At 42.7% G+C, this 72089-nt stretch overlaps 1 protein-coding gene across 2 annotated transcripts; it reads left to right on the top strand.

Annotated features, from left to right (window-relative positions):
• Positions 1-24478: 24478 nt before the first annotated feature.
• LOC147638290 (E3 ubiquitin-protein ligase CHIP-like) lies at positions 24479-55735 on the top strand. Of its 2 annotated transcripts, none has more exons than XM_086798194.1 (8): positions 24479-24928; positions 25277-25344; positions 25461-25524; positions 53708-53779; positions 54530-54663; positions 54763-55009; positions 55085-55195; positions 55309-55735. In XM_086798194.1, exons 1-8 carry the CDS (start codon positions 24818-24820, stop codon positions 55432-55434), a joined length of 933 nt encoding a protein of 310 aa, XP_086654320.1. In that variant the 5' UTR covers positions 24479-24817; the 3' UTR covers positions 55435-55735. The 2 variants fall into 2 exon arrangements, with proteins under 2 accessions (XP_086654320.1, XP_086654318.1); XM_086798192.1 differs by having other exon boundaries at positions 24483-24928; positions 25458-25524.
• Positions 55736-72089: the final 16354 nt, after the last annotated feature.

Below are 72089 nucleotides of genomic sequence, written 5' to 3'. Positions count from 1 at the left end.
AGGGTAGCTATCCCTAGACTATGTATAATGTCAATTGAATTTTACCACATTACAGAATACTTTGCTAATGACTTATAATAGTTGTGCAAACTTGCTGCATTGAACTCCATGTAGTTTCTAACCACAAGAGAGAAATATCTTTAATGTCATAGAATGTGCAAAGGAATCCCTTTGATGTCAAAGAACATTCATTATACGAAGCTTTTGAGAATTCGAGAACTTCTCGGTTATATAAAGGCATGATGTTCTTCGATGTCTTAGTAGTGGTTCGTGTTTCAGTAACATCCTTCATAGTTGCAAGTGGCAAATATGGTTTATTGACGTCTTTCATAGTTGCAAGTGGCAATTATGGCTTAGTGTTTCCAAATGAAACACTAGCACTGCATATTTCCTTGGTCGTAGTACTTAACGAAAATACATTATGTGTGTCTTGTTTTCCTTATTGTAGTACTTAGGATGATTGGAAGGAGTTCTTGCCATATTTGGAACTTGCTTAGAATAATTTGAAAGATTCAGCACAACTGAATTTACTCCATTTATTTTGATATATGGATTCTAACCTAGATCTCCTATAGCCATAGAGCTATAGATGGTAGCATAGCCTACAAACTTGAGTTGCTGGAGAGCTCTCTAGTGTATCCAGTTTTTCATGACAGTGCAAAAAACAATGATCCATCAGGACAACGTAGTTTGTCCTAAGTTTTGGTTGAGTTCTTGAAGTCACAATGCTTCCATATGAACCAGGGACGATTCTTAGGTTCAGAGATCAGAACACGCGATATACTATGTATCGATAGGCATTTTTATACCTGGAAGGATAGGTCGGAGGAAGCCTCAACATGGAACTAAGAATGTTTACCAAATCTTTTCCACAGTTTGTTTTCATGGACGAAAACTGTTCTTAAGGGGAGGTAATGTCACGTAGCCTATAAACGGTGCATGGGGAGCTTGACCGGATGTGGCGCCTGAATGCCAGAGTGCGGAGATGGGTACATCCAGGGTCTAGGGGTGAGGGCGCCCAAGTTGGAGCACTTGGGCGATCAGGTAGGCCCTATAAGTGCCCATGAGTGTGGAGTTATCCAGGGTCTAGGGGTGAGGGCGCCCAAGTTGGAGCACTTGGGCGGTCGGGTAGGCCCTGTAAGTGCCCATGAGTGTGAAGTTATCCACACTCCCCTCTATGGCTGGGTGGTGACTAAAGCTCCATGCCCTTCTCGGCTATGGCAGAGGCTATGGCGACGTAAAGAGAGAGAGATAAGGGAGAGTAAGACAAAAAAGAAGAGAAACAAGAGAGAGAGAGAGAGAGAGAGAGAGAGAGAGAGAGAGAGAGAGAGAGAGAGAGAGACGGTAGTAGATAGAGATAGTGAGCAAAGAGAGAGAGAGAGAGAGAGAGAGAGAGAGAGAGAGAGAGAGAGAGAGAGAGACGGTAGTAGATAGAGATAGTGAGCAGAGAGAGAGAGAGAGAGAGAGAGAGAGAGAGAGAGAGAGAGAAGGGAGCGAGAGAAAGAGATAGTAGGAGGGAGAGAAGAGAGAGAGAGAGCTATAGAGATGGTAATAGAGAGAGAAGAGGGTGGGAGTGGGAGAGAAAGAGATGGTAGGAGAGAGAGAAGAGAGGGAGAGAAGCGAGTGTGCTAGAAGAGAGAGAAGGGAGAGTGTGCTAGAAGAGACGAGGAGAAGAGAGTGTGCTAGAAGAGAGAGAAGGGAGTGTGCTAGAAGAGAGGGAGAGAAGAGAGAGGAAAGAGATGGTAGGAGAGAGAGAAGAGAGAGAGAAATGATAATAGATAGAGAGAGAAAGGGAGGATCTAGGTTGGAGAGGAGGAGCTAAGCTAGGCTGGGCTGGGGCTGGGATGTGGTGGGAGGAGATGGTGGTGGGGAGAGTTACAAAGAGAGTGTTCAAAGTAGAGAGTGAGAGAGGTAGCCAAGAAAAGCTCCCTCCACCAAGCTCCCTTATTGACAACTCCCTGGCTAGATGGATTCTCAGGTACATAAAGTCTAGTTGATTATGGACTTTTCTATGAGGGTGTCACATAGATACAACGACATGGGTGATTGAGCTGGTACTGTCGCGCGCACTACTAGTGGCTTTATGTTTTCTTTTGGAAGTGATACCGTGAGTTGGAGTTGCTTAAATTTACTTATTGTATTTTTCATTATGTGCTTTTAACTCAAATTGGAACTTTGAGATCTATTTTAAATCTTAGAAATACAATAAAACTACAATCTAAACCCATGTATTCATTTTAGCATACATTTATTTTGTTTTCAAAATTTACTTTCTTTGAAGCCATATCTTTAGTAATATCAAATATTCATGTCATTTGGCTTGTTGCCAACCATTAGAAGCCTTGAATTACTTTCTAGACATTGTGTCATGTGTAAAGTTTCACCTTAAATGATTTATTTGTCTTTTCTCATGAAGAGTAAAAAACTTTGCTAACTTTAATCACTATTGAAAGATAATATTTGTGAAAGCGAATTACAAGTGACTTTATTAAGTTGATCAATTCGATCATCATTGTTTTTTGTCATTTACAAAAATAAAAAAATTTATTACCATCATCATTTGATGATAATAAAATTCGATCATCATTGTTTTTTGTCATTTACAAAAATCAAAAATTTTATTATCATCATCATTTGAGAAGAAATCATTAATTTGAAAGCTTACTAGGTTTTTTTTGTAATATAGACAAAGGCAAGTAGCCATTAGACTTTTAACCCTACAATGTATATAGAACAAATAAATGGATTAGAGAAGTAAAATTACATTTCTTTTTTTAAAAAGGGCAGAGAATTGTATTATCAGCAAACAAAGAGAGAGAGAGACAATACAAAATGGTTTTTTACAAAGAAGCCTAACGTGGACATCCAATTACAGTGTACCTTTATCCAGATAGATTAGTGGGCCTTATAGGCAGAACTAGTTGAGGTAACATAACTATGCTTAAATAGCATCTTTAAGTCCTACAAAGCATCATTTGAAAAGCAAGCACTGTACTCCAATGCTTCTTTTCTATATATTCTGTGGTACACCAGCTTGGCCTCCTTGATTTCCTGCTTAAGCCAATCTTCTGCCTGGGCTACCCTCTTCTCATACTCAGATTTGGCTTCTGAGATTTTTTGTAGGGCTGTCTTGTTGGCCTCCTGTATCTCCCTTTTTTTCTGCTGCAGAGATAGAGAAAGCCTCAAATTGAGCACTGAGTTAGGTTTATCAATGTTAAAAGTACATGCATTCCTCTGGAGCCAGATGCACCAGAGCAATTCAATTCTAATAACATTCCATTTCACTTGTCCCCCAACAGGACCTGTTTCCATTTGAGCTCTCCTTTCAAAATAAGGGATATATACTATTTGATGATTGCCAGCATATCAGAATTAAGGGGGGCATTCAAAAAATAGGTGTATGATGTTCTCCTCAGCTTTTAGGCACCTAGGATAGATGCCATTGCCTATTACAATCTTCAGAGCCCTAGCATTAGTCCAAACAGCTTGGTGCATGATCAACCACACAACATGCAAGCCTTTTTGGGCTCAATTCTCTTATCCCATATGGATCTAAATTTGAAGTACCAGGCTTTTCTATCCTAAAGCATATGCCATCTATTGTTTAACTTAACATGTATAGGGGGTTTGAAGACAGTCCTAGGGATAGGAAGCAGAGGTATCCCTTCCCTCCAGGTGAAAGCTCTTGTGTTCATGTAGTGTTTTGGGATAAGCCGGGGGAGTTTATCTTTGGACTAGTGAGAGGTCCTGCTGAGGATTAGGTTGCAGGCATGCTTAGAGTTACCACCATAAATCCCCTTTAATTCTTCCATTGAGAGCCATCTGCCCATAGGAAGTTCGTGCATAGAGTGTTAAGTTCCTTAAGGGATTTCTCTGAGGGTCTCCAGCAAGATAGAAAAAAAAAAATCGTTGCAGGAATGAGGAAATGGTTTAAGACCATTATTCTTCCTGCCATAGAGAGCTCACAGTCTCTCCATCTCTCAAACTTGCACTGCAGCTTATTTTTTATCCATTCCCATCTCTGGTGGATAGTTATCCCAAACCCCATCGGAATACCCAGCAATTTGAAGATTGTCCCCTCTTTTATGACTTTGCATCCCTGATTGAGCAGCCACTCTGGAGGAGGTTGGATCAAGGTCTTGATCCCTGTTTTTTCATGATTGATTTGAGATCCAAAGGCTATGCAGTAAATGTTAAGGCAATCCCAAAAATGTGCTATTGAGTCTGCATCATTATGGATTAGCCCATTAGCAACTATTGAAGGCAGAGCTCTTGCATCATTATGGATTAGCCCATTAGCAACTATTGAAGGCAGAGCTGGGATTCCCCATCTGGGAGCAAGATTCCTTGTAGATGACACTTGTCCATCTGGTCTTGGGTAAGCCCACCCAAGGCATCTGCAACAATAGCATAAAGGAGAGGTGGTAGGGAGCAACCCTGCCTAATGGACCTCTTTAGTTCAAAAGGCTCAGTGAAAAGCCCATTTATAGAAACCCTAGATCTGGCATTTCCAAACAGAGTGGCTACCATTTTGATGAATCTAGGATTTAGCCCCATGTCAGCCAGGGACTGGGTAATAAAATCCCATTCGCCAAAGAGGTGATAGTCCAAGTGGTAAAGTGTTTGCCTAGGACCGAAAGGTCTTGGGTTCAAACCCTGCTTGGACCCCTCGGCGGCACCTCTCATCCGCGCTCTCCATAAGCTTCCCTTTCGGCGTCGATCGTGTTCTGGCCGCCTTTCCCAGGAGGACTCCAGTGTAGCCCCTCCGCTCTATGTGGTCGAGTAGCGTGGCTGGGACGTTGAGCGAGTTATAATGTTAACTATTAGTAGGATCTCTCTCCCGGGAAAAAAATAAATAAATAAAATAAAATAAAATAAAATCCCATTCGAGCTTGTCATAGGCTTTTTCAAAATCTATCTTGAAAAAGAGGTAGTCCTGCCTGGTTTCCTTTGCAAACTCAATTCCTTCCCATAAAGCAACGATAGCATCTAGAATGTATCTGCCTCTTTACAAATCCTTTCTACTCCTATCTAATCCACCTAGAGAGGGGGGAGGACAGTCTTGTAGCTAAAACCTTAGCAAAGATTTTATAGGCTATACAATAGCATGGTGATTGGCCTCTAGTTTGGCAAGGAGTCTTTTTCCCCCCTCTTGTGAATAAACTTAATCACTCCATCCTTTATATTCTTGGGAAAGGCTCCAAAGGAGAGAGCTTCTTCCCACACTTTGAGAAGGGGCCCTATGAGAATATCTTGAGATTTCTTGAAGAAGTCTATTGGAAGCCCATCTAGCCCAGGGCTCTTGTGGTTTTCAGGGAGCTTATAGCTTCTTTGATCTCAGATAGTAGGATGTTTGAGTCTAGTTGCAGAGCTACATGGGGGGAGGCTATCTTTTTCCTGATTTGGCTGATGGTATTCATGAAGTTTTTCTCTCTTCATGGAAGACGGGGGGAAGAGAAGATACTGCTGAAATGACTATATACTATTGAGAGATTCTCTTCTTGGGTAGCAGCTTTAGTCCCATCCTGCCTAGTCAGAAGAGGGATGGCTTCTTTACTCTGTTTCTTCTTCAGTAAATTATACATCTCCTTGCATGGTCTGTCTATTTTCCATGCTTTAAGTGCTGGCAGAAGATTTCTTCTTCTTGCATTACGCTCTGTTTAAGCTCTAGCACTTCCTCCTGAAAATGGGTGTTGCCTAAGGATACCAGCTGCTCTACCGCTTGGAGCCTTGCATACTTCTTGTCCCTTCTATCAGCTCTTATCTTCTGCACCTCCTTTTCATATTGATGAGGAAGGTCTGGGTTTCTTGGACAGCAATAGACCAGTCCTTTGCAGGGTAGTTCTTCCTTAAGAACTTGTCTTCCTAGATGCTGGTGATACCTTATTGTACAAAAGGGAGCTCAAAGAGGGCCGGGTCATTGTGGAACCATGATGCCTCCAGTTCCACCAACAAAGGGGTAGTGATCACATAGTGCGATGTTTGCAGAGGGAGGCTTTGGCTTTCAGAAATTTGTTGCGGACTTGCCCAGCCATATCACATCTATCAAGCCTGGCTTTTCTAAGTTGAGAGCCTGACCTACTATTGGACCAGGAGAAGTTCTTTTTCCCATCTATGTTAAACAAGTCAAGCACATCCTTTGTGAGATGCCAGGATTTTTTTTCACTCCCTTGGATGGTGTGGCCAAGACCCTCCCATCTATCATAGACATCATCTACCATATTGAATTCCCCCAGGATCACCAAGGGTCCCTTCACATGGAGAAGGGAGGTCCACATCTCTGGCTGCACCTACTGCACAAAGGGAGACAAAGGTGCACTGAAAATGGCTGCCCAATTCAGCAGTCACCCATCTATTGCAAGGGCTACAAGAGATGTTTTCCACTAAGTGACTCAGAGAATTTGAGATGCCTAGGGCACAACCTCCACTGCCTTGCTCATGGTCAGTGAAGTACCATGTCTGGCTACTGGAGATCATGTTGAGCCTACTATACAACTCATTTCCTTAGATTATAATTGTTGGGGGGCACTTGAGGTCCCTAATCCACTGCTTAATGATGGCTGCTTTGTTTGGGTCAGAGATACCCTTGACATTATAAGAGAGGATGATCATGAGGATTGCTATCTTTTATTCTTCCCATTTCTCCCTTTTCCCTGGGGGGTGAGGGGATTGAATCCCTGGACCTACCTTGAGTCTCTTTTGAAAAGATGTAGGGGAGAAGAGAGCTTGAGCTCTTGCATGCACACACATACTCACACAAACCCTAGAAGAGAACACACAAGGTGAGAGGCTGAAAATTCTTCTTTTTCACACAACAAAAGAGGTCTACAAAGAAGATAAAGTGACTAACACACATAATAGAGACTATATACAAGTGGTCCATAATGTGAACACACTAAGTGGAGTGGGTAGGTGTGGACTAGTCGGTGTAGTCCAGTTGTAGAATCTCTGGCGAAGATATGTCGGTGCCAACTAGCAAACTCGCCAGTGATATAAATGTCGAACAGTCATGCAGGCGCCTCGTGAGTGTCAGCTCATGTTGAGCTTGATATCTCAACACTCCCCCTCAAGCTCAACTCCAGCTCATGAACTCCAAGCATATCTCAAAATCTAGGGAGCTTCTTAGCTCCCAAGGCCTTCGTGAAGGGATCCTATGTGCTGATGTAGGCCAAGTCGAGGTCGCCTGCCAAGACTCTCTCCCTGATAAAGTGGTAATGTACCTCAATGTGTTTCATCCACGCATGGAAAACTGAATGTAGGCCAAGTCGATGTCGCCTGCTGCCAAAACTCTCTCCCTGATAAAGTGGTAATGTACCTCAATGTGTTTCGTCCGCACCGCATGGAAAACTAGGTTTCTGGCCAATTGTATACTGCTAAGATTGTCACAATATATGACAACCTTTCTCTCCACATGCAACCCCAAATTAGTAAGTAGCTTGCGTAATCTGGCTACCTCACACGCTGCCACTACAGTTCCTCTGTACTCTGCCTCTATACTCGACAAGGCAACTGTGGGCTACTTCTTGCTGCTCCATGTCACAGCAACACTCCCCAATGAAAACATAAATCCACTAGTAGATCTCCTGTCTGGAGATGCTACCTGCCCAATCTACATATGTGTACACATATAGCTCCAATGGTACACATGCTGCATAAAACAAGGCATATAATCAACGGTGGCCCTCAAATACCAAAGTGTGCGTCGCACACTGTCAAGATGTGGTTTGCACGGAACCTGCATAAACTGGCTCTCTAAGCCAACAATGTAACTGAAATCTGGCCTGTTGATCTTGTAGATCAAACTCCCCACAATCTTCCGGTATATAGTGGGATCCTCCAACACATAATTTGCATCCGCACTAAGCTTGCCATTTTTATCTAATGGCACCGAGATTGACTTATAATCAGCCATCCCATACTTGGACAACATGTCCAATACATATTGTCTCTGTGACAACCAAATACCATCATGTGTGCGAATGACCTCAATTCCCAAAAAGTAGTGCAGATCTCCTAAATCCTTCATCTCAGACTTTTCACATGCTTAATCTCATCCAAGTTGTCACCCCCAACAATAAGATCATCTACATAAATGGTGATGAGCACAATACCCTTATCACTCTTGTGCACATATAAAGAGTGATCTGCATCTGCCATATGAAAACCAATAGTGACAAGATACTCAGCAATCTTATCATGCCATGCTCATGGAGCTTGCTTCAGCCCATACAAGGCCTTACGAAGCTTACATACATACTCCGGGTGACCTGTATCCTCAAAACCAGGTGGCTGATCCATATACACTTCTTCTTGCAAGTCACCATGCAAGAGTGCATTTTTACATCCATATGATGTAAAAACCAGCCTTTAGCTGCAACCACCACAATCACAGCTCTCACAGTCACCATGCAAGAATGCATTTTTACATCCATATGATGTAAAAACCAGCCTTTAGCTGCAACCACCACAATCACAGCTCTCACAGTTGCCATCTTTGCAATTGGGGCAAATGTCTCCTCATAATCAATCCCATGTGTCTCTGCATATCCTTTGGCTACCATTATGGCCTTGGACCTGCTTATGCTACCATCATTGTTATGTTTCACCTTATACACCCACTTACAACCAATAGCTTTCTTGCCTCTAAGCAATGAAATCCCAAGTCTCATTTCCATACAATACATCCATCTCCTCATCCATAGCTTTCTCCCAACACATGTTTCAAATAGCCTCATCAAAACATGTGGGTTCTACAACCTGCACAACTTTTGCCATATAAGCATAGTGATGTGCCACATAACCATCATAAGTCAACCTCTGCACAAGGTTTTCGACTCTTCCAGATCTCCATAACTTTGCATTCATGGCTTCCATAGCCTTCTTCACACAACAGGTGTCCTTGTTTGCTGGAATTCCAAGCTGGCTCATCTCCGAGCCTCTAGACTCTCCATCAACAAGAGAATGCCCTGCAGAAATATCAGGCATACCAAGGGGCTCAATCACTTTCTCTTTGCCTTTATGTGATGTTACCAACTACATTTCCAGGACTAGTATTATGATGCAGCCTGCCACTCCATGGTCTATCAACAGAACCACTAGATGAGGACTCTCTTGGTCCACTCAATGACTGTGATTGCTGACTTGCATTCTGTGCAACCACGTTTCCACTTACATCAGCCCCAGCAGCATCTCATCTCATCTCATCAAACACATCCATGCTTACCCTCAACTCACGTGTAGCAGGATTATAGCCTCTATATCCCTTTTGCTCAAGGGAATACCTAATAAAGACACAATTTTCTACCTTTGGATCCAGCTTAGTACGCAACTCATCTGGCACATGCACATATGCATTACATCCAAAAACTTTCAAGTGAGACAAATCAGGTTTCTTGTTAGTAAACTTCTCCTTTGGCGTTACATCATGTATGGCTATAGTAGGAGTCCTGTTCATGATATAAATTGCTACAACCGAATGGCTATGCAGCATATTCTTCTCTGCCATCAATGCTCGTGCTATCTCTGCAATGTACCTATTTTTTCGCTCAGCAAATCCATTTTGCTGTCGAGTGTATCTATATGTAAATTATCTCTGAATGCCATTCTTTTGCAAGAATTCAGAGAACTCATTAGACAAGTATTCTCCTCCTCTATCTGACCTTAGGCACTTCACATGCTTTCCTGTCTGTTTTTCAACCATCACTCTGAAATTCTGAAAATGAGTGAACACGTCACCCTTCTCCTTCATATGAAATACACCCACACTTTCCTCATGTGGTCATCATGAGAATGTTATGTAGTACCTGCAGCCACCCATAGACATAGTCTTCGCAGGGCCCCATACATCTGAATGCACAACATCTAGTACATTCCTACTCACATTTCTGTCATGTGGAAATACATGCTTTGTTTGCTTTCCAAATTGACATGCTTCACATACTTTCTACATACCTTCAACCTTAAACTTAGGCAGCCTTATCACAATTTCTTTAGTCTGCATACCTTCAACCTTTAACTTAGGCAGCCTTATCACAATTTCTTTAGTCTGCATATACTTCATTCTTTGTACATTTACATGCCTGATTCTCATGCCAAATGTGTGTATCTACAACAACTCCTGAACCATTTGAAAACATTGCAACACTCACTTTACATTCAATGTAAACATTATGCCCATTCTGTAGTCTTTTGCAACCAACTTGCACTTATCTTTAAAGTCTTTTACATAGCAGCCATTAGGGTTAAATTGGACATGCAAACCCTGCTCAATTATCTGGCCAACTGAAACCAGATTCTTTGTAATGTTTGGAATATGAAGTACATCTGCAAAGTACTTCACCTTACCATCCTGCTAGACAATGGCATATCTCCAATATGGGCAATCGGATGAGCAGTATCATCCCTTGTTTCAACAAAACCTGGTCTTTCAAGACTCTTCATTTCCTTGAACCACTCACCATGACTTGTCTTGTGGTTCGAAGCACCTGAATCAACATACAATACATCATCCTTACATGCTGCTACATCATTTCCAGACACAGCATTAATTACCTGTTGCATAACAAACGACCTCTCATTATCCTCATTATTTCTGCTAGAGGGTGCTTAGTTTTTTTGCTGCACTTTTCCATTTCGCATGTCACTCTGTTTCTTATAGCAATCTGCCTCTGCACATGTCCATGCTGACCACAGTAAAAATAGCCTCGTGTATCATTATGCTGCCTTTGCCAATTACCACGACCTCTTTGACTCCCCCTGCGTCTAAATTGGCCTCTTCCACATGTGTGTTGTTGCTGGCGAATCCTGGGACTATTGCTGTTCTGACCATAATTTTGATTACATGTTCAGCCACCACCTTGGCCACGTCCACAACCTATACCTCGTCCTCTACCTAAACTTATGTAGAAGGCCTGCTGCTCTAAACTGTTTTTATTTTGTGAAGACTGTTGATCTTCACCCAAATTCTTCTCTTCAATGATCAGCATTGACACCAAATCTGTGAAGTTGGGAATGTTCTCCCGACTTTGGATAGACGTCTTGAATGTTGGAATTAGGGTTGCAGGAAAGCACACAAAGCTTGGAGAAGAAGAAGCAAGAATGCACACAACACACAGTGTATTAGATTGTGTCAATGTACAAAGATAAGTTAGCCCTAGAAGGCTGGGCGTATATACAAGCCGAGAGAAAAAACCTCCTAAGGAGGGAAAAAGTGCCGTGGCGATCCTAAGTGTGTTCACACACATCACTGCCTATATATATGGCAACAAATTCCCCCTGGGAGTGATGGTGTGAAACGAGAGCTGGCACTCATGTATAGGGAAGTGCCATGCCCGAAGTAGATCAGTCCACAAAGGGGAGCAAGCCCAAAGCTTTGCGAAAAGCTTCAAACTTCTCATCACGAGGAAGCGCCTTTGTGAAAAGATCGGTGAGGTTGTCCTGTTTTGGCACATATGCCAAGCTGATCTCTCCTCTGCTGAGAGTCTCTCCCTGACATAGTGATAATGCACCTCAATACGCTTTGTGCGAGCATGAAAAACTGGGTTTCTCACAACTGCCAATGCGCTCTGACTGTCAGTGTAGATAGAGGTGACAGACTCCTGTCCAACACCCAAGTCACCATAAGCCGTCTGAGCCACACACACTCAACCGTAGGGTAGCTGTGAAAGCTACCCTGTACTCAACTTCACAACTAGAAGTGGCCACAGTAGGTTGCTTCTTACTCAACCAAGATATGCATGAGCTACCAAGCATGAAACAAAAACCACTTGTGGACACTCTCTTGTGTCATAGCAACCAGCCCAATCTGAGTCCGAAAAAGCATGTAAATCTGGCGGCAACGATCCCCCCTTGGGATAAAACAATTCAAGATGTATGGTGCCACTCAAGTAGCGAAAGATGCATTTAACTGCCTTCCAATGCTGAGACCCTGGGCTATGCATAAACTTGCTCACCTGTGAGACTGCAAACTGAATGTCCGGCCTCGTAATGCATACATAAATGAGGCAACCAACAGCTGTCTGATAGAGTGTGACATTAAAGTGATCTCCAGCATCATGAAGACTCAACTTCAAACCTGTCTCCATTGGAGTAGCAATAGGCTTGCAGTCTTCAAGGCCAAATCTCCGCAACAATGTCTCAATATACTTTGTCTGACACAAAGCAATACCTCCATCACATTGCTTAAATTGTATCCCCAAATAATGATGCAAATGTCCCAAATGTGACATCTCAAAAGAGGCATTCAAATCAGCCTTAAAATCAGCAATATGACTCTCATTTGGTCCTGTGAGCAGCATGTCATCGACATAGAGAGCAATGATTAGATGTACATCATCCACACGTTTAACATACAAAGTGCTTTCTGTTGGACTATTCTGAAAACCATGTGCAGTCAAATATGCATGTATCTTTTCATACCAAGCTCGTGGAGCTTGCTTTAAACCATACAAAGCCTTTTTCAACCTGCACACTTTGTTTTCCTGCCCTCTTTGAACAAAACCACGAGGCTGCAATACATACACCTCCTCATGCAAATCTCCATTCAAGAACGCAGTCTTTATGTCCAACTGATGTACATTCCAACCATTATGAGCTACCAATGCACAAATGCTACGAATGGTAGTCATACGACAAGTGGGAGCAAAGGTCTCATCAAAATCAATGCCCTTTTCTTGAGCATAACCCTTTGCAACAAGTCTAGCCTTATAGCGATCAACACTGCCATCTGGCTTTCGTTTCAACTTAAAAACCCACTTACACCCAATGACCTTTTTACCAATAGGCAAATCACACAAAGACCATGTACCATTCTTCATTATAGCATCATATTCACTTTGCATTGCAGCCAACGAATTTTCTAATTTTTGTGCCTCATCAAATGAAAGAGGTTCTTCCTCGTCACACATACTAGACACAGCCAAAGCAAAACAATCTGATGCATAAAAGGCATGCTGAAAACCTGAACGAGTACGACTAGAAATAGGTGCATCAATTTTACTATCACGCAAGGTTTGCACCAGCCATTTAGGCATACCTCTAGCCTGCTCATTTTCAGCCCTATCCTCATAAATTACATCCTGTAAATCTGCATCAGAAATAGGCTGATCTATGATGTCGTTTGAAATCTGCATAGGTTGAATATTTGCCTCATTAGGACTTACATTTGAATTCCCACCTGTAAACAGAGGCAACAACGTATCAAATACATCCCGTGAGCTCACACCTGTCTCTTTGGTACATGATAACAAAGGCTGCACAGCATCTTCCACAAAAACAACATCTCGACTAATCAAGATACGCTTTGACTGCGGATGATACAATCTATAACCCTTGCTCTCAGCACTGTAACCAACAAAAATGCATTTGACAGCCTTATCATCCAATTTTCTACGTTGTTGCACAGGCACTAAAGCATAGGCCAAGCAACCAAAGACACGCAAGTGACCAATAGAAGGCTTCCTGCCATGCCAAGCTTCGTATGGAGTAACAGACTGCAAGGCCTTAGTGGGACACCTGTTGAGTACATATGCAGCACACATGACAGCCTCAAGCCAAAACGCATGTGGCAAAGCTTGGCTCTTGACCATACATCGTGCCATCTCCATAAGTGACCTGTTTTTCCTCTCAGCAACACCATTATGTTGAGGGGTATACGGCACTGTACATTGGTGTTTTATCCCATGACTAGCCAGAAATGCATCAAACTCTTTAGACATGTACTCCCCCCCTCGATCAGAACAATGGAGGGTGCCCACAATACAATTGGATACATTTTTAGCCATAAGCAAAAATTGTTTGAGGCACAAAAACACTTCGAACTTTGCCTTCAGTGGATATACCCATGCATGCCTTGAGTAATCATCAATGAAAGTCACGAAGTACAAGTGTTTACCAAATGACGGAGTTTGCATAGGCCCACATACATCACTATGTACAAGTTGCAATTTGCGAGTGGCCCGCACAAAACCATCCTTTGGAAACGCAGAACGCTGCATTTTGCCCAAAATACAGCCTTCACAAACATGTTTCAATGGTGCCTCAAGAGGGGGCAATGAAGCAACCATATCAAATCTCTCCAAACGCAGCAAACTAGCAAAGTTCAGATGACCAAAACGAGCATGCCATAGTTTTGCATCTGAAACTGCCTTTTCATCAGAAACTGCATTTGCTGAATCTTCCACACACTTGTCATAAGAATTGAGCCTATACAGCCCACGAAACAAGGTGCCAGATGCAATAATCATATCACTAGAAGTCAAATCATGAGCAGTACATCTGTCATCCATAAATTTAACTACAAGTCCAAGTCTGGCAAGCGCAGAGATAGACAATAGATTCTTCTTTATCCCTGGCACATACAAAGCATCTGAAAAAAGTGTGAAAGCGTTGCCATTTGCAGCAGTAAGCATAATTTTACCAACGCCCTTCACTGGGTAAGAAGCATTATTGGCACATGACAGTATTCCCATTAGGGACAGCCTCAAGACAAGTGAACATATCATGATGCGAGGTAATGTGCTTTGTAGCACCACTGTCAAAATACCATACATCAGAGTCAACAGAAACTGCCAACTATGCATCATGTACAGATGGGTCAAACTGGCAATACACGCTAAACGCCCATTCTGTATCCTGCACAACATTTGCAGAATTTGCATTTGTAGAAGCAACTGTGGCTGCATTTGACTCTTTCTTCTTTGCCTCTTTAGCCTTTAGTTTAGGGCAATTCTTAATGACATGATCAGTTGCCTTACAATAGTTGCACCTGATTTTTTTCTTGCCTTTATCAAGAGCCTTCTCAGACCTATTGTTGCTACCTGTGGAAGGAGAAGAAGTTGCAGACCTACTAATAGGAAAAGAAACAGTGGAAGGGGCTGCCTTACCACTTCTTCTCTACTGGGCAGTAATAAATGCCTGATCAACTGCACGCTGCCTAGCGCCCTGTTTTGCCTGGACTGCGCTTCTTGCAAGAGCTTGTTGACTAAAGTATCATACTTGACAACATCAGGTCTATCCTTAGTAACAAGTCTCCACGTGGAAGCAAAAGTCTGATATGACTCAGGTAAAGCATCAAGAACAGTCTGCACAAGAGAATGATCAGGAATAATCTCACCTGCAGAAATCAACTATTCCTTGAGATCTTTAATCTCAGCAAGAAAAACATTCATGTCATCATCTTTCTGCATAATCTTTGATTCTATCTCTTTACGCAAGTAAGAGATTTTTACCTCGTTACGACCTGCATACAAACCAGCTAGAATATCCCAAGCCTGTTTTGCTGTTTTAGCTGAACGAATATGTGGAGTGATGTTACGTTTGACAGAAAGTGCAATCAAGGCATGAGCCTGCGCATCTTTACCATCCCAACGAGCTTGTTCAGCAGTGGGTAAAACAACAGCAACAGTAGAGCTGCTAGAACCTTCAACATCCTCACAACAGATCCTACATCCACAGAACCTGGATGTACATCCATATCCTGCACAATGTTCCACACTCCTTTTGCAACCAAAACATGCTGCATCATGTATGCCCAAAGTGGGTAGTTGCTGTCTCCGTCCAATTTGTCATCAGAGCAGACAACATGCGAAATACATCATTGCTGTTATCAGCCATGGCCAATTGATTGAAACTAATGCAAAAGCTACCTGTAATGAAGCAAAGACTGAACAGAAAACAACTCGTGCTATGTAGCACGGTCCACAATAGAATACGTATGCTTGTTTTGCAAAAAACTGCACTGTCAAAATTTTTGCACAAAATGACGAAAACACATGTACAGAACTTGTAATGCAAAAACGGAGCCCGAAACGACCTCAAATGCAATTTCTTAGAACGCAAGGCCCTATGGGCTAATCTGCAGAGTATCGGGACCTGCAAGCGCTCGTGAAAGCTCACCTCAATCGGAGAACATGAGTCGGAGGGTGCTAGCGGCGTAGCCCTGGGAGCCGATGCCTGCTCTGATACCAATTGTTGGAATTAGGGTTGCAAGAAAGCACACAAAGCTTGGAGAAGAAGAAGCAAGAATGCACACAACACAATGTATTAGATTGTGTCAATGTATAAAGATAAGTTAGCCCTAGAAGGATGGGCGTGTATACAAGCCGGGGGAAAAAACCTCCTAATTAACAAGGGAAAAAGTGCCCCGGTGGTCCTAAGTGTGTTCACACACATCACTGCCTATATATATGGCAACATTGAACACCTTGTATTGTGGCCCGAGACCATGTAGACACACTTCCACCTTATCATCATCATCAACAGAAACACCAATTGATGCAAGGGATTCCACAATGCCCTTGATCTTCAAGGCATAATCATTCACATACATATTTTTCTTTTCCATAATAGTATGAAGCTCATTCTTCAACTGAACTTTCGTGCCTTGGTGTTGGTTTCATACAGCTTCACCAAGGTGTCCCATGCCTCCGTAGCTGACTTACCATCCTGTATATGCCCAATCATAGTGTCCTGTATGCTAATAGAAAGCCAATACATGACTTTGCTTGCTCCTTGATTTCAATCCCTAAATTCTATTACATATGATTGTGCAGCAGTTGGATTAATCTCCGATATCTTTGGTGCCTCCTCATGTTCACTTTCAATGTAGTCCCAGTAACCATTTCCCATCAGGAATTTTATTAATCTAAATCTCCAAGAATGGAAGTTGTTCTTGTCAAGCTTCTCTGCAACAATCTGGTTTATTCCATCATTCGACATCTTGTCTGCAACACAAATTTACCAAAAACAACACTTGTTTGTTAAAACCCTAAGATCTCTCTAGATAATTGTTATGCATAAACATGCATAAATCAGGCATAAACTCAACCACCCAACCACCCCCGAGCCCAAGGGATGCACACATGAATAATAAATGAAATACATCATACCTCTATCTTGATGTCCCATACCATCAAGAGGTATAACTCCAATCCAATAGCATGTAGCTAAAGTGTGAAATGGTAGATGAGTAGATATGGATCTCTACACAAGAGACCATAGCATAAGCCTCAAGCTTCCTAGCCTCCAAGCCCCCAAGCTCCCTTGAGTGTGCCCCATGCCCCTATTATATAGGAGGGCCCTCAAGTGACTCTTGACTTTCCATTCCTCATGTGTGACCCTTGGATGCCTGACCCTAACCTTAAACCTTAAGGTTAGTCCTAACCCATGCTCCACTAGAGCTTGTTCCCATGCTCCCATGCTCACAAGCCTAATGTGGGTTAGCCTCCTAGTATATGCACACATAATGTGTATATAACATAGCACACATAATGTACATATAACATACTTCCCCTCTCTCAAAACATTGCACTCTTGCAATGAAAAGAAGGAGAACTGCGCTGAACAATCTCAACCGACTCCCAAGTCGAATTCTCAATTTCCCTATCTTTCCACCTTATTTTAACCTCAGAGATTAGTCAACTACAAAGTTTCCTTTCCCTGAATTCAAGTACCTTATCAATTTCATGTGGAACATAGGATAATTCATCGACTTCAACGAGTTCTTGAGGAGTAACTGTGTCATCCTCACCTCCCAGTTTCCCTTTCAATCTATCAATATGAAAGACTGGATGAACTCTAACAATTGGAGGTAGTTTTAGTTCATACGCAACCGTGCCAATCCGATATATAACTCGAAATGGACCACAATATCTAGGAGATAAATTCGAGCATTTTTCCATTGACAAAGTCTGAGAATCTTTAGGAACATTAAAATAAACCAACGCTCCTGGTTCAAAAGACCAAGATGAGCGTCCTCTATCAGCATAAAACCATGCCCTATCATGAGCACTCCTGATAGAATCCCGAGCTTCGGTCAGAATTACCTGGTCAGAATTGCCTGCATATCTCGCAAGAAATCCCTCGATGCATCAAGCTCGATGTCCTTAAGAGACCGACATCAATAGGTGCCCTGGGTTAATACCCATACATAAGTATGCATGGACTAAAATAATAGCCGTAAATTTAAAACTGTTATAGGTAAATTCCATCATTGAAATATTTTCCAATATGATGATTTTCTAGAGACATACACGAAGCATATCCTCTACAATCTGATTCATACACTCTGTTTGCCCATCAGACTACTGCGGATGATCAGAACAATTCACATTCAAAGTAACTTTTTCGTTGTAAACCTTTCGGAATAAAGTAGGAAAGCATGGCATTATAACAGTAGAAACCAGGGATTCATCGGCGCCCCGACATACCCACATCTGCATATGGAATAATCGACGTCTCGAGTTACCCATATCAACATAGAGTCATCAACGTCTAGATGAGTCACATATGTCCATCCGTAAACCTATCAGGTTGATTGTGTAAATCACCTAAAGTACGGAACTAGAGAAAGAAATGCCAACAAAGGAAGAATCCAAATTTCCTTATCCGAACACAACAAGATAAACTTGTTTGAACTCTAAAGAAAGAGATTTCAACAAGTGAAAATGCCGATGAGATTACCCTCATCAAAACATGCAGGCTATAGATAAAAGAAATTTATCTAGAGAATGCCCACAATATAACTTCTAGTGAATTTAGAAAATAAGACTGTCTTTGAATGTTGAGGTCAACATGCTAAGTGATGTAAGCAAAGCAACAATCTTGAGCCCAAATTATCCCATAAGATAATATATGTGAGGGATCACTTACGTCCCATACCACCATGATACCACCCATACATAACAATTTGAAACTCCCTAGTATGCCGTCTAGAAAAATATGAATAAAATCCTATATAAAAGGAATAAGATGGCCTTATCTAGACTTTCACATACTAAACCTGTCTCTATATACTTGAGACTACATCAAGGAATAGTTCTGCCTTTCTAATGATAACTACCCAAAACACAATAAAGTTAGGGTAGAAAAATAACTCACCTAGATATATAAGCAACTAGGTATCCGAGTTGGAATATATACAAGAGTATAAAATATACTCCAAAATTACGTGCCAAAAAACGAAGGCAAATGCAACCTTGAAAGCACATGTAATTATTCAAAAGATCAAAAGATCCTTATAAAACCATGGATAAAAGCATAGAAGCTCCTCAAATCCATAAACACCATAGTTGATCATAAGAATCAATGCATACCATCTAATGGACATAATCATGCCAAAAGAAGCATTAAAATTGGTGGCTAACTCATCAATACGGAGTATATGAACATTGTGTTGTTCAAATAAAACTCCAAAGTAAGAAAGTGAAACACATGTATGTAACACTCAATAAAAAAAACCCTAGACACAAGTGATCTAGGCAGAACCTGATGAGTCTGTATAAAACTTGGAAAACATCCAATAAAATCCACCAAAACAAATCGATCAACTGACCCATGATAGAATTTGTCTTAGGCTTAAGAAATTAAGCACAAACCACACTTTAATAAGTGCCAAAATAGATTATCATGGAAAAGTGTCAAAGGTGAAACACACTTTGAACGTAAATTATAGCCATCAAAAGAAATTAAGGAACATGTCCAAAAAGAATGGCTAAACAATGGTAAAAAATCATGAATACATCGTTTAGAACTAATCCAAACATAAATATCCATTAATACGAGGTATAATCGTATTAATAAAATATGTGAATAACCCGCATCTATCTAATGTCAGCACGAGGAAACGTACTTCAACATTAAATAACCCTCGAAAATATTAAATTCTCGAGAAAAAGAATTATCATGATTTTTTTTTCTAATTTTTCTAAATTTTACAGGGCCTCAAAATATAATAATTTTGAATTCCACCAAACCTATCCTATGGCATTCCAAACCTATATTTTTCCAGAAAACTTTTAGCAATTAAATTTGCCAAAATACCATTGATATTTAAAAAATACCAATTTTTAGGATTTCTAAAAATAATTTCTAAAAATTTTCTAATTTTCCCTGTGAATCCCATCGTTCACGAAATTTTCAATTTCGCCCGACAATTCTCAAATCCAATGAAAATTTTCAATTTTAATGGATTTTTTTAATTTTCTGGGTCAAAAAATATAATTTTAAAGGAATTTGAATGGTCACGGGCGCCCGAATGGACATACCACATGCCAAACACCAACCCCACATTTTCCCGAAATTTAAAATAACCTTTGTCTAATTTTCCACTAATTTTCAAGAATTTTTTGAAATTTTTAAATTACCCCGAACGCATTTAGAATACGAACGGTCAAAAAATTTCAGAATTCCAACGGTTTTCCCGGAATACGGAAAGCCAAAAGTTTTGGGAAAATGAAAAGACAAAAAAAATCGGAATGTGAAAGGTCAAAAGTTTCCGGAATACGGAAGATCAAAAGTTTTTCTGGAATTCGGAAAGCCAAAAGGTTTCGGGAAAACGGAAAGCCAAAGGTTTTCCGGAAGATAAAAAGCCAAAAATTTTCAGAGAATTTTTTCCTCAAATCCCAAATTTTTCAGGCTTTTTTCCCAAGCTTTTTCCTTGAAATAAATTCAAAAAGCTTTTTTTTAATAAAAAACTCTTTTTTTTAAAATGAAAAAAAATAAGCTTTAATTAGCTTATTGGAATTTGATTTTTTAGGGGGGGGCGTTTTTTTCCGCCGGCTGCTGTGCGCAGCCCCCCCCTCCCGTCGCCTGCGTATGGAGAAGTGAGAGACAGAGACTCTCTCTTCTCCCCTCTCTCCTCCCTTTCCTCTCCATAAATATCAATCATTCTCCTCCAATCTCTTCTCTCTCTCTCTGTTAATCAAGAGATTAGCTTAATCTTTAATTAAGCTTTTTAATTAAGCTTTTTTTTAAATCATAATTATGATTAATTATGATTTATGCTTAAAAAGATCATTTTGAAGAGATTTTCCCATGGAAAAAAGAAGGAAAAATCAGATACAAGCGTTCACGGGCACTGTGAGTAAGTTTTAATTCTCTATTACAGAGCTCTGTTTTTGGAACTACAAGAAGGGCGATTGGTTGTGCAAACACTGTGTGTACTGCAAAGAGGTCTTAAAGTTGCCATTGGGTGTATGTATGCAAATTGAGGTCACTGGTTGTGACAGTTTGAGTGCAGTATAGTACTGCTGTAGAGAATACAACAGTTTGTGCATGTCAAACAATGTTATATGTACATTATGTGTGCTATGTTATATACACATTATGTGTGCATATACTAGGAGGCTAACCCACATTAGGCTTGTGAGCATGGGAGCATGGGAACAAGCTCTAGTGGAGCATGGGTTAGGACTAACCTTAAGGTTTAAGGTTAGGGTCAGGCATCCAAGGGTCACACATGAGGAATGGAAAGTCAAGAGTCACTTGAGGGCCCTCCTATATAATAGGGGCATGGGGCACACTCAAGGGAGCTTGGGGGCTTGGAGGCTAGGAAGCTTGAGGCTTATGCTATGGTCTCTTGTGTAGAGATCCATATCTACTCATCTACCATTTCACACTTTAGCTACATGCTATTGGATTGGAGTTATACCTCTTGATGGTATGGGACATCAAGGTAGAGGTATGATGTATTTCATTTATTATTCATGTGTGCATCCCTTGGGCTCGGGGGTGGTTAGGTGGTTGAGTTTATGCCTGATTTATGCATGTTTATGCATAACAATTATCTAGAGAGATCTTAGGGTTTTAACAGTGGTATCAGAGCAATCTCTATTTAATTGTTGTTGATTTTTTTAGTAAATTTTAATATTTACTAATAAAATGTTATTTTTTTGTTGATTTGTGTTGATGAATTGCACATGGATCATCGATTTGGTGATTGGAACGTGTGTAACTACAATTCAATGGACGAATCGACGTTGCGGGAAAATTTCGTGAGTTAATGCTATTTTTTCCTATTTTTTATGGTTAAAATCAAGCATTAATGGAATTTTTTACAAAAATACCATAAAGTTTATGGTGGATATTTTTGTAGAATGGATTCCCTGAATTTCTAGAATTTTTAGAAAATTTTCCCTAATTTTTTAGGATTTTTTAAGCATTTTTTTTATTTAAAATGTATTTTTATACATTTTTTGCGGGTTTTTTCTGCGGAAATGTGATCAAATTTCTGTCAATTTCTACTGAAATTCAGTAGGGGACAGCGTGTTGATGCATGAGATGCTCTCCCGTGTGCGTGTGACTCTCTTCGGCTCTCTTAGTGTCAGCTCACGTTGAGCTTGACATCTCAACATCTTTGGGTCTGCTTTCCTTACCTCTCTTTTGGCAAAAGCAGCCACCACAGAGTTGGGCTGAGATTCCTCCTCCACTTGAGGTTTCTTCAACACCTCGGAGGAAACATTACCTTGACAGGGGGGGTGTTCTCCTTGTTTGAACTTATGGGGGTGTTCTCCTTGTTTGAACTTATGGGGGTCTGGAAGTCCAAATCTTCAACTTTCTTCGTTAAAGATGCTTTCCTTGTGTTTTCTTCTTCCTTCCCGTCACTTTTTTCGACTTTGCTTCAGAATCCGAGTCCCCGTCTCTCAGAGATCTCCTCCATAAGCTAGAGTAAACAGTCCTCTACATCCACTAGAAGAGCAGTAAATTTGTTGATATTTCTACTTTGGGGTCTAGGGGTGGGTTTAGGGGTTTTGCCTTTCTTGTTTATAGTTTTAAACCCAATTGCTTGGGGGCCTGGCTGGGGGGAGGTCTCCTTAGTTGGTTCCTTTTGTGGGAATTTGATAGGACATTCTCTAATGATATGGCCTATGCCTCCACAGTGGAAGCAGGCATTTGGCATGTGCTTGTACAAAATCTGTTGAGAAACCATATTTCCCCCTCCAACATGAATGTTGATGTGCTCTGGCATCTCACTATTTATATCGATTTCCAACGAGCACCTGAGGGTGCCATCTGGGGTTAAATTCAAGCAATGGCCTTGTGCCTAAGACCTTACCAAGAGGCTCTACAATTCTCTTGATTAGGGGATAGAGGTTGAAGGGAAGGTCAAATCTACTATGTGCCTGATTTGCGTGGAATTACCCAGGTCCTTCTGGGGAGAAGTCAGGGGACCATCTGAACAGGCATAGAGGGGAATTCCTAAGGAGCCATTCCCCTGCTCTTAGGGCGTTTAGGGCCATATCCTCGTTTTTAAAGAGGAAAATGAAATAGTTATTGGGAAGATACTGAGTGACAGAGACTTCTATCCCTCTTGAGTTCCATTCCTTCTTAATCCATTACTTTAGGATTTCCACAAGGGCCTTGGCCTAAAGACTAACCCTACTACCGCTCTCACTTGGAAATCCATTTCATACCCTTTGACAAGATCTTCAGGTAGGTTTACAGAAATGGCTTTAGGGTTACTTCCTTTAGAGCTATTTCCAGGCCTTGAAGAAATTTGCGCACTTTTGCTCGTTTCAGCTGCTTGCCTAAGGTTTGAGGGGGCACCAAGTGCTGCAGCAGCTCGAAAATCTCCATAAATGTTGATGTCTCCTCCTTGTTGCTGAGAAAGGGCGGTGTTGACATTGCTGACACTAGCTGGAGGGTCGGGGTTGTCGGGGAACAACGGTCCCTTGTTGTCCTGAAGAGGGGTAGATCACTTTTTTCTTGGGACAAAAAAGTAGGTGGGTGGAGGAAGGGGTGCGTGCAATGTAGACCCGGGGAGGACCCTATAGCCAAGGGTTGGGAGTTGCACTCGGCACGTGTCGCTTCGTGTGAGGAAAAGCACCTTGTACCATCTGTAGCATGTCATTACTTTTACTAGGGGTACCTCTTGTAGATATCAAGCCTTCACCTTGGGAGGCCATCTGATGATGGTTATTGGACAAGCCCCTCTGTACCTCCATTTGGAGAGACGAGTAGGTTGCCTCAACACGATGGGATGGGGGGCAAGCGGGTCACATCCTTGCTTGCCCAGAGTGGTTTCCTTGTGGAGGGGGGGCACCAGGTTCGTTGAGTTTGGTCATGCAGGAAACCCTAACCCTAGCTCACTCCAAGATGTGTTTCTGTAAAATTACATTTAAAAGCACACATGTTTCAGAATTATTAGTAAGATATGTACGTGGGGTTTTGATGAGAGAAAAAATGATAATGCATAGCATGCCATTCAAGGAGGCAAAATATTGCAAAATTCAATTTGAGGGGTGGCTTGAAAGCAGAAAGGGACATATAGGCAATTTGCATGATTAAGATTTTATGCATAATGGAAAGAAGCTCATCTATATTCCATCAAGGAAATTTGATCTAGACATTAAGCACCAAATGAAGGGGAAGAAAATGTATCCTCTTTGCTTCTTCTCCCCCAAGGAGCAACTACGGCTAGATCAGCGCTTCTAGTGTATTTGTAGTACTGGCCAGAATTAAGAAAAATCGGCCGAGAGTTTAAGTAGCCCTTATTTTAAGGAATGATTTTAGTTGTAAAACCGACATATTGTAGAGATTTTAGAAACAAAAACGAGATAGATTTAAGAGTTGTCCTTGTTTTGATTGGGGGGGGGGTTATTTTTGGCATCACCTTTTATTTGATTGGTTGAAAAAGCCTTATTTTCGAGCACCGTAAATTAAAATTACAATTGAATTTGAAGTATGATCTATGATCTGGTGAATTTGAAGTACCCACTTGGCAGGCCCTACCCAGAAGGATATGACTGGGAAGCCTGGACAAGATCGTCGTCGCCGTAGTGGAAGGAGGATCAGATCTGCTATCTGCAGGAAACCTAATCCGGTGTCTGGGACCGGCATCTGCACTTTGTCTAATCGGAGAGAGTATCTGGAGTGTCTGCAAAACCCTAATCCTGCTCTCTCTGCGAAACCCTAACCCCTAAACGTTTTAGAATGCCCACGCTAATTGGACATTGATCGGACGGCCTCGGAATTGATTGCTTGCCACGAGACTTCACATAACAGGGCACTGAGTTTTTCTAGGGCTTCCGGCCTCGCAAAGATGTCAAGAGGAGTTGCAAGTGTAGACAAACAAGCGGAGATTCTGAAAGACACAGGCAACCTCTATTTCAAAAAAGAACGATTGGCAGCGGCTATCGAAGCTTACACCGAGGTCCATATTTCTCCATGCTCACTTTAGGTTTCTAATTGTGCTAGGTTTTGAATCAGGGTTTGCGATGTAATCGTTTGAATTTGGTTTACTTTGCTAGGGTCTGAATTAGGGTTTGCATTTTTAGATTTCGAAACAACATTTTGTGCAGTTAGGGTTTCAGTAGACACCAGAGTTACTGTACTATCAGGCTCTGAATTAGTCTATTCTCTGTTAGGGTTGGTAAAATCTATTAGGGCTGGGCATTACAGAAACTTTGCAAAACTGTTGGTTCTTGCATTTTTTGGGTTTGCTTTGATAAATCTAGCCTTGATTTTCTTACTTTAAACTCTTGCTCTCTCCATAATGTAGGCGATTACACTTTGCCCCAACATCCCTATTTATTGGACCAATAGGGCCCTTTGCCATAAGAAGAGAAGGTAAGTCTTGCAGAGTAATGTTTATCAATTTTAGCTTTCTCCAGAGAATTGTTTTTGGTGTTTGCATTTTCCATACTTACCTGAATCAAGAGGTTGTTTTTATCATGGGTTAGCAGTGACTGGGAGCGTGTGGAATCGGACTGCCGAAAAGCTTTAGAGCTTGATAGAAGCTCTTTGAAGGTAATTTCTATATTTCTGTAGTTGCGTCCAAATCCTTTCTTCTTTCAAAGATTGATGTGTGCATGTAGAGTAGTTGTCATCATTTATTGTTCACAATAGTGATGTCACTTGCACCTATTGGACTTGAGTGGCACTAGGGAAACATGGATGTAACTGCACTATAACTGCAAGTTTTGGTTTAATCTTTGGGTCAAACATGTGCATTGAGCATGATGTGAGACCCAGCCGAGGGACAAGTTGCTAGTTGTTATCAGGGTAGGCTAGTTTGTGCGAATTCCCACATAGTTTTGTAACCCCCTTGAGTTGAAGTGTAAATGATTTCCACAGCGGCTTGTTACACTTAAACAAATTGAGTTGGATAGCCTTCATTGTGATCAAGGGCTAAAAGGGCTATTTAATTGGGCACTCTAAAATAGAGGCTAACTCAACCATGGCTCGAGTCATTTTTGAGGCGCACACAAAACAAGGGATTGAAGAGTCTATAAACGAGACGTGGTCTTCATGCCAAATAAGGATATGAGCAAGAGTCTACAAGTCTACTCTATCATACCTCCTTGCGTCTTCAAGCTTGCGATCTCTCTCCTTGAGCTTGTGGTGTATACCTTTGTGATCTTGCATATGCTTGTGTGTGACCTTGTAGGTGATGTGCATCCATCTTGCAACAGTCTAAGCATCATGTAACATGACTACTTTGCGGAAGCTAATTAATGATGATTAATGCTAAGCAATAGAGATTAACGCTAATCACATTATGCTCAATGATGACGGAGAGATCTCTTTACCTAACCTAGTCCTATTATATACTACTGAACGAATGAGTAATTACAATGATTGGAGATCATAAATCACATTTGACTCTTGTAAGCTGTGCATAAACTAAATGCTTGCTATTCTTCATTGTGCATTAATGGAAGACACTAATATGGAGGTATATTTTGCTGATCCAAATGTTGTGGTTGCACTCCCTTAGTCTTGGGTCTCTTACTTTTCTTACCATTGGTCTTGGCTTGTGTCCCTTGTCTTTGAGTGCTCATGAATAACCCTTGATGTGCCTTTGTATAGAGATTTTCATAGCAAGTCGTATTCATGTGGGGCAATTCTTTTTAGGCCATAAAATTTCATAGAATGTGTTTATATTGTGTCCAACACTTGTCCCAACCATTGGTGCATGTCTCAACCACCTTTGGATATCTCTCAGGCTGCAAAAATGGCTCCAACCTTTTGATAGTTTCCCTGTTGACTTTGTGTAAAAGGCGTGTGCAAATAATAATTATGTCTACGTAGCACTAGATTACATTCTCTTGCAAAACTTGGAGCATTGGGGAAAACCATGCACCTTTGCTCCTTTTCTGACTGTCTTTCTGTAGGCTCATCTGTCAACTCTTCGGCTCCTCTTCCACTATAGCCTCCATTGGAACTATGTGCACATCTTTAGGCTCCTTTTCCAATGGTTTCTCTTCCGGGATTGAGGACATTTTATCACCACAAAAACTTCTACAATACTAGTCTCATCCTCCTCCATACTGGATTCGGTGAGACACACTTGATCTGTTGGTGTTTCCACCACTTCGAAAAACTAATTGATCTTGGCCACCAGTGGTTCTAGAACTAATGTGAGTCTGTAGACTCAGATTAATGCATCTCTTGGGTGACCTTGACCCGTGGATCGACACTGTGTCGTTGTGTCCTTTGTCTTCAATTGCGGCACTCTTATCAACATTAACTGTCACCGATGCTTTGTTGATTGTACCTAGCCTCATGACTGTCGTTATAATCTCCAATTGCTTCAAGAATCTGTTCGGATGACTCTTACCTTATTGATGATGATGATTATTATGGCGATAATGATGAGGCTAATGATGATGCTGATGCTACTGATGGTAGTGGTGATGATGCTACTGATGCTAAATGCTGACTTAATCATGGATTAATGCTGTTCATGACTGCCGTTATAATCTCCAATTGCTTCAAGAATCTGTTCGGATGACTCTTACCTTATTGATGATGATGATTATTATGGCGATAATGATGAGGCTAATGATGATGCTGATGCTACTGATGGTAGTGGTGATGATGCTACTGATGCTAAATGTTGACTTAATCAGGGATTAATGCTGTTCATGTGGAGGATTAGCCATGGCACGGGAGACCTTGACTTCATGTAAATTGCATGCAAAATTATTGTTGTATGCAAGACCTATGCCAGGAACCCTAACACTTATGTACAAAGTTGATTGCAGATGCAAAAACGCAAACCTTAATGTACAACTTGCAAGCCCAAATTTTCTATGTAAGTTGAAAGTGATGAGACTCTTTTGCCTAACCTACTTCTAGTGCATATTATTGATGAATGCGCAATTACAATAATTATAGATCATAAATTAGATTTGTGAATATAGATTTGATGTATATCATAATCATGAATGCATCTCTAGAGGTTTGACAGAAACTCAGTACAAAAGGCTTTGTGTGAATATATGCTCTTACGTGTGTGTGTGTGAAACCGATCCCGTCAAGTGGGAAAGACTCCGTTGGACACCCACACGCGTAATAGCACAACTTAATACCACAATTTGAAATGGACAACTTAATTACAACTTGAAATTGAAATGAGATAAATGGACACCAGCACTGGGGCCGGAATGGGCCGACCCCCCCCTCAATATATGATATATTTATTGGGAGTATTTAACAAATACAATGCTCCATGGGTTCCAAGAACCAGATGATGTCCATGTACAAATGAGTACAGTACCAAACAAAAAGCTCGAAGTAGATATTCGAAGCAGAACGACCACTAGCGTGGTCCAATCTCTACGGTCCTATGCTTTCACTGGACTCCGCGGAGAGCGCCCCACTGGTGTTCCAAGACCATGCACAAACAGGCGCTCTCGTACTAACGCCTGGCTCTCCCGATCTCAGCACCTTTGGACCGAGGTTCTCCAATAGCTTGGACTACCCGGCACCGAACGGGTGTTGCCGTGGAGAGAGAGTCCCTTATCAGATTTATCACAAAATACTTTACTAAAATCTGAAAATTCACTTACTTGTAGCTTGCAGATGGAAGACCAATACCCGAGGTATTTGTGTGCATTTACTTGAGTGAGACACCGACACACAGCAGCCTGTCGAGGAGGTTGAGAAGGAGCTTCTTGTGTAGAGGGTGTAGCCACCGTAGGAACACAGTTACCAAACCGTGGACAGTCGCCTACTGGAGCGTAGCCTGCTGATGATGGACAACGACCTGGCTGCAGAGCACGGTTTGTAGTGCAGCCACCTGAGAGATAAACAAGGAAACAGCCGCCTAAAGCATAGGGGGCGCCTGGCTGCTGTGTACAGCCACCTGTCTGCAACCTGCGCAGCCGCCTGTAGGGGAAAGTCAGCTGAAGGACAGGCGCAGCCTGCTGATGTTGCAGCGCCTGCTGGAGATAGCCCCACGACTGCTTGCAGAAGAAGAAGGCAGTGCAGCCAACAGGGATGCAGCCGCCTAGAGCATAGGAAGAAACGACCGCCTGCAGGTAGGAGACAGCACGCTGAAGATTCAACGCAGCCACCTGCAACAAATTCAGTCGCCAGCCGAGGTGGGGGAGATAGCGTCGCTTGAGACTATGCACAGAAGGTGGTCGCCGGCAAATTCTTCTTTGCGAAAGTTGGTGGAAGCGATCGCCGGGTGGTGTGTCCACGATGGAGGTGGTGGCTTTCTTTTATTAAGGTTGGAGTGGAGATAACAAATTGATTTGGCTGGCTCCCCACGTATGCATGTGGGCGGCCAGTTCTATGGGGGTGTGGGTAGGTGACCATGCGCCCACCCCCCCACACACACAACTTAAGTGTGGCTCCCCACCTTGGCCCCTAAGTGGGTGCCCACTTTTAAGTGTATGTGAACATACAACCTTATAAATCAAAAGGTTAGAGATTAAAGTATTAAACTAACATGTGCAATATACTTACCACGTGTTCACATGCACCAAAACTCGTTAGAAGACAGAGCAAACTTCACGACTCACTGGCAGGCGTCCCCGCTCAGTAAGTGACACGTCAAGCAGGCAAACACAAAAATACAAGTCATGCGAAAACAGTTTCAAACATGCAGAACATGAGTGCATGTGCAAATAGTATCATGGACATATCTCCCCGTTCATGGAACAAGTACAAAATATCTGTCGGCATAAAAATGGCACGAAATGACTTAAAATGTGTTCATATTGTGTCCAATACTTGTCTCAAATATTGGTGTATGTCTTGGGTACCTTTTGCTACCTATTAGGTTGCCAAAATAACTCTGAACTACCCATAATCTTCCTTTCACTTTGCATAAAGGAGCCGCAAGGAAAAATTATGTCTACATGGTGTCACCAGCTTGGAAATTTCCTAGTATGAAAGGTGTCTAGTGGAATGTGTTCATATTGTGTCCAATACTTGTACCAAATATTGGTGTATGTCTCGGCTACCTTTGGGTACGTATAGGTTGCCAAAATAACTCTGAACTACCCATAATCTTCCTTTGACTTTGCATAAAGGCGGCTGCAAGGAATAATTATGTCTGCATGGTGTTACCATCTTGGACATTTCTTAGTATGAAAGGGTTCTGATGGACTTTAGGACATCTTAATATTTGGAAAGTACTAGCTTTGGGAATGGGGGATTATCCAGTACAAAAGATCAAGCACCTAAAGCTTTCTCTAGGTGATGGTTAGAAATGGGCATTGGAGCTCAAGTGTCAAGTGGAAAGCATGTATGCCAAGCTCTCGACAATTTGGGAGAGATCTAGCATTGGAACATGTTTCTACATGGTGCTCACACATTTCTAATAAGGTGGAATACTCCTAAAATCTAGCAAGGTTACTATTTTTGGACAACCCCCGATGGAGATTCTGCTCGCTTTAGTACGTCCGTAATCTAAGCTAATGGGGGGACTTGTTGAAGACCTTTTACAAGTTGAGGTACTTGAAGTTTATGGGGGGAAACATCTCTTGATTTGGGACATGTGGCATGATAGTGGATCAAAGTGAGACAAGTGACCTCACACTTGTCACCTCAGCTCTACACTTGTCATTATAGATTTTATTTGCCATTCTAGCTCATGAGAGCCAGCACTCGCTCTTCATTTGAGTAGGCTTTATTGCTGCAAACTAGCCTCTATTATGTCGGCAACTCTTCTCTATTTGGTGGTTCTCTACTCCAAGGTTATGGCTCTCTACCACCGCTACAGGCTGCCATAATGTTGGCTGCTTGCTCTCTCTTTCACTCTCTCTCAAAGGCAGCCCACGAAGTATATTGGCTGTTGGGGACTGTTTTGAAGGCTTCCATCGTGAAGAAATAGGGTATTTAATTATTGTTTTATGATTTTCAGCCATTGGGCATTTGTCTTCTTAATTGGTTGTATATGGACAGCCACTGGACACTGTATTTCAGCCATATGGGCTTATGGATAGCTTTATTGGCCTATGATTCAGCCATATGGGCTTATGGATAGTTTTATGGACTTATGATTCATCCATATGGGTTTATGGACAGTTATGTGGGCTATTGGATAAGCTATGTTGGCCAGTATGCACACGGAATATACATATTCTTGTCATTTTCATGGGCCTTTTCGATGACAGCCTGTGTATATGAATTATTCATGGTTGTATGTGAATAAATTTGGAGCGTGTGCCCCCCCAGAGCTTGTACATGATATTTTTCTCCTTAGGTAATAAAATACTCCCTAGGGTCTGGGGGGTCGGCCCATTTCAGGCTTTATGTTGTGTCGGATGTGCACATCTCTCTTTTACAGTTTTGTGGAATTAAGTGGCATATGTTTAAGGTTGTAGTCAATTTTAGTGTTTAATTGCATTAATGGTAAAGTGTTTTGTGAAATCCCTTTTTCCCCAACATAGAGTTATATTAGTATGAGAGCTTTGCCTCTTCACACTCTGGTGTGAAGACGGTCCTATTGGTATATAAACATTGGCTATTAGTGTGGTTAAACACTGTGAGTTTATCCACAGTAGACATGCATCATGAGCATAAGCAAAGAATGTCTAACTTATGGATATATGGAGTTCGTGTAATCTATTTTGGAAGCACAAACTTCGCTTATCTGCCTGGACCAATTTATTGGTATTTGGATTATTCTATCGAAGCCCATAGCAATCTCTTCCAAACTCATGACGAACTTGATAAACAAGAGAAGTACTTTTTCATTTGCGTTTAGTAAATATGCATTTTGGATAAGTGTGTGTGTATACAAGGAGAAGGGTGAATTGTTTGCCTTGAGTTGTTTCAGGGAAACATTTCAATGGTTGGAAAGCTTGGTATCTATGGTATACAAAATTTTGAATTGTTTGCCTTGAGTTATTTCAGAGAAACATTTTCAATGGTTGGGAAGCTTGGTATCTATGGTATACGTAATTTTATGGCTTCCTTTATTGGGATGTATTGGATTCATGGAGCGCATGACAACCCATGGATTGAGGATTTTTCTATGGATTTTTTGGGGCGACCGAAATGCATGTGAAACTATTGGTGGCCGAAATGCCTATAAACTATGTGTAGCAAAACTATTTATGGAGCACTAGGATATCTATACCTATGGTGATTCTTATCTTATGTTACACACTTGAGTCCACCTCTCCTCTAAGGTGTATGGTCAGAGTACCAACACGTAGTGCAAGTAGTAGAGTGGACATTAGGTCTGGTTGGCAAAGGGTCATGCGGACATGTTGCGTGGTTGGCAAGGGATTTATGTTTATGCCAAGGGTCATGTGGATTGACGCGTGGTTGGTAGGCGACTTATGTCTATGCCAAGGGTCATTTGGATTGACACCTTGTTGGTAGGGGAAATTGTGTGTCGTGCACATGTGGACCTGGCTAATTTTTAGGCTAGATCTTGATTGGGCAGCAGTTAAACAATGTCTAGGGAAGTAACCAAAGTCCAGACCTTGACAGGCATCGAAAAGACTTATTTGTGGACCAGGACCCAATCGGCCAGGCATAGGGGGTGGGTGGCACACCTTAGATCTGCAACGGATATATTATTATTTGTCCATGGAACTCGCCGACCAGGAGTCCCCCAGTTGATTAAGTTTTCCAAGTGTCTATAAAAGGCAAGGCTTTGGTCATTGTAGTTCATCTAAACCTCAGTTGAGGGCCTGGCAAGAGTTAGGGCTTTTAGGTCTTAGTTTACCTCTTTTGGAAGGCCAAGGGCCACATAGATTTGTACAGTCCTATGGACAATTTTTTGTACTATATAAATAATAATATACTGAAAATACACCTCTCTTTCTGTCACCATCCCGGACATTTCCTAGTATGAAAGGAGTCTGGTGGACTCCAAGGCGTCTAAATATTTGGAACGAACAGCTTTTGGAATGGGAGATTATCTAGTGCCTGGAGCTTGGTCTAGGCGCTTGAGATGGTTTTTTGGACACAGAAATGGGCATAAGAGCTCAAGTGTCAAGTGGAAAGCATGTGCGGTGAGCTCCCGAGTGTTGGAGAATGCACATGCGGAAGCATAAACAAGACAAGAGAGAGAGAGTAGAGAGAGCTTGTGGACAAGATCATCTTTTATATTAGCTTGAAGCTTTACAATGGCAATTGGCCAGCAAGAGAATGTTGAACTTGTGCAAGGGATTGGATGAAATAGTGAGAAATGGGAGGCCTCCTTAAATAGTGAGTATGAGCACTTGGCCGACTGCTCTAGAACAGGCCGACCAGCTCACGACCCAAAAATAGAGGAGAAAATGCAATGAATGTCCAATAAATGGTACAACCCAATTACACTGAGATGCATAAATTCTAACACCCCCTCTGCAGCTCATAGTGTGCAAGAGTCGGAAGAAGATAAGCCGATGAAGATGCAACCATGGACCCTCCAGCACCGCGAATACTGGAATCACCCCGAAGAGAGCACCCACCAACCTGTTTCCTCGAAACAAAATGCCACCACGAACAGCAAGGAACTTTGCTTGGCCACGAATTCCCACACAAGTGTGCAGTGAGTGAACTCCAAGAATAGATGATGAGCTGCTGGACACACTGCACCCATAATCCCCAACAGTGGACGGAACACATCACGTCCCAAAAGCCTTGAACAATGAACTCGGAACAGTTCATAATCTTTGCTATACAAAAGATAACTATGTCTTGCCAGATGTCTAATGCTTGGAACTTCGAATCACGGTCCCCATGCACCAGAAAGTGGAGCTGTAATCAGCCCCCTCTCCCACCGACAAGCCTCCTCTGGCTAGAAGCACATTGGGGAAAACTGCATGTGTACTAGAGAAGTACACCATCTGGGTCCTCCTGAGCCGGGAGCCCCAGAAGTGGTACTAGAATCTGTATCATTGTCACGTGTCGTGTCTTTGCTCTATCTCTGAGATGAAGCCTTGCCCTTGGTCTTGTCCTTCTTCTTGGACAAACAATCCTTGGATAGATGTCCTCTTTTTCCGCGAGAGAAGCAGCGACTCCGACCTTTCTTCTGAAGTGAGGAAAGTGCTTGGTCAGAACAGTTGACTGACACCTTCAACTTACCCTGTGAGACGAGAACGGACTCCTCCTCCAAAAGTAGGGAGCTAAGATCATCAAAATCCAACTGAGTGGATGTGACTTGGCACCGCAAAGATCGAGAAATCACATCATAGTCTGGGGGAAGCCTGGTGAGTGCCTTCAAGGAATAACAAACCGTAGAGCTGCCCTTGCAAGGTAATTGCCCTCATCGACGAATCCCAAGCAAAGAGATCCTCCAATTTAGATCATACTTGATCAATTTAGACCATACCGGATCAGCACTGGTGAGAGTTTGCACGGCCGGTGAGACCTCCTTTGTGATGGTCCACACAAGCACAGAATGTGCCTTGGAGTCCCGATTCTCCCAGTTCTGTAATTCCGCAACAAATTTATCCTCCTGATCCTGAGTCCACCACCTAGAGTTCTGAGGACGCTCGGGCTTCCTTTCAGTGCCCTGAACAATATCCCACAAACCCTTGTGGATGAACTAGATCCGCATCTGAAGCTTCCAATGGGCATAGTTGGGTCCTTTCAACTTGTCATCCTTGTTCGTAGTACGTATAGGGGGGGAGCCATATCTACAGCAACAAAGAACACAAATCTCAGCTCTCCAAGACTTCTCTCAAGTGCTTTCCAACGAAGTGAGGCTCCAGAACCAATCAGCCCCCTCTCAAACCTGAGAGAGGAGGCTGGACAGCAGCAAAACAGTCCAAGAAATCACCGGGAACCTGCTACCGGAAGGGCAGGGACTCGTGGAGGAAGAAGGAGACACCTGTCTGGCAACTCCACATGCAAGAAACTCACCAACAACTGATGACGGAGCAGAAAACACAGCGGAAACTCCAACGCTTGCCTCTGTGCAAGAAAACGCAGCCAAGAAACTAGCCGGCAGCAAGAAGAGGGTTGGCTGGACCAGAAAACGCAGTACATTAGGAAAACGCAGCCATTTTTTGGGACTGATCTGCAGCCAGGAGGAGCTAGAACAGAAAACGTAAGGCACATAAGGGATGGTGGGCAGATTTGCAGTAGATGGAGCAGCCTGAATCTAAGCGAATGATACCATGTTGGAGAATGCACAGGCGGAAGCATAAACAAGACGAGAGAGTAGAGAGAGCTTGTGGACAAGATCACCTTTTATATTAGATTGAAGCTTTACAATGGCGATTGGCCAGCAAGAGAATGTAGAACTTGTGCAAGGGATTGGATGGAATAGTGAGAAATGGGAGGCCTCCTTAAATAGTGAGTATGAGCACTTGGCCGATTGCTCTAGAACAGGCTGACCAGCTCACGACCCAAAAATAGAGGAGAAATACAATAAATGTCCAATAAATGGTACAACCCAATTACGCTGAGATGCATAAATTCTAACACTGAGGATTTGGGAGGGATCTAGTATTGAAACTATTGGAAAAAGACAACGCCACCAGCTGCTAGCTGCTGGGCCTATCCCATATCCCATATATGCTTGGTCGCTAAAGGATTCATAAGGTTGAACGTCTCCTCCCTTGTCTTAATCTCCCCCACATTTTTGTGGGGTTCCACGTGGCACAGGATTAAGGGGTGGGGGTGTGCCCTTAGGTTGGGCCTCTTTCGTGACGTCTGTGAGATCTCTTTGTTGATGCTTTGCTTGCCTCTGCACCCAATCCTATAGTGGTATTAGGGCCAGGTGGTGCTCTTGCTTGCGTGGGTTGAGCGATGTCATTGGGCATTGGCGTCTCCATCGTGCTCGCTTGACTCGTGTGCAGCATGTGCGAATCTCTATTGGCTTGCTGACTTGGTGGGGGCTGGTATGCTGATGCAGGTGGGGCCGGCATGTTGGATGTGATTCGCTGGCAGGCCTTGTTGAAGGGGTTGGGTGCCGGGTAGCTGTGTGTGTGCTGGCCGTCGAGGGAGGGTATTGGAAAAAGACACAACACCACCGGTTGCCACGTGGCAGGGGCCTATCCCATATCCCATAAATGCTCAAGGAGTTGAAAAAATGACATTCTTTTACTACAAACTCGTAATAGACTTGTGCGAATGGCACGAAGGGAAAAAATTAACAATTAATGCAAAGTTACTAAATAGAAATACTTATTGTTAGTTTTACCATTCTTAAATGTTCTACTATCTATATACACTAGTTTTCATGTACTTTTGTGTAGTTTTCATAGTTCTCTTCATTAGATCATAGTTATTTATTCCTTTAATCATTAAATATTATATTTATATATTATTTATCATACCTACTATATAATCACTACTCCTTTAATCATTAAGTATTACATTTTATATATAATTTATCATACATACTATATAATCACTACTTTAATCATTAAGTATTACATTTTATATATAATTTATCATACATACTATATAACCACTAATTTATTCTAATATGTTCTTCATTCTTTTAATTCTTACATTTGTAATATCACTTACATATAGATTTTATGATTTTTGTAATATTGAATAATATCTTCCACCATGCTCACTATGTTCATGTCATGTGCACAGTGTGTATCTACCGTGTGCTATACGCACACAAGACTAACCACTAATTTATTCTAATATGTTCTTCATTCTTTTAATTCTTACATTTGTAATATCACTTACATATAGATTTTATGATTTTTGTAATATTGAATAATATCTTCCACCATGCTCACTATGTTCATGTCATGTGCACAGTGTGTATCTACCGTGTGCTATACGCACACAAGACTAGCTTCGAGGTTTGGGGAAGCTTGGACCTAGGGAGGCTGATTGGCGAGCTGAGTTAGGGATAGACTAATGGGCGGGCGCCCAAGTGTGGACGCTCGATGACCGGCCAAGAGTCTATAAAAGGGTGGCCAAGGTTAGTCATTAGTCATATAGAGTCTCGCGTGTCTTTGTGAGAGCTCTATGGTCAAGAGCCTGGATCTAGTGCAGACGTGCACCTGCTTTATGCAGCCGAGGCTGGCGGCAGTCTCGAAGCCCGCAAGGGTAGCTTCGTGGCGGTATGGGACGTCACGAGGTAGAGATTGGTTGGTACATCCATCTAGTTAGCTCAGCTCGTGGCTCGGTGGGGACAGCCAAGACTTGTGGGCTTGCCCACGGTTGTCAAGGTTGGGAGCTGAGTCAGGCCTGCACCCCCGTCATGTTTGTTTGGTTTGTTTGCAAGTTTCGAGTCTTGTACCAGGAGCGTTCTACGAGGAGATCCTCTGGGGATTTGACAGTGGTATCAGAGCAAACCTCGAGAACGAGCAAGTCGGTAGGTAGAGAGAAAGAGGTCAAAGAAAAGGTATGAGTTCGAGAAGCTTGCTGTTTTTCTGTTCATACTGCTGTTTTTTCAAATTCAGCATGTTGTTTTTTCATCGTAGGAACCCGTGATGAAGGTTTTGGTCTTGTTAAGGTTTGGTTTGCTTAGCAAGAAGAAAGGCTGTATGTTTTGCAATTGTTTGAACAGTTTGAAGAGAGAGAAAAAAGAAAAAGCCAGTCGGCTGTATGCAAGAGAGAGAGAGAGAGAGAGAGAGAGAGAGAGAGAGAGAAGTAGCGCCTGTGAGGTTGTAGCGCATACCTGGGATTTGCAAAGGATGCAACAACCCAGCCTGTCTAAAGCGTTCAACAACCCAGCAGAAGGGGTGTCGTGACACTCCTTAAAAATCTTGGACCTAATGTTCGAGATTTGTGGTACACAAATTTTGTCATTATGGAATAGTAAACCATTCAGATTCATCCACTGGCCTCCTGCAGCCTGAATGGTAGGCTGCTCATCATCGAGTCTTGGTCAATCAATGAGCTCCCGTCGTGGATCTTCTGCCAATATGGACCAAAATAACTATCAGTCTTGCAAAGTCCTCTCAATGATTGAAATAAGTCAGTAGAAATCTCGGTGAACGACAAAGTATTCACCTTTCTAATTCGACTAAGCGTGTTTGCAACACTATTCATGGACCCTTTTCTATAACGAATCTCAAAATCGAAATCTTGCATTAATTCAACCTATCGAGCTTTCCTTCCTCTCAAATCATCCGCATCACACACATACTTGATTGACTGATGATCAGTCAATACCACAAACTTGGAGCCATATAAATAATGTCTCCAAACCTTGAGAGCGTGAATCACAGCATAAAGCTCCTTCTCAAGGGTTGGCCAACGAGATTGAGTGTCGTCTAGCTTTTTACTTTCAAAAGCAACAGGTCTACCATCTTGAAATAGAGCAACCCCGATGGCATAGTCACTGGCATCAGTTTCAAGAACATAAGGCCGACTAGGATCGGATAAGTTAAGATAGGTGCTTCCTTCCTTTACTTTATCTTTCAAAAGTTTGAAGGCTATATCTAGATCGTTATTCCAAGTGATATGTTGATTTGACTTACGTCCACGACCTTTCAACAAGTCGGTCATCGGTAGTGTGAGCTGAGAGTACTCCCACACAGATTTCCGAAGAAAAACAACAAAACCGAGAAAAGAACGAAGTTGTTTCACTGTTCGCGGTATAGGCCAGGCCAGAATCTTTTGAACTCGGTCATAGTCAATGCTCAATCCATCTCTAGTGATCTTGTGTCCCAAGTAAATGATGTCTGTGATGAAAAACTCACATTTACTTAATTTAGCATATAGTCGATTCTGTCTTAAAATAGTTAAGACAATCGTGAGGTGTCTAATGTGATCCTCAAGAGTACGACTATATATCAAAATATTATCCAAGAACACAACCATAAATTTTCTCAAATGTTCACGAAAAAGATCATTCATTATCTGCTGAAAACTGGCTGGAGCATTGGTTAACCCAAAAGGTAATACGAGAAACTCGTAATGGCCATACCTAGTCCGAAAGGTGGTTCTTTCGACATGCCCTTCATGAATACGTATTTGGTGATAGCCAGTACGTAAATCTATCTTCGTGTAATATTTCGCTCTTGCTAACCGGTCAATCTGGTCATCTGATCTAGGGAGAGGATAATGGTTCTTAATTGTCAGCTTGTTCAATCTCTTGTAATCTATACACATTCTCCAGGTGTTATCCTTCTTTCTCCTAAGCAACACAGGTACACCCCAAGGTGATTTACGTGGATGGATCTGGCCCATCCTCAAATAATCTTCGAGTTGTTTGGCCAACTTATCTTTCTCAGCTTAGCTCATCCTGTAAGGTGGAATACTAACAGGGTGAGCACCAGGGATCAGGTCAATACGATGATCTACTGCCCTTTCAGGTGGTAAGCCCGATGGCAGTTCCTTAGGAAATACATCTTGAAATAAATCAAGTATCTTCTGTAATTCTTTGCTTTCAAATACACTAAATTCATTGACATCCATAGAAGGTATAAGAAATGAAGAAAGTGGAATCAATACACAATGGAAAGCAGTATACAAAGAAGGATCCATTATATTACCAAAATCAACTGTATTTACAAGAGGTCACTGAGAGGGATGTATACAATCACCTAAGATACTACATTGGGTGTTCCTATGTTCAAAAGAAAAAATATGACTAGACCAATCTATTTGGACTTGAAGAGTCTTAAACCACTCAATCCCTAATAACAAGTCTACATGTTCTAGGTACATAATATAGCATTCCAGAGTATCTTTGTAGTCCTAAATCGAGATCGGTAGCGTCTCCACCTTTCGATCCCATACTTGCCGACCCGCAAGTAGGCGTACCTCATAGGTATGATCGCTGGGTGTTGTATCAAGACCCAAATTCTGCACAAGTTTGTAATTAACAAAGTTGTGTGAGCTGCCAGGGTCTAGAAGAATGTGGATTCTATGGCCATTCACTTCTCCATAAATTCGGAGAAGATCATGCAAGCCAAAAACTTTAGAGTTGAACAGACAATCAGAACATGTATTAGGGCGAAAAAGTACAGTAACTGATGTGCCCGTCAAAGACAATTGGTTAGCTGCCTTTGGCTTGGGTCCTGCGTTGGTCTTTGCACCCTTTTGATTCGGGGACTCGTTATGCATATCCTTTTTCTTCGTAGATGAAGCAACGTCCCTCCTTGAGCTTCAAAGCCTTAAGGAGACGTTTCTTCTTCGCTGGTGTCGAAGTTGAATTCTTCGAAGATTGGTCTGAAGACTTTCCTTCAGTCGTGCTAGCCATTGTTGGGGTAAAGGCGTTATGCCCACCCTTATAGTGTGTACAAGCCCATAAGTTATAGTACATAGTACACTTAGTACTTTTAATGTACTAAGTGCACTATGTGTACTAGTGCAATATACATGTGTGATAGGGGAGTCACACACTCATGCTTTTCATGAGTTGACTTATCCCCACAACTCTCTCTCTCTCTCTCCCTTGCTTCTCTGTGTATGTCTCCCATGAATGAACTCTAAACCCTAATTCAGGTTTCTCCCCATCAACTGGTATCAGAGCCGGTGCCCTTCGAATCTCTGTGCAAGCAGGCTTGCTCGTGTGAATGTGGTGAGGCGCCTACATCAACTGGTCGCAAGGACACGACAGGAGCACCACACAGGCTGCGCCCAACAGGAGAAGAACCAGCAGGTAGTCTACGCTGCCCAACAGTCGCAGCAGCCAAAGCAGGTTGCGCTCATAAGCGAGCGAAGAAGATAGGCGGGCTGCAAAGCGCATTAGCGTCGAGCGTGGAGGCGAGCGAGTAGCGAAGGCTGCTGGTTAGTCGTCGGCTGGTACACGTAGGCGAATATAAGCGAAGGTTGCTGGGCATTAAGCTGGTGAAGCGTGGAGTTCCAGCGCACGCACTTGGCGCCAGGCGCTCAGCAGCAAGCGAACCAGGCAAACACGAGGCGGCCGTTAAGCGTCGGCGACAGCTATGCGAATCGCTTGAGCAGTGCGAACAGCGTGTAGGGTGGCTGAAACAACGAGCGAAGAATCGTTGGGCGGAGCCCGTCTTGCAGCTTGGCACTAGGCGTAGATGCGCTAGGCGAAAGCAACACAGGCAAAGGCTACAACGTCGGGAGACGCACAATCATCAGCTCCACGTCAGGCAACACACCTACGTGGTGGTGGTCAGACTCAGTCACAAGGCGTCAACAGGCAGGCGCATAAGCCTCTGACTCGGTTGTCAAAGAAGCCACAGCCTTCTGCACAAGGCTTGGCAAGACTCTCTTGTGTCCACCTGCACAGAAGCCTGCAAGCAGCAGCATCAACAGCAAAATCGACGCTCTCCTTTCCTGCAAGAAAAATCAGAAATTTCAGAGGTATTTTTGCTTCAATTTTGCGAATTTCTTATCAATTCAAGCAATTGAGCAGGTACAGGTGCCGAATTGCTCAATTTTGAGCAAAATTGGCAAAATTGGGTGACATTGGTCACAATCAGGATCAATTTGCAGGAAATTGGTCAAATCAGGATCAATTTGCAGGAAATTGGATGTCGAAATTTGGGGCTTTTGATGTAATTGTGCAATTAAGCACTCATACATGCTGTATGATGTGAAAAATCGCACATTTGGGCAAAATCGCAGCAAATTGCAGCAAATTGCAGTGCAAATCAAGGGGCTTTTGTGCCGATTTTGTTGATTTGCATGCAGGCAATCGCATTTGATGCTGTGGATAATGTGCTGATGCCTTACAAGCACTCAATGTGCCTGTAAATCAAGGGGCTTTCATGTATTTGATGTATATGTGGCCAGGGGGAAGCATCGTGAACACTCTGGATGCCTTCATGTGCGTCAATGTACCATGTATGATCAGAAATTGATCTCAAATCAAGGGGCTTTTCAAGTTTGTATGCTTGTTGAGCTTGGCAAAGCAGCAGGCGAGACTTTTATGCCTTGAATCCTCAAAAATCAGCTTGCAGTCAAGGGGCTTTTGCCCAATTTCTGTTCGGGACTGTTGTATGCAGTGTACAGGACTGTAAAAGTCTGATTTTCACTCATTTGGACAGCCAGGAGAGCATTTATTGCTACTGTACCTGCTGGTACAGATTTGGCACATCTTTGTGCATGTTTTGGCATGGCTGTACACTGTTTTGAGTGACCAAAAGATTCAATTTCAGCTGCTGAAATTGCTGGTACAGGTTTGGTACATCATTGTTGAGCACTTGGTACTGCTGTACAGTACTTTGGAAGGGCAACAGAGCACATTTAAGATGCTGTCCAAAATCTGCAGCAACCAGATTTTGCTGTTTTCATCACAAAAAGTGGGAGAAAAGTTGCATTCTTGCTTCCGCAGTGGGAGATAAAGCTTGGGAGAACATTTGTGAGCACTTTGTGTGCTTTGGGTGCAGTGTTTGCACATTTGCAGGGAGTCAGGCATTAAAGGTTGCATATTGCTATGGCAACCACAGGTGAGAGCTCTTCATTGCTTCACATCAAGAAGCTTGAAGGCTCGCATAATTATGATATTTGGCAAACCCAGTGCTACAATGTGTTGCTCCAGAAAAAGCAGCACAAGCCTATCAAAGAAAGGGGTGTGATGCCCGCTTCTCTTACAGCTAAAGAGTGGGAAGATATGGATGAGCTGGCAAGATCTACTATCATGTTGTCTGTGTCAGACTCATTACTTTTCAGCATTCGTGAAGAGAAGACAGCTTGGGGAATGTGGCAGAGATTGCAGGACTTGTATGCCCAACAAAGTGCCTCAAGCAAAGTGTATTGGTTGAAGAAACTCATAGGCCTTCAGATGAAGGAAGGGGCATCTATGACAGCCCATCTCAATGAGTTTAATGGTATTGTCAGCCAGGTCATCAATCAAAAGTTGGCAATGGACGATGAGTTCAAAGCCACTTTTTTGTTATGCACTTTGCCAGAGAGTTGGGACACATTCAGGACAGCCACTAGCAATTCGAATGCTATGCTGTCATATGCAGATGTTGAGGGTGCTCTTCTTCAAGAAGAGATGAACAGGAAAAACAACTCTGTTGGAAAGTCCAATGCAATGAATGCACGTGGGAGATCCCAGCAAAGGGGGAAAAGCCAAGAAAGGGGAAGGAGCAAGTCTCGCTCCAAAAAGGATTTGGAATGCCATTATTGTGGCAAGAAGGGACACATCAAAAAGCAATGCTACAAATGGAAAAATGATCAAAAGGAAAAGGGAAAAGGCAAAGACAAAGAGAAGGATGAAGCCAAAGATGTAAAGCCGAAGGGCAAAAGTGGAGTCAAGATTGAAGAAATCAATGTGTCACATGCAGGTGGCAGTGAGGATGAGGTCCTCTTTACGTCTTCACTTGATGCCCATTCACTTCTTACAGGTGGTCATGGTATGCACTCATGGATCATTGATTCAGGTGCCTCCTTTCATGTCACAGGTTGCAGAGACTTGTTTGTCAGGTACACTGCTGGCAATGGAGGAGTGGTTTATTTGGGTGATAACCATGCATGCAAGATACTTGGCAGAGGTGATGTAAGGCTTGTATTTTCAGATGGCTCACAGCTTATGCTCCATGATGTCAGGCATGTGCCTGAGATCAAGAAGAATCTGCTTTCTACTGGACAGCTTGATGATGCTGATTATGTTACCACATTTGGTAGTGGAAAGTGGAAGATTAGTAAGGGCTCACTGGTTGTTGCCAGAGGCTCTAAGGTGGACACTCTTTACTTTATGCATGCAGGTGTTTGGCACCATGCTAATGTAAATGCAACCGAGCTGCCGGAAATCTCTATGTGGCATAGCCGGTTGGGACACATGAGTGTCAAAGGAATGGAGCAATTGTCTCGTTTGGGTTACTTGCCTTCTCTTAAGTTTTCAAGTTTTCAGTTTTGTGAGCATTGTATATATGGTAGGCAACTACAGTGCCCCCACAAGAAAGCTCTTGGACAGAAAGATGCTCAGTTAGAGCTTGTGCATACAGATGTATGTGAGATGCCTCAGCTTTCTTTGGGAGGGGCAAAATATTTTGTGTCTTTTATAGATGATGCCACACGCAAGGTGTGGGTTTATCCTCTTCGTTTGAAGAGTGATACATTCTCAGTGTTTGAGAAGTTTGTTGCTCTTGTTGAGAATCAAACTGGCAAAACACTGAAGGCTTTGCGTTCCGACAATGGTGGAGAGTATACGTCCAAACAGTTTCAGGACTTTTGTGATGCTAAAGGCATCAAGAGGGAGCTCTCTACTCCTTATGATCCTCCACAAAACGGGACAGCAGAGAGGATGAACAGGACCATACAGGAGAAGGTCCGTTCTATGTTGTCGCATGCTGCATTACCTCATGGTTTTTGGGCTGAAGCTGTTATGACAGCCGTTCACCTTATAAACAGGTCACCTAACACGAGGCTTGGTGGGAAAGTGCCAGAAGAAGTATGGACAGGGAAGCCTCCATCATACAAGCACTTGAGAGTGTTTGGTTGCGTTGCGTACGTGCACATACGCAGGGAAATGCGCACCAAACTTGATCCTAAGTCTCATAAATGCATATTCCTAGGATATGGTGACAGAGGTGAAATGGGGTATAGACTTTGGGATCCCATGAATAGAAAGATCATACGCAGCAATGATGTCATTTTTGATGAAACATGCATGTATAAGGAGCCTGCAAGGCAACAGGAGCCTGGCAGAGTCATCTTTGATGATGATGGACATCATGGACAACAACAAAGGGCTGTAAATCAGCCATTACAGCAGGAAAACCAGCCCTTAAATGGTGCTGAAAATGGTCCAAATGGACAGCCAGATATGGCAGAAGATATCCCTATGGATATACCACAGTTAGAGGAGATACCGGGCATGATTTTTCAGCCTTATGGCATGGAACAGGAGCCACCAATGGGTGATATGCAGGCTGGACAGCAACCTGCAAATGATGGTCATTGGGTACGGAGGTCCACTAGACCCTCCAGAGCCCCTGACAGGTTTGTTCCAGGGGTTGACTATTTGATGCTTACTGACTGTGGGGAGCCCTCATGTTATAAAGAGGCTTTACAGAGGGCAGACAAAGCTCTATGGGAGCGTGCCATGAAGTCAGAGATGGATTCTCTGCATAAAAATGGAACTTGGAAGTTGGTGCATTTGCCTGCAGGCAAGAAGGTTTTGCCATGCAAGTGGGTATACAGGCTCAAAGTTGCACCAGATGCAAAGCCAAGATACAAAGCCAGGTTAGTGGCTAAGGGCTTCAAGCAGGAATATGGTGTGGACTTTGAGGAGATCTTCTCTCCAGTGGTCAAAATGACCACACTTAGAGCTGTGTTGGCTTTGGTTGCGCATGATGATCTGGACTTGATTCAGATGGATGTGAAGACTGCTTTTCTTCACGGTGATCTCCATGAGGAGATATATATGCAGCAGCCAGAGGGTTATGCAGTGAGTGGAAAGGAGAAGCTTGTATGCAAGCTGAAAAAGAGTCTTTATGGGCTCAAACAGGCACCAAGGGAATGGTATCATAAATTTGATACATTCATGAAATCTCAGAAATTCAGGAGAAGTGACATTGATCACTGCTTGTACACCAAGAAAGCTTTGGATGGCAGTCTATTGATTCTCATTTTGTATGTTGATGATATGTTGATTGCCGGGAAATCTCGTAAAGAGATGGATGCTTTGAAGCAGAGGCTGCATCAAACCTTTGATATGAAGGATTTGGGTGATGCAAATCACATCTTGGGTATGCGGATACTTCGGGATAGAAATCAGCATGTGTTGTATTTGTCTCAGAAGGAATACATTGGCAAAGTCTTGCAGAGGTTCAATATGGACGGGGGGAAGAAAGCTAGTACTCCTTTGCCTCCATATGTGAAACTCAGTGCTATGGACAGCCCACAGTCAGATACAGACAGGGCTGATATGGCCAAGATTCCGTATGCTTCAGCTTGTGGCAGTCTCATGTATGCCATGGTTGCTACTAGGCCGGACATTGCATTTGCAGTGGGAGTGGTTTCTAGATACATGGCCAACCCTGGCAAGAAGCATTGGGAAGCAGTGAAAGGTGTCATGAGATACCTGAAGGGCACACAGGATTTGTGCATTTGCTTTGGCAAACAGGATGCATTAGTGCATGGTTACACGGATTCGGATTATGCCGGTCATCCAGATAACCGGAAGTCTACTACCGGTTATGTCTTTACATTCACAGGAGGTGCTGTGTCATGGATATCCAGGATGCAGAAGTGCACTGCCTTATCTACTACAGAGGCCGAGTATATTGCAGCCACAGAGGCTTGCAAGGAGGCATTATGGCTATCTCGGTTAGTGGTTGATTTGGGCTATACAGGGGATATTCCATTGTTGCATTGTGACAGTCAGAGTGCCATTCAGTTGGCAAAGAACCCTGTCTTTCATGCAAAGACGAAGCATGTGGATGTGAAGTATCACTTCATCAGAGAGGTGATAGAGAACAAGCAAATTCAGCTTGTTAAGATTCATACGGATGACAACCCGGCTGATCTGTTGACGAAGAGTTTGCCTTCGGAGCGGTTTGCTCATTGCAGACACTTGATGGGCATTGGATGAGGCCAGTTTCAGCCTTGATATGGCCTTGTATATTATCATGTACATGCTGATTTTTTCTTTTCCTTTACTTAAGGGCACTTTGCCTTTAAGTGGGAGGTTGTTGGGGTAAAGGCGTTATGCCCACCCTTATAGTGTGTACAAGCCCATAAGTTATAGTACATAGTACACTTAGTACTTTTAATGTACTAAGTGCACTATGTGTACTAGTGCAATATACATGTGTGATAGGGGAGTCACACACTCATGCTTTTCATGAGTTGACTTATCCCCACAACTCTCTCTCTCTCTCTCCCTTGCTTCTCTGTGTATGTCTCCCATGAATGAACTCTAAACCCTAATTCAGGTTTGGCGTTATGCCCACCCTTATAGTGTGTACAAGCCCATAAGTTATAGTACATAGTACACTTAGTACTTTTAATGTACTAAGTGCACTATGTGTACTAGTGCAATATACATGTGTGATAGGGGAGTCACACACTCATGCTTTTCATGAGTTGACTTATCCCCACAACTCTCTCTCTCTCTCTCCCTTGCTTCTCTGTGTATGTCTCCCATGAATGAACTCTAAACCCTAATTCAGGTTTCTCCCCATCAGCCATTGGTGCTGAGAACTTCCTTTTGTGCTTGTTCCCCTGCTCGGTAACGGGTTTCGACTTGGAAGAGACCATTCTATCATCATAGATATGAGCAGAATGAATGGCCTCGTCCAAAGTTTTGCATTTGTTGGTTTTAACCTATAAACGGTATGAGTCGGATAAACTGGCTACAAAGAAACCCAAAAGAGTTGTGGAATTTATCTTCGTAGCTTTCATCTGCAAGTCCCTAAATTTCTGGAGATAGACCTCATAAGTGAGGTTCCTCGACGTCATGGTCAAAGTAGTAAACCGGGAAACATCTTAGTCAACCTCTTTCTTGAGGAATTCTTTCTTGAAGACGTCTTCGAAGTGTCCCAAAGTCGTTGGTTTAGGGTTGAGTTCCTTCCACCAAAGCAAAGCTTTGCCTAAGAGGAAACCTGCTGCTAATTGGGTCTTTTTTCCATCGTCATATGGATGAAACTAAAAATGGAATTGCCACCTTATGTAGCCAAGTGTCCACTATCTCCTTGGTATGCTGCTTTTGCTCGCTCCCAAACTGTTCCGGAGTAATATTGGGACCTAAAGCAGATGCCAAGGTATCCATACCCGAAAGAGTAGATAGGGTAGTGGTCAACAAAGAGATGGAGTTCTATAAAGCCTGCATCTGCGCGGCGATTTGTGCTTGACGTTCTGAGGAAGAAGCTTCAAGAGCAACTTTAAACTCTTGGAAATCTAATTTTGAAACATAATCGTCGAAAAGATCAAAGGGCAACGTGAGAGAAAAAAATTGATCTCGCACAAATAAGAGTGCTAGACAACTTGAGAGCTTGAGAGCTTGAGAGAGGTGTGGCAAGAAGTCCGCTTAAGGAGAATATATAGGCTTCCCCAAAAGCTAACTTTAGCTTTTGCTTTTGTGTTTTTTTTTGCAAAAAAATTATATATATATATATATATATATATATATATATATATATATATATATATATATATATATATAATGTTTTCTTAAAAAAAAAGAAAAAAAAACACTTATAAAGCAATACTTGGCTTTTTAAAAACCCTTTTTACCAAAGTGTGGGTTTTTTTTAAAAAAACCCCCTCCTAAGGTGTGGGTTTATAAAAACCCTTGGGTGCAGGTTAAAACGCCGAAAGAAAGCACACGATGGTGTTTTTTTAAAAAAAAATGAAAAAAGAAAACAAAAGCTAAAAAAAACACACGCTTTTCGCGTTTTTCTGCAGCACGTAGCGCCGCCTACCTGCCACCCGTCCGTCCACTTGTCAGCGCTGCCGCCTATGCATGTGTACCCACCTGCAATCGACTGTCGCTTGCGCCTTCGCATACAACCCGACTGTGAGACGTGTACCACCTGGCTGCGATACTCGCCTGCCCACGTGCGCCAGCTGGCCTACGATGCACCACCTGCGCGTGGCTGTGCATAGCAGCCCACGTGTGCAAGATGACTTGCCTGGTTGCGTGTATAGGCTGGTTTCTTCGCACATAAGGCATAAATGGGAAAGTATTTCCATGGATTTCATTACCGGATTGCTAAGAACACATTAAGGCCACGATTCTATTTGGGTTGTGGTAGATCGCTTGACAAAAATGGCTAGATTTTTACCGACCCGGAAGACCATTACAGCTACGTAATTAGCAAGGCAGTTTATCGAGCAATTGTTTAGACTGTATGGGTTACCGCATGACATATTCAGTGATAGGGACTCTTAAGTTTACGAGTGATTTTTGGAAACTTGTTTTTGAGAAGTTGAAAACAACTTTGAATTTGAGTTCCTCAGATCATCCTCAATCTGATGGCCAGACTGAAAAAGTGAATTAGATTTTGGAGGATATGCTTCGAGCATATGTATCCAAAAGGCAGTGTTCATGGGAGGATTATCTTCCTGTGTTAGAATTTGCATATAACAGTACTAAGCATACAAGTACAGGTTTTAGTCCTTTCATGCTTATGTATGGTTTTCAACCTAGATCACCTGTTACAGTGGGATTCTTAGGACTTCAGCATGATGCAGCACGTAATTTTTTGCAAGATATGCAAGAAATGTTACACGTTGCAAAGGAATCTATTAGAAATGCTCAAGATCGAGACAGATTTTATTCTAATAGACATCGTTCACCTAGAGAGTTCTATGAAGGCACGATGGTGTATTTGTGAGTTTCGAAAGATTCCAAGACTTTACGGACAGGTCGATCTCCGAAATTATCCCCTAGATACTGTGGATCATTTCGTATTACACGACGGATTGGTTCAGTTGCATATGAATTGGATTTGTCTTCTCATGTGAAAGTTCATCCTGTATTTCATGTCAGTAGACTTAAGGAAGTACTGGGTGGAACAGACCAGTTAGTTACTCAAGAAATCATAGATGTCGAGGACATGACATTTGTTCCACACGAACCTGAAAAGATTCTTGGATTTCGTGAAAGAAGATTGCGTAATACGCTTATCATGGAATACAAGATCCAAGTGGAAGGATCGTGTTGAGGAGGACGCTACATGGGAGACATTGACTACTCTTCAGAGAGATTACCGTGGCTTTTTAGTGAGCTCAGGAGTGAGTTCTTAGAGGAAGGGGAGTATGTCATGTGCACAGCGTGTATCTACCGTGTGCTACACGCACACAAGACCAGCTTCGAGGTTTGGGGAAGCTTGGAGCTAGGCAGGTTGATTGGCGAGCTGAGTTAGGGATAGACTAACGGGCGGGCACCCAAGTAAGGACGGGCGGGTGCCCAAGTATGGACGGGTGGGCGTCCAAGTGTGGACGCCCGATGACCGGCCAAGAGCCTATAAAAGGGTGGCCAAGTTTAGTCATCAGTCATATAGAGTCTCGTGTGTCTTTGTGAGAGCTCTATGGTGGTTAGGAGCCTGGATCTAGTGCAGACGTGCACCTGCTTTATGCAACAGAGACCGGCAGCAGTCTCGAGGCCCGCAAGGGTAGCTTCGTGGCGGTATGGGACGTCAAGACATAGAGATTGGTCGGTACGTCCATCTAGTTAGCTCAGCTCGTGGCTCGGTGGGGACAGCCAAGACTTGTGGGCTTGCCCACGGCTGTCAAGTTTGGGAGGTGAGTCAGGCCTGCACCCCCGTCATGTTTGTTTGGTTTGTTTGTAGGTTTCGAGTCTTGTACCAGGAGCGTTCTACGAGGAGATCCTATGGGGATTTGATAGTTCATCTCTTGTAGATGGCATTTTATTATTTTTGTACTGTTGAATATAATCTCCCACTATGCTCACAACTAGCATGGATACATCCTACAATCTTCCCATGTTCATCTCTAGTAGATGGCATGACTATTGTAGAGAAATTGTAGGCCAAATCTTTATTTCACTTACTTTCGCCTCCACACATTACACACATAATTGAGTAGGAAAATAAAAAATTGCTCGTGATAAAAGAACTTGCACACATACTTGATGACTAGGGAGATTAGACATACTTGATCACAAGTAACAAGTTCTATTTTTTGCAAGTAGATGGCATAACATCCAATAAAAGTAGCTAAATTGAAAAAGATTACATAACCATATCACTAAATAATATCACAAAATCATATCATTGCTCAAGAGAAATTGAAGCTCCTCTTTCCTCCAACCATTGGCTCCCCTCGGCTCCTCATAGGGTGGAGCACATAGCCCTCCACCCCATGCACACCACCTTTTTTCAACTTGTTCCATGTGCATCTTCCCTCTACTCATTCTGTCTACTCAATAACCACTCTTCTCTTTACATATAGTGGCTCGCTACCAACAACACGCAATTTCAAAATCCTATAGCTTACGACTCTTCCCTTAACCACTCAATAACCACCCTTCCCTTCCATAATGGCATTGACTCCCTCATCCATGCCACTCCCAATGCCATTTCTCTCCTGTGCACAACCCCTTCCCCCCTCTACCAATAGCCCTTCCCCATTCACCCATAGTTTCCTCAATCCACAACCCCTCTACCAATGGCACTGACTCCCTCATCCATGCCAATCTGGGTGTGGCCATGTATTCCATTTTTCTCTCACCTCCCATATTAGGGCAAAGAGGAGGTATTCACATTGCTATTTTTGGAAACATTTTGGATGTGATCAGATAGGCTAGTACTCCAAAGAAGTATAAAACCTTGTTTAGTGTGACCCACTTGTAGGTACAGGCAGTAGTGCACGCAGCCCACAGCAAAGTGGGCAGCCAGCCTGGCCAAGAGGTGTGCAGGTTGGCAGGCTACATGCAAGCGTGGTCAGGCTGTGTACGTGCAAGTTGGGCAGCTTACAAACCAAAATTAGTTGGGGAGACAACAGGTCCTCTGGTTCAGCCTTGGGTCCCAATTTGTGGACAATTGGGACCTTAATAGAAAGGTTTAATTGGGTTGATTAATATTGCCAACAAATTCAACATGGACCAACTGACCAGCCAAACTACAACTCACAGGTCTATAAATAAAGTGCCTTTAGCCACATAAATTAGTGAACTACGTATTTATGCACTCAAGGAACTGGAATAGAGGCACTTGAAAAGCAAGGAGACGATCTGGCAGCCAGCATTTGCTCCATGATCCCAGATCAACAGTTATTTGGGCTGGGATCACCAGGAAATTTTTTATAATTTGTACATTGAACAATTTATTTCTATTTTTATTCCTTGTATATAACATAGACTGCTAGTGTGCACGGTGTGCTTTTGTGTGTGAATCTCCATTGCACTTATCTCTGTTAAACACTTTCAGAGCATTAGATGTATGTATTAGAGCTTAACCTTGCTTTAGATCGATTTGCATGCAAGTAAATCTAAAGTGTGCCATACTTTTTCTTTTCTAGCATTCAATACTTTTCTTTTCTAGCATTCTGTGTGTAGCCTGTCTGATTAGGTCAAAATTTAGGTTTTAGGTTTGGTTATCTTTACTGATCCAAAGTTTTCAGGTTTTCTTCATCATGTCTTCGGGAAGAACAGATGGCAGATGCAATTGGCATGCTGGAGGAGTAAATGGTGGCCCTTCAGCAAGAGCTTTGGGTGGAAGTGTCCACACAGGTTGCAAGGGCGCCTGTCTCAGATTCCACTTTGCTATCCAGGGTGAAGATGAATGGGAGTTGGTGGATGATGGGGGATTGTAAAAGGTGTCGGTGACAAAACAGGTGGTTCTTTACCAGTACAAAAGAGGCTCTCATGCAAGCAACTCCAGTACCTTTGGTTTGATAGGGACCAGGCAACATATGAATCTCGTCCGTGTTGTTTACTGAATATAATACAAGGATTAGGTTAAGTGTGGCTGTGTTTGCAAGTCTTGCACTGCATCTATTACATGCAGAGTCTCTGTGTAACTTCTTTCAGCCCGAAGTATGCTGAATAGGAACCTTGATGCAAGACACCAACAAAGACACAGAGAGAGCTGTATTTTCCGTATATTATATGGTACAAAAGATGTCAATATGAATGTATAAATTCTGTGGCCTTTGGCCTTCCAAAAGGTTACCTAAGACCTGACTCTTGACCTGCCCAAACTATGGGGTGAGATGACCTTCTAAAACCTGGTCTAGCCTTTATTTAGCCCTCATATGCCCATAAACAGGCCGACCTACTGTCGGCCAGCAGCAAGGACAATAAATATCCTCCTGACTTCATCTGCATGCTCTTGTCCACGTGGCTGATGGCTGTCCTGACCAAATTGGGATTCTCCTGCATAAACCTGAGCCTTGCTAGTGCCCTAAACTAATGTTTATCTGTTGCCCATATCAGGGATTAGTCTTGAGATTAGCCATGTCCATGTGTGCACACGACATCCCCTCCTGCTAAACTTGATGGGAGTCCAACCTTTGACCTTGGATGACTGTTATCATCCCTTTGTCTCTTCATGGACTCCCATGTCTCTTCATGAACTCCCATACTTGTCATTCTTCCTTCTTGGCAACCTTTTCACTGAAAACCTTACCATGTCTCTGATTCCATTCCACATCTGGTGTTGAGATCTGGGCATCTGTTCCACTTTGTCCCCTTGTCTTCATGCCCTATCACTGGCCTTCATCCCCTATCCCTGATCACTTTAATGGTCTCCTTTCCCAAAGTTGATCGTGGCATCTTTGCTTTTCCTTCCTTGGAACCGTTTTCCTGAGAGCCTTCCTTGGTATGCCCCAAATGGCATCCGACCCTCAGAGGGCTGCCATTGCCTTGGGTTTTGAGTTGCAAGACACCAAGAAAGACAGAGAGAGAAGAGAGAGGTAGCTGTGTTTTCAGTATATTATATGGTACAAAAAGATGTCAATATGATTGGACAAATTATGTGGCCTTTGGCCTTCCAAAAAGGGTATCTAAGACCTAACTCTTGACCTGCCCCAGGATGGGGTCAGACGACCTTCCAAAACCTGGTCTAGCCTTTATGTAGCTCCTCATATGCCCATAAACAGGCTGACCTGCTGTCGGCCAGCAGTGAGGACAAAACCCACAAATAAATATCATCGCAACTTCATCTGCATGCTCTTGTCCACGTGGCTGATGGCTGTCCTGACCAAATAGGGATTCTCCTGAGTCCTGCATAAATTTGAGCCTTGCTAGTGCCCTAAACTAATGTTTATCTGCTGCCCAATTCAGGGATTAACCATGTCCATGTGTGCACATGACATCATCTCTCTCTCTCTCTCTCTCTCTCTCTCTCTCTCTCTCAGCACTTTCACATCACTAGTCTTACATCTATAGAAGCAAAATGTTGCATGGATTTATCGTAATTTTTGTCATTTGGTTCTTATTAGAAAGGCGAATATACAAATCTCATCTATACTTTTTTTCTTTTGTTAGGCACGCTACATGTTAGGGCTTGCGTTGTTGCAGAACAAACAGTATGGAGAAGCCGTTAAGCAACTTGAAAAAGTTAGTAAGTTATGCTGGCTGAAACTTCTTTATCAGCAAGAGAAAGGATGTCCAATTAATGTGCATGTAAGTGCATGTTGTGGTGGTTGTTTTTGATGAGAGAAAGAAAGAAAGTTGTATTAACGTCTTCAAAAGGCCCCAAGGTCTATGAGATTAAAAAGCAGTAGAATGAATACATGAGAATACTGAGTCATGGGAAATTTTTTTAAAAACAAACTAGTGATGAACAATGGTGTTGGTGTGAGAGGGCCGATATAATATGTCATTATGAATGGGAGATAGTGTAGCAAGACTTAGCTAATGTCATCCTCATTCAACACAGATCAGAGGGCTGTAGAAAAGTCTCTTTCCTGGGATGAGAGCTCTCCATGTCATCGAAGAATGTCCCAGATTTGCAGCTGAAGGGTAGAAGGTCTGGGATGCCTGGGGTCGGGTCGGGGTTGTTTGGCCCTCAGAATGGATCTAGCCCTCTCCCTTGTGATCCACCGGGTATGTGGGGCTGGATGATCACGCATCTGGATGGCAACCTCTGAACTGGAGTGGGGTGCACCAAAATAATCTGTAATGGAGGTCTGAGAAGGGTCTCGCTGGCTTTGTCTCTTGGAGTGCTACCTCAGTGTGACCTGTGTGATGACGAAGCTCCAGTAAATACATGCCTAAACATCTGTCACACTTCTTTCTGCTTGTCTTGATTAGTTTATTATTGGTTTTAATTGCACCAAAGGCTAGACGCTTACCATTCATAAACAGGCACTGGAATTGGGGCGAGGGGGACTGAGCACAAATGATATGGTGGAAGTGATCTGGCTAGAAGTTGCAAAAGCCAGGTTTTCAGAATGGGAACAAGCTGCTGTGCCACGCCTTCAAAATCAGAAAGAATTGAGGTGAGCTCTAATGGTGTGTGTGTAGCTTTGGCTCGAGTTAAACTATTGCTCAGGGTTTCCTTCTCTAACCGTTTGTGCTGTAACCATGTACTTTTGCAGGGAATTTTGTGAAAAGGCTCTAGAGGAAGCGTTTGATAGAGCAGTGATCCAGCTAAAAGGCACCCAGAATGCTGAAGGCTGTGATGATTGGGGTGATGTGGCTGACAAGAGTGGCAGTGCCCCCGAGGACATTGAAATCGGCCAAGTGACCTCTGAAATAGCCAAATTAAGGAATTCTTATGTGGAACAAAAGCAAAGCTTAGCGGAAGTTTTCAATAAGGCGGCCAAGTGTGACGAGCCGTCCGAGGTGGGTCCTTTAAATGATACTTCATTGTCTCCTTAGATTTGGAAGAGAGGCTTTATCACAGCTTCATATACACAGGTACCCGAATATTTGTGCTGCAAGATAACCATGGATATATTTCGGGATCCCGTAATTACGCCAAGTGGGGTCACCTATGAACGAGCGGTGCTGCTTGATCACTTGGAAAAGGTTTGAAAGCCTGCTCAGAACCTTTGCCTGCCCAAATTTATTAAGTAGACCCTCTTTTGATGATTAGGTTAACAATGATGCTCAAGTCCTTGTGCTTCTCTGTTTTTTACCAGGTGGGTAAGTTTGATCCTCTTACACGAGCTCCCCTTCAATCCGATCAGCTGGTCTCCAACCTTGCAGTCAAGGAGGCTGTCAGATCATACCTGGCTGAGCATGGTTGGGCTTATAAAATGAACTGAAGGCAGCCTAGTACCAGGCGCCCATGGCACCCCACTAATCTACTTGCAAGTCTTCTGAGCTATGCAAACAACAGAATTCAAGGGTCAACAGTGTCCACCAAGGCTACATGTATGACCAGAGTGAACACAAGGTGTTTTATTTGGAGTCTGTACTCTGGTCTTTGTGTTTGTACAGCTTTTTTGAGTAGCCCGAGCACATGTTGTACCTTGACCATCTGTACAGGGGGAAGTGTGAAGTGTGACCACTAATGGTCAATATTGAAACAAGAAAGGCTTTGTTTTATTAACTCATGCTTTTTTATACAAACCGTGTATTTTGCCTGTGCATGTGCATGGGTGGCTTGCAAAGTTGAGCTAGTCCTATGCAGACTGATCCCTTGCTAGACAAACACAAAGTTGTAGGAGAAACCAGTGAAATGCCCCTGATGGATAGAGACATGGCCAAGTTCAGAGTTGGTTTTTTGGCCATGTTGAGGAGTGTTTTTTCTTGCACATTAAACAGGTTTCATTCTTTACATCTCATGCCTGCTAGTTAGCTCACACCTCATACTTTTTAACGTCAAATGATTTCATAACTATGAACTTACCCCTCTGAGACTTTTGTGAGAAGCGCTAGCTGAAAGTGGTCTGGACTTCGATGTGATCAACATATGGAACATCCATCATAAGACTGTTTGTGTAGTCTTTTTCTATCTTTTATCACATTTTAGTTTATAGAAGCTATGAGGATGCCCAGTTAGTATGCCGGTAACCCACCAACTGTTACTGTCTAGTAAGAGCGTTAAGGCATCACAGCTTGTGAAAAGGAATCATTCACTATAAAATGTAACCTTTTTCAAACATCTGACACTGGGTTAATATGAGCTACACTTAAACAGCATTTTGCCCATGAGAGAACCACCTGACTTCTACAGTGGGCATTCGATACTTGCAAAATAAAAACTAAATTTTCATCCTTGGTTTGGAAGAGGATATGTACATGTGTCTTGACTTTCTTAAATAAATCTTTCCTTTTGTTATGTTAAACCTTATGGAGCATTAAATTGATTGTTTTGCTAAACAGCTAAAAAGCGCAAATGCAACACCACTTTCAGTGTATTGGCTCTTCTCTAATTCTTTGGTTCAATCACACCTATCTTGGTAGGAAAAATCTACATCAATCTTAATCGAGGGGAGTATGTTTGCCTAATAATGAGCTAATTAATGGAGATTTTAGCTTTGGTCAAAACTTGAAAATTTTAGACGACATTCAAGACCCTGTGACCACAGTCTCATCATCACACCAGTATCACTTTTAATGAGATTAATTTTGCAATCAGAATCATATAGCTCTTAGCATACTGTTGAGACTTGTGAGGGATAAGGAATCTCAAATCAAAACTTTGTGACGTTATTAGGATTAGGATGATTGGGTCAAGTCTCCCAAGTGTGATCTTAGTTAAACTGTTGTGATGCATTCATTTTTTCACAGTAATACAAGCATGAGTTCTCTACAATATTGAACAATATTTTATTAATTCTTTAAACTGTGTTTGTGCTTGATTTCGTTTTTTATTTCAACAGTTGATTCAATTGAATTGAGCTAGGTTTCTTCCAAAAATGATCCTTGTATTAGAGCAAGCCTAGTGTCTTGAGTGTTGAGGCTAGAATTAGAATTTTGGTGCATGTGTCAATTCCTGAGTGATAGTACATTTATGAAGAGATAGTGAATGTTAGATAGCTTAGTAAGCACCTTGCCTCAATTTCAATCTAGCTCTTTTAATCATGCACTCTTCATCAAAGATTTAGCTCATTTATGTAAGGCTCTTCATCCATTCAAGGTACTACAATGGCCTCGTGTGTGACATCTCCCTTCTTGGTGATGAAAGCAAGCTCAACAAGAACAACTGCAATGCATGGAAGTTTAAGGGTGAAAGTACAACTTATGATCAAGAAAATGTGGAACATTGTGAATGGTGTGAAGAAACAAGGCCCACCCATGCTGGAGAACACAATAATAATTGGGATAGAAGAGCAAGCCAAGCTCAAAGTTTAATCAACATCATTGTAAAGGAAAACATAGTTGTATACATCAATTCTAGATGCAAGTACAAAGGAAGCTCATTTAAAGATAAAAGCATTTTCAAAGCTATGCATTTAAAAGCAAAGCTCAATGATAGCATAAACAACCCAAATGAAAGTGTGCATGAATACCTACTCAAGCTCAAGAATATTTCAAGATGAGCTTATGAAAACTGGTAAGACTTTCAAATGTGAAGACATAGTACAAGAATTTCTCAAGGCAGTCAAGAAAGAATACAAGCACTTTATCACTTCTATTTTTTATTGGCTTGGACTTTTCTCTGAAAGAATTTGTCTATTACATTTGGAGGTTGAGCCTCAACAACCTCCATGCGAGATCTAAGGAAAAGCCTTTTTATTTTACTTGATGACTCTACATCACTGTTGGTTCAAGAAGAAAAAAGGTCACTAGAAGACACACCCAACTCAAAACAAACATGAATTAGCCTTCTATGAGAGGAGAAAGAACCAACTTCTATGGTAGAGATCATATCAAGGACTCCTTAAGAAGCCCAATCCAAGATACAACTTCACCAAATGAACTTTCAAATTCATGGCAACTATAAAAAATTTCTCTTAAACAAAGAGGGGCACATGGTAGGGCTGCTTTATGGTAAGATGGCAAAGCATCTTACGGTAGGTCATGCACAACAGGCAAACCATGTTAAAACCAATAGAGTGGTTAACTAAATTAAGCTAAGTTTGGTAAAAAGTATAAAAAATATTATTGCATACTAATTACCTAATTAACAAGGTATGTATTACAGACCGCCAATGCCATTACCCACCTTTGGTATTACCACCCCAACTGGTTTCTCCTATAATTGCACTAGTATAATAATACTCATCACTGACTTTGCCAGCGGATTCTAAGAGTCCGCACCAATACAATATTACTCGATGACTTTGTCATCCAACTCTGAGAGGCCAGAATAGGAGAGCTATGAGTCATATGAGCAATATGATTTATATGGATATTCAGAGCAATCCCTAGCCATTGACTATACCTGTCTGTTAGAAGCCATGGTGTAACAAAGAGCAAGGGACCTCAACAATATGACATGCATGCCACCTATTCACTCTTTTCATTGCAAGGTGTCCTCATAAAACCATCACACATAGTGCCCCAACTCTATCTTGGAATCCAATACCAAACCCTAATGCCAGTCTATACAGAGGCATGTGTTACAAGTGTGGATTCAAACATGATTTCAAGGATTGTCCCAACAGAGTGACAATCACCCCACAGTGGGTAGAGCATCACAACCACTTTGACGAGCCTTAACTTATTAAGTGCACAAGGAGGCCTTATTCATAAAATCTCTCTTAATGCTATCACAAGGCTCTAGGCCAAGTTGAGGGTAGTTTCCAAGGAGACATCCAAGGTAACAAAGAAGAAGAAAGCTCAAGCTTTGACCTTGAAGCTAGCAACATCCCAAGAGCTAGCAGAGGCATAAGCCCCAAAGGCTGCATTAGCCCCAAAGGCTGCATTAGCCCCTAAAAAGGCTAATGAAATAGACCCATAAGTCTAAAAGAAGAAGACCTTGAAGAGCTTAGAGAAACACAATGCATGATCAATTATCAAGGGCAACACTATCGTGACCATTGAAAGTGGTTCGGATGATAGCTTTGAAGGCATCGCCCTCGTGGAGATAATGAGCTTAGAATAGCTTTTCTCAAAGAGAAGAAACCGATTGACTACAAAAACCTTCCAAAAAACTCGAGGAGTATCCCAACCTTCCAAAAAAACTTAAGGGCCAAAAGAACTCGAGGAGTACCCCAGCCTCATGTTGTAGACCGAGCAAATAAAGCAAGCCTAAGAGCTTTTGAGGAAAGTGTAGGGGCTGAACTAGAGCCAATACTTAGGCAAGTGGCTAAGTACAAACCAATGACCCTGTTTCAGTCAATCCCTGAACCCATCCCATAGCCAATCATAGAACTAATGAGGGAATCTAAGTGCCAACCAAAGGTCTTGACCGAGATCATAACTATTCTCAAAATAAGCCAATTTTGGAGCCTGTGCCTCCTCTGGAACCAATCTGACTAGATATCGCATTGCTAGATGCAATGAAGGAGGATTTAGTGGGAGGAAAAAGTTGGTTTTCCATGGGTCATTACAGTCACCATAATATTTTCTTTCATGTGATAGGTGATGAATTCATTTCGACCCCATCAAAGGTCCAAGCCCACCTCAAAGTGAGCATAAGCCCAGTGAGTGCAAGCCCACGGGCGGGACATAGCAAGCCTCATAGTCCTTAGAGGTCCGAGTTTTGATAAGTTCTCTTTACATGGACATTCTCAAATTTGGAGAGACTTATCCGACTGGATGAATCATAATTTAAGATCCCACACAACTGAACTTCAACATGAATAGCTGTGCCATAGTGTGTGTTATCTGTCCATACCCAAGACAAAAGGACAACCAAAAGTGCGTTTGAACAAGCTAGGGAATTGCTTTGAAAGCGAGTAAATGGACGTTGTGTTACCTATCATTTATAAAGGAAAGCGATGAAATGAACGTTGTGTTACCTATCATTTATAAAGGAACGACGATCTCTGCAATCTTGGGTAGTGGTGCTAATGTGAGCATAATTACCAACAAGGATTGTTGACCATGAGGCTTGTTAGGCAGCACAAGCCGCATGGTCAAGCTTGCTGATGGGAACACAGATAAACCTGTGTGGACGTCCTTTAGGATGCAAAGATTAAGACCTTTAGACTACACTTCCACGACACATACGACGTGTTGATGTATTTTTAGAGAAGAGGGTTTTACACCATGATCCTTGAAGGGCCTTGCATGAGAGACACAAGGCTGGTTCATGATTGGGAAACCAAACACATTTATATACAAAAGGACAACCAATCGTTGAAAATAAAATAGGAAAATCAAGGCTTTCTTGCCAATGAGTCGGATACAACCACTTGGATCACTTCAATCGATATTTGCAGAGCATGCAACACAGAATCTCGCACCACGTCAATTGACATATGTAGAGCTTATAACAAGATATTGGATGGTGAAGATGAGGACCAAGAATATAAGCCCCTCCTAGAGCCTGCTGTTAACCCATGACGGACATTGAGACGTACTATGTTTTACGTCATTAATTTAAATATTCTGAGTCATGGGCCGGGCTTGTCGGCACCATATGTTAAGGATAAAGGGATTGGGTGATCGCCGATGAGAGGCGCACCTTGAATATCAGTAGGGTAAGGGTTAGGATCGGCCGGCCATGTATGGGCGTCCATGTGTGAACGGTCAAGTCACCTATAAGAGTCAAATGTAACCCTAAAACCCTCAATCTCATGTGTTGTGAATACAAGAGTGCTCTTGCCTTATCTCCTTGGTTTCCTTCTCCTGTTGTGAGAGAGAGAGAGAGAGAGAGAGAGAGAGAGAGTGAGAGAGCGATTGAGCACTGTGTAGCAGCACGGCGGTGAAGAGGCGGTAGAGCGGCGACGGCGGCTCCTCCTTCACTGCGACGCGGGAATCCTTCAAGGCGCCAGTTGAGCGGTGAGTGACACACCTTTTGCATTCTGTTTGAGCTTCCTTCCCTGGTTGTATGCTTGCAGCCATTCGTGGCTCGCATACGGTGTTCGGCAAGTCCCCAGCTCTACGACCTGTGCGGCAAAAGCGCACATTTTTGGTGCCGCTTTGCCGGGGAGTTGCCCTGCACCAAGCTCCAGTTTGCAGCTAGGGCTGCTGCGTGAAGTTTAATTTACACTGTAGGAAAGCGACTGGGTGTTTGTTGTTGAGGTGTTTCCGTGTTTTGCAATCTGTCTTCTGCATTTCTGTTTCTTTTGTTATTTTTCCGCTCTGCGTGTGGGCGTGCGTTCTGTTATCTGGTTTTCTGCGTGCGAGGGGGGATTTCTGAATCCCCAGGCTTGCGCTGTGTGCGAATTGCACCGCGGCCAAGGTTGAACCCTAGAAAGAAACCCTAGAAAACTTATCTAAAAAAAAAGAAAAAATTAATTTCAAAAAATAAAAAATAAAAAAAATTAAATTTTATTTCTAAAGAAAAACCAAACGTGTGGAGAGGAAAGATTTTTTAATTGGAGAAAAAAATTTTGAAAAAAAAAACCCCCAATTGACCCCGACCTCGGTCCCGATCTTTTGATATATATATATATATATATGAGAGTGAGCCTCCATAGCTTTCTTTCAAGTGAGAGCTTATGGAAAGTTGTGCCCTATATGTAGCCCACTCCCCAAGGAGTAAAGTGAGCATGCGGGATAAAGCCCTCACCCTTTCCTCCATAAGCAAATAGGCTTTTGCCCCTTCCCCCATAGGGAAACGGACTGTTTTGAGGACCACAGGAGCTCTGGATAGGCAAACACGATGCTGTAAAGCATGCTAGGATCCTTTAAACGATACGCTCGTTTCGAGCTATCACACGTCCTAGTCCAAGTTCGACCGTAAGTAAGGGGATCAAAAACGAGTTAAAAACAATCTAAAAACAAGTAAAAACGGGGTGCGAAATACCCAAGAAACCACTTGTGTGGACTTCAAGGGTAGTCACCAATGCCCGTAGGGTACCCACGTCATATGCATCTACGCTCTGGTCGGGTGCTAGAGCCTGAGCCACTAGAAAGCGTTTCAATCTACGCAGGCTCACACCATCCCTCCACGTTAGCATCTTGGCCTTCAGCTGGAACCCAAGGGAGTGCAACCCAAGATCCACGAATAGTGGATAGTGACTCGTCCTCTGACTCAGAAGCCATGGAAGGGCACCCTACCAAGAACCCTGAGGAGACAAGCCAAAACATGCCAGTGTGGGCCCCACAACCCGGATCTAGCATGTTTAGTCGTCTAATAGGGACCTTTAGTAGAGCTACACGCTCTGAACATGCGACAAACGAAGTAAATGAAGAAGGAGGGGTAGTGGATTCGCCATTCACATCTTATGTAGACCCTACCCTCCCAAAGAGTGTCCATGTGGATATTCTATCCACTTCGTTTAATGAGGGCCCTACTGAGCTACCACCTTCTGATGCTCTTCCTAAAGTAGAGGTCCCGCCAATCCATAAGAAGTGACATTGTGTCCACTTCAAGAGAACCGTTTGACACACCAAGTTTGGATGGGATATTTCTCAATGAAAATTGGGAATATGATCTACACACAGAGACTCTAACTGACCTATACACGGGTTACACCTACCATGTAGGTTGGTTAGAAGTCCTACGATCTACATCTAGCGCCACTAATCTAGAGGAGCAACAACAAATGATATGTGAGGTTATTCATAGAATTATCCAAATTGAGAGGCAAAATAGGGGAGTGAACTTAGGTTCCACTGGCCCTATGAGATTTTTGGATACAGGCAAGGCCAAACAACCAACCCTATCACAATTGGAGACTCCCTCGGTGAGTCCCATAGACCCTTCATATGTTGTTTTTCCTGGAGTCTCAATGCAGGTTGAGCCCACGAGTAGTAACTTTAGCTTTCCAACCTTGGCTCAACTTTCCATTAGGGAATCCGCAATGCCTACCCCAATGATGAGCATGACAGAAAGCGCACCTGTTACCACTGTAGTTAGTACGACACCGCTACCTAGTGGAATAGTACCTACAACAGTGCGTGCCAGTGCCTATCAACCATATGTACCTATCGCTACTCATGCTCATGTAGCTCCTACGCCTCTTAGTATGCCAATGGCGTATGCTCCACGATCGCCTTATCACAACCCTTATCCAAGAGGAGCTAGGCCTAGTCACATATCATATCCTACATCATTCGCCAACATACTCAGACCAACGCCAACTCCTATCAGCCAGGCTATCCCAGAAGTGCCTCCACCAGCTATGCCTGCTCACCTAGGTGATCTCGCAGCATTTGCTCAGATGATCGGACGATCCATTGCGGAAAACATGCGGGGCATGCCTGAGAGAGAACCTAGAAGCAAGGCAGTACAAGTGGCTAAGCTCACTCAAAACTTCAGTGGTAACGAGGATGCTAGGAAGCACATTGAAGTCTTTGAACACGTGTGTGATTCCTTGGAAGAGCACAATGAGCTGCATAAGTGTAAAGCCTTAGGCTTAACCTTGAGTGGGAAGGCCGGAGATTGGTATCGAACCTTAAGGGTTGAAGAGCGCACTCACTACCCCACTCTCAAGAGATTGTTCTTGAAAGAATACATACGTGAGGGTGTGCTTTGGGGAGTAGCATCTCAACTCCAAAAAGCTGAACGCGAGGAAGGGGAGTCAGTGAGAGGCTTTGTAAGTCGATTGAAGCATCTAAATTCTCGCTGCACTCCCGATGAGCGCTTCAATAATAACCAACTGCTCGATAGATTCATCCGAGGATTGCGCCACGAGGACATTTACAATGGCCTAGTCATTAGAGGTCTTACAACGTGGGAAGCAGTCACTGCCAATGCAATCCAGTTAGAAAACTTATGATTGCAGGTAAAAAGGTGTCTTTGGAGACAAAATCCGTTAGTTCGCAAGTATCTGGGCACGAGCCAATGACGGTAAAACCTATTGCCAAGGAGCCCAAGATATCTGAAATGTCTGTGACCGGCCTTACTAAGGCTCTCCAAGAACACTTTAGGGGTAATCGAGCTCCTCAAAATAGCCATATGTACCCAAGGAGAGAGCAACAATGGTGTTTGGTGTGCTTAGGACCACATAGCACGAGTGAATGTCCCACATTCAGAGTCAAATTCAATGGGAATTGCAATGCATGTGGTAAGTACGGCCATCAATCTAAAGATTGCCTAGTACTTAAGCGAATGTTGGCAAATCAGGCACCACTAGCCTGGTCAAACACACCTCAAGTACCCGCGCTAATGCCTGCACAACCTGTCGAGCAACCGCAGCACATAGTTCCAAGGAATCCGAATGTAGTCCAGTCTGTGCCGTTATTACCACCGCCAGTGCTAGGACCACAACCTCCACATCCAAGGATTACCCCAATAAACCAGATGGGTTGTGAGTCACATAGTGCGTGTGGGGATTATGAAGAGGAGATAGACCCCACTGCTCCATATGGGATTATGAAGAGGAGATAGACCCCACTGCTCCATATGGGATTGATACGTTTGAAATGATTCCCCAGTACTATATGGAGGATCATTTCGGGCAAGTCAAGCCTGTATATCAAGCGGCTGCTCTCGCCACAAGAGGGCAAAACCTTAATACCTTGGCGAGGAGGCCAGCTCTTCAATGCTACGAGTGTGGTGGACCGCATCGTGTAGCGGAGTGCCCTAATAGGCTACAGAAGATCGCTACTCAAATGCAACCAAATCAAGGGAGCACATCGGGAATGCCGGTACTTACATGTAATCGTTGTGGCATAGATCATTTGATTGCTCAATGTCCACATAATCCTAATGCACCCAAGATTACGCCATTGAATTTGGTTGAGGTCACCAATGAAGCACGAGGAACCACACTCGTACCCGCGAATGTAGTTACACGGTCAATGCTTCAAAATCAAAACTACATTCTCGAAGAGAGGGATACTGCATCAATCGCTTAGGCAAAGAAAAAGAAAACACGGCGGAAGAGATCGCTTAATTGCCTCCACCCACCAACTATAAGGGGGTCCAACGCTTTATGGGCCACGTTGGTTATTATCGAAGATTTATTCTATTCTTCGCCGAGATAGCTCGACCATTGTATAAGCTTCTCATCGAGTTTATTTGGACTGAAGAATGTGACCGTGCCTATGAGTTATTAAAGAAGGCCTTGGCGAGTGCTCCAATCTTGAGAATGCCTAACTGGGATTTACTCTTCCATGTGCATATTGATGCATCAAACTTTGCTATTGGGTGTGTGTTAACTCAACCTGGAGAACACAAGCTAGACTACCCCATTAGCTTTGCCAGTCGCCAGTTGAACGATGCTGAGATGAACTACACCACTACGGAGCGAGAAGGGTTGGCAATGATATATGCAGTAAGGAAATTTCGTTATTACCTCCTTGCCACCAAGTTTGTTTTCTATGTGGATCATCAAGCATTGTTGTATCTGGTAAACAAACCATGCTCCACAAGAAGAATCACACGATGGCTATTGATTCTTCTTGAGTTTGATTTCACTGTTGTTGTGAGACCTGGCAAAAAACATGTTATGGCTGATCATTTGTCTCGCACACCTAATGGTGAGGCTCCTACGGGGGTTGATGATGACTTACCTGACACTTCCCTGTTCATGGTGGAGACAATGCCTGAATGGAGTGAGAAGATTGTTAACTTTTTGGTTAATGGCTTTCCACCCAAGGAGCTTCGTAAAGATCTAGCTCGAAAGCTGATCAAAGAATGCGAACCCTATTGCCTGATAGCCGGGACTCTTTATAAAAGACGAAAGGATGACGTTCTTAGGCGTTGTGCCCGAGAGGATGAGTATCTATACATTTTGCAAGAGGCACATATGGGTGTAGCCGGTGGTCACTTCTTAGGAGACTTAACTGCGCGAAAGATCTTACAATCGGGGTATTGGTGGCCACTATGTTCCAAGATGCATCACTCTTTGTGAAGGGTTGCGATGAATGCCAACGATACAAGAAACCCCAGCGGAAAGATCAGATGCCCCTACATCCGATCAAAGTAAACCAACCATTTGAAAAGTGGGGTTTAGACTTTTTAGGTCCAATTAGCCCAACGGCCCGTAACACACAATCTCGCTATATTATTGTGGCCATTGACTATATGACCAAATGGGCTGAAGCGAAAGCAACACGTAAGGCAGATGCAAGGACAACAACCAAGTTCCTCTTTGAAAATATAATCACACGCTTCGGTTGTCCTTTTGAACTTGTGAGTGACAATGGTACGCATTTTATAAATGAAGTGATTAAGGAGCTCACAACAAATTTCATGATATCCCATCATAAATCTACTCCTTACTATCCACAAGCGAATGGCCAAACCGAGAGTACCAACAAGACTTTAATCTCTGTTTTGACAAAGACAGTTGAAGCTCAACGCACAGATTGGGATCTAAAGCTTACGACAGCTTTATGGGCCTATCGTACTGCGTACAAAGTGGCTATTAATTGCACACCATTCAAAATGGTATATGGCCAAGAAGCAGTCATGCCGTGGGAATTTGTCATTCCTAGTCTTCGTGTTGCTACTCAAGAGGGTTGGGATGGTAATCCCTTAGTAGAGCATCTATATATCCTTGAGCGGCTAAACGAAGAAAGACAATTGGCTGTATACAATGCCCTTGTGGAGAAGGATAGAAGGAAAAAATGGTTTGATCGCCACCTAAAGGACAAGGACATCAAGGTTGGGGATAAAGTCCTGATGTATGGAGTGCGAAACGAAAAGAAGAAGCTCAAATATGCTGGTAAGGGACCGTATAGAGTATGTGAAATTACCCCGCAAGGTACCATCAGAGTGGAGACTCTCGATGGAGTTGAAACCATTGGATTCCTTAATGGGAGTAAATTCAAAAGATACTATGACCCCCTAAGCCAAGAGGAGTTATATGCAATCCATCAAAAGAAGGCAGCTAAAGAACAAGCTGAGCTTAAGAAAATACAAGCGAGAGTTGAAGCCAAAGAACGTCAACAGCGTGCTAGGCGACAACGAGAAGCCAACTTGGGAATTATGCAAGTATTTTTCGAGGAAGCAGAGGAGGATGCACTAGAATCTGACCCGCCTCTAAGATACCCAATTGAGTTACAGAGTCCTTATGGGGAGGTGCTATATAATGCATTATTGGATACAGGAGCTCAACACAATTTGCTATCATATGGCGTGTGGTGTCAACTTGGAAAACCACCTTTATCCAAGAGCGCTATCCAAGTTCAAGGAATCAACAAGAAGAAAACCCCTGTCTCAGGAATTCTGCACACTCCGGTTGCCTATGACAAGGGGACCGTAATTCAAAGTTTTTTGGTTATGCCTGCAGGTACCATGGAAGGGACTGTAAACTTAGGGCGCAAATGGATGATGGCCACCAAGTGCAATATCGATTGGGCAACCAGATGAGTCACAATGCAAGAACCAACACTAGGTCTGACCGCTCAAAATCCCGCACCTAAGTCATCCACTCAAATGTTAGATAATGAAAAATCACAAAGTCCAGTGGCAAAACCATCTCTGATTGTTTGCCACCCCTCTAACGCTTCAACGCCAAGAACATGCAGGGTGGTCTCTAAAGCTCCACTTACTATGCCAAAAAATACATACAAATGGGTCCCTAAAGCTTCGTTAACAGCTACTTCCCCAGCTCAATCTCGTTCAGACAAGAAGCCTCGTAGGAAGAAAGCAGCTATCCACCCAAGAAAGGGCAATGTAACATCGCGATGGATTCCTAAAAAATTATTAATAGCCCAAGGGTACTACGAGGGGAATGACCAGATTTGGGTCCCTAAACATAAGCTGAATCCCTCTACATCACCTGTAAATCCTTGCAAACCAATTGTTGCCACCCCAATGACAATTCAAGACCGTGGTAAGGGAAAGGTAACAGAGTGCTCCGCACCACTTCTTCCAGAGTTAGTTTGGATTCCCAAACAATATCAATCATTACCACCTAGCTCAGGAAGGGGGGAGCCACATGAAGCTTCTAGCTCCTCATGCCAGGCACAAGCTGATATAGAAGTTTCTACATGCTCTACACCTACTCTTGTCAACACCCAACAAAAGACCGATGAGTCTACGTCTCCCTTTGTAAAATTATCGTCGGAAACCATTTCCTCCATTCTTCAATGGGAGCATACACTAACATCTCTGCAATTGGATGTGGCCACCACAAGGGTCATAAAAAGCTATCTGCCCACATCACAATCTATGACCCGCTAGACAAATTGGTTCCAAGAGACTGCAACATCATTGCAGAAAATATGATCTACCCAAGGAAAGGGGGAGCATGTACTGACGCTCGACATTCTATTGCTTCCTCCCTAACCTTCTTCCCTAACCTTGCCAAATTCAAGGGGATGTATATATATGCTTCATACATAGAAAAGAAAAGAGAAAAACAAAAAATAGTAAAAAGAGCAAGAGCACAAAAAGAGGAGAAATATCCGTATCCAATCAAGAACTAGATTGACCTGTCATAAACCTACTGATGCTATATCTGTGTTTTGCAGATATGGCAGATGCACGATCATCATATACTTCATCCACTCCCACCTTTGGTGAGAGGTATCATCTATACCTTTCTCAGATATTTCACATGTGCTATCCTGTAATTGAAACTGAATGGGATCATATAGATGTACTAGCCAGAGAGGAAAATGTTGAGGAATTAGAATGGCTAATTCGCCTATTGACCCCATGACTGACCCCTACTTCGTAGAGGAAATATCCCCGATAGCCCAATGCTTTCCTTTTCCACAAGATGACTATCCTCGCATGGTTAAGTTTATGTGGATGGGAAAATGAAAAGGAAATATTTGACAATGATGAATGGATGGATGAAACTCATGGCACTACTGAGGTTGACTTTATTTATTTGGATGATGCGGATAGAGGCTTAGCCTTAGGGCTAGAGCTAGGACTCTACAACATCCTCTTACCGTATCCTCAGTAGTAGTGTGGTGACTGGTAGGTAGGTTAGTGTTTTCAAGTTTTTCTAGTTTGGATTCCTTAAACGAGTCTTTAATTTTTCACACTGATGTGCCTCTCGAGGTATAGTGCTTGTTAGTTGATTGTACAGGTTAAAAATTTTGAGGTGGGTTCGCTTTCAAGTCTTGAGACTGCCGCAACGTTCATCAAAATATATCTACATCAAATTGCAAGCTGTCTCCTCAAATCAAGGAGATCTCCAATTTCAGGTGTAATTCTTCCATGCCCACTCTCTTTAATTTTTTACTGTTCAATTAATTGCATGAACTATAATGCATGACCACATGGAAATTGTCAATGTACTACTTAGTTTTTGAAGTTGCCTGACGTGCTAGTGTGAATCATTAATGAGTTTAACCTTATTGGATATATTCTTGAGAATGCATGACGTCTTTAGTTAACCTTGGAATACGATTATCTTAGGTCTAGGGTCAAACCATCTTAATGTTTGACACCTGGCCATGTGTGTGTTGACCTCTAGGACATAGCTTTTACCCCTTTGTCGAAAGGATGCAAGATAAATTATAGTTCAGGAGCGAAGATCAAAAGAAATTATTTAAAAAAAGAGAGCCTACAATAAATGGCAATACAAGTCTATGATGTGCTTTAATGTTGGCCTATCGCCTTATTGATACTTGGTAGGCGAGGAGTATTCTACTCCACACTGATGCCTTGGTTGATAGGGGGTAGCCTTGCCTAAAGTGAGCTAATAGATTCCTGGATAATGCCTTGTGTTAAACATGGTACCAGGATCGATGTTAGTTTTGCCTTAGAAAGGTCGCCATTGTGTATAAAAATTGTCACGTGTGTAAAGAAATAAAGGCAAAAGGCTCCTGTAACTCTGATGTTTCTTGTGTCCCTAGGCTTGTGGTATTAACTTGTTCTTAGAGTAGACACAGTGTGGTCATCTGTTTATTTATTAAGCTTGGTTATTTTCCTTGACTTAAGCCAGTTATAAACCTTGATTAACCTTTGACACCTTGCTAACTCTTGATTTACTTTCAATAATTTTAAACTCCTGTTAATTTGCTACACTAGCTCATTCATGTGACCCTTAAACTAAGTTCTCATAGCAACATCCATTGTGGTCTAACATGCTTAAATTTATACACTTTATACCTTTTGAATTCCAGCATACTTTCACTCTACTTCCCTGTTTTGTAGACGGTCCACCACAACAACCCTATCGAGCTTACCATACCATAGCTTCCGAGGACGGAATCTACATCAGGAAGGGGGGCCTGTTAACCCATGATGGACATTGAGACGCACTATGTTTTACGTCATTAATTTAAATATTCTGAGTCATGGGCCGGGCTTATCGGCACCATATGTTAAGGATACAAGGATTGGGTGATCGCATTGAGTCCCATTGCATCCCCATCAAATTGCTAGAGGCTGAGGGTTTTTGCAAAGGGAGCCTGTCCATTTGGGTCTCCAAAAATCTCGCCGTCCACACAACCGTGGAAGCAAAAAGATCTAGGCAACGGCCTCAGTACTAATACTACCACATAAGTCTACACTTCATTAGATCTTGACAAAATTTCTTGATACATAAGGATTCTATGAAGGAAACCCCCCACATCTGGGTGCCGAGATTAAAGAAACCCATGTCTCGAACCCTTGCAAATGCACCCTCGAATGTCAAATCCAAGTAAGTGTGGAGACCCAAGGCCATGTCTTGGACATCAACTCCTAAGTTTAAGGAGGAATGGAGAGTAGTGGCTTCCACCTCAACTCGACCAGTGCCGACACCATCTTCAGAAAAGTTGAAAGCGCTTGTGGGATTCTCAGCAACCAAGAGGCAACACCTTGCCTTTGTGCAGTGCCCTACCCACACTTGTTCCCATCAAAGAAGAGCCAACCATGGTGCCGAACCTCAAAGAGAGCTGTGCACACAACATTGTCAAGCAACCCCAAGGCTAAAAAAATCACCATGAACCCACAACACTTGTGTGCACCATGCCAACTTGTAAACTGGAATTGGAAAGACACTTTTTAATTCCGCCTTTCAACAAAGGCGGCCATGATGACATCTAAGCTTTTGTCATGGATAGACAAATGACTCTTTGTCCTCTCCCACTGAGCGTGTGTTGTTGGGATAAAGGGCAGTGCCCAGTGCAGTGCCCATGCCCACCCTTAAGGGCTGGGCTGTACGTGCATTATATACCTATCTAAAAGATTTTTAAGGTACTCTTTAGTACCACCAGATACTGTGTCTCTGTCTCTCCTCTCTCTCAACCTGCATCAACAATAGCTTCACTCCATTGATCCCTTTGCTCAACAAAGTGGTATTAGAGTGCGGGACTCGGAGCTGGAGCTTAGCATTGTGAACCTGGCAACGGGAAGAACAAGTCTGTTTGAAACTTCACAGGTTGTGTGGGCAGCCATAGCTAATACTTCTTGGAGCTTTTCTCTCCCTATCTTACTTGCAACCTATCAAAGCTTGTTTAGGCTTTGTGTGGGCCTTCTTTGGCCACCTCTGGTGCCTTCCTTGAGCCCCCCCTCTCCCCCATCTTCAACACACGTAGCAAGACCCAGGACAACATCATGCTGTTTGCGCCTCTGTTTGCGCCTACTGTTGTAGGCATCTGAACAGCAACATCTAATCATTGGTAGCATCATACTCCTTCAAGAAGCATCATTGGCATCATGTTTGGGCTCCCGACACTGCACCAAATGTCTGGCATTGAGCATTGAGGTGTTATATCTTCATTGGAGCTGCTGAGTGGCTGAAATACATTGTTCACAGGTCTAAAATTATAGGGCAGCACATACCTCTATGTGGTTGATGCTTATGTGATGGTCTTTTGGATGTATTTTGATGCTAGATGTCTCGGGGATCATGTGGCATTGTCTTGAGGCCATTTGGAGCTAATCTTGGCAAAAATTTGGCTCAGTTTGCAGACATATGTGTGGCTGGAATACACTGATTATAGCCTACAATTTTACAGGGATTTGTTGGCTGTAATGAATAGGGCTGAATGCCATTTTGAGGGTTTATGCATTATGTCCTACTTCCAAACTTGATCTCGGGCATTCTAAATCATGTATTGATGTTGGACC

This window comes from Cibotium barometz, chromosome 5, assembly GCF_041138505.1.
Source record: "Cibotium barometz isolate CiBa-2024 chromosome 5, ASM4113850v1, whole genome shotgun sequence".
In the NCBI taxonomy this organism is placed as follows: Eukaryota; Viridiplantae; Streptophyta; class Polypodiopsida; order Cyatheales; family Cibotiaceae; genus Cibotium; species Cibotium barometz.
Note: the sequence above shows the minus strand (reverse complement) of the source record. Positions and strands in the feature narration are given on the sequence as shown.

Excerpts from the sequence above, each read along its gene's own strand:
- LOC147638290 (XM_086798192.1), top strand. The coding sequence starts at position 24,818 with ATGTCAAGAGGAGTTGCAAGTGTAGACAAACAAGCGGAGATTCTGAAA. Across the intron at positions 25,345-25,457 it reads CTTTGCCATAAGAAGAGAAG|CAGTGACTGGGAGCGTGTGG; the intron begins GTAAGTCTTGCA and ends ATCATGGGTTAG. Across the intron at positions 54,664-54,762 it reads CAAAATCAGAAAGAATTGAG|GGAATTTTGTGAAAAGGCTC; the intron begins GTGAGCTCTAAT and ends GTACTTTTGCAG.